General features: G+C 36.6%; 1 protein-coding gene and 1 long non-coding RNA gene across 5 annotated transcripts; both read right to left on the reverse strand.

Moving 5' to 3' along the window:
• Positions 1-33,904: 33,904 nt before the first annotated feature.
• Positions 33,905-35,420, reverse strand: LOC145801746 (uncharacterized). Its single transcript, XR_014343399.1, has 2 exons — positions 35,339-35,420; positions 33,905-35,062 (listed from the first exon to the last, which is right to left on the reverse strand). It is a non-coding gene; the product is annotated as an uncharacterized LOC145801746 (long non-coding RNA).
• Positions 35,421-49,090: 13,670 nt separating this feature from the next.
• Positions 49,091-55,675, reverse strand: LOC114293158 (lipid phosphate phosphatase 2). 4 transcript variants are annotated; one of them, XM_028237187.2, is made up of 9 exons: positions 55,336-55,675; positions 55,012-55,114; positions 52,617-52,841; positions 51,877-51,964; positions 51,656-51,765; positions 51,476-51,569; positions 50,234-50,422; positions 50,075-50,134; positions 49,091-49,518 (listed from the first exon to the last, which is right to left on the reverse strand). In XM_028237187.2, exons 2-9 carry the CDS (start codon positions 55,069-55,071, stop codon positions 49,340-49,342), a joined length of 1,005 nt encoding a protein of 334 aa, XP_028092988.2. In that variant the 5' UTR covers positions 55,072-55,114; positions 55,336-55,675; the 3' UTR covers positions 49,091-49,339. The 4 variants fall into 4 exon arrangements, with proteins under 4 accessions (XP_028092988.2, XP_028092991.2, XP_028092993.2 ...); XM_028237190.2 differs by having other exon boundaries at positions 52,617-52,838; positions 55,336-55,668; XM_028237192.2 differs by lacking the exon at positions 55,012-55,114 and having other exon boundaries at positions 52,617-52,838.
• Positions 55,676-72,089: the final 16,414 nt, after the last annotated feature.

Consider the following 72,089-nt stretch of genomic DNA (forward strand, 5'->3'; position numbering starts at 1 on the left):
TACCTCTTCATATGCCCTGGCTGACCACACTGATAACACGATAGTGGCTGGCCTCTACCCTGACTCTGGCTCTGAGATCGAGCCGAAGATGATGCTGCTCTCTGCACTCCTCCCCTCTGAGGACAAACTGGAGACTTGTGGCCCAGCTGGCCACATTTGAAGCAGGTAATGTCTCCTTGACTGCCTTTCCCCGAACTAGCACTCGGCACAGGAAAAGTTGATCTAGAAAAGCTACTCTGAGACTGTTGGGGATTAAAACCCTTCTGTCTCCTACCATCACTCTGACCATCCTGACTCCTCTTGGAGCCCTTCTGTCCTTCCTCCTCCTCCTGCATCATGATTTCCATGTGGGCTGCAGCATCAACCAAACGCCCATAATCCCGAATCATAGTTCCCCCAACTCTCAGCTTGAGGCCACGCCTCAACTTCCTCTCAAACTCAATACAACGGCGTTCCTCAGACGCCACCAATTCAGGTGCAAACCTGGATAAACTAGTAAATGCAGCCTCAAACTCAGCCACTGAAGAACTCGACTGCTTAAGCTGGCAGAACTGGTCTCTCAGCTTCTCCCTAACTGCTGGAGATAAGAACTTCTCCTGGAAAGCATTCACAAAAGCCTCCCATGTACCTTCTATACGCCCCTTAGTGAACTTCCACCACTGACCCGCATCCCCCTTCAACTGGAATGATGCCAAGGTCACCTTCAACCCCTCGTCTTCGATGCCAAGCATCTCAAACGTCTTCGTTGTCTGTTCGAGCCATTCGTCTGCCTTAAGCGGCTCTTTAGGATCACCCACAAATCCATCCGGATTAGACCGGAAGAACTCCCTCTTCAGAAAGGAAGGTCCTGCATCCGCAACAACAACGTGGGTTTGATTCTCAGCCCTAAGAATGCCTACTGACTCCCTGAATGCCCCTGCTATCTCTCGGGCTAAAGCGCCCATAGCCTGCTGGCCTACTGGCTCAGTCACATTGGCCTGGCCAATTCCCTCATGAACTGCCGGAATCTCCTCTGGCACCGGTACCTCCTGCCTACCCGGCCTACCACGCCTACCGCGTCCTCGTCCTCGCCCTGACATCCTAATAAAGGAAACAAACAAAGACGTTAGCACATTAATAAATGTGCCGAAACTAAACACTCGCGTCCTAATGCATTGGACAAAAATAATTCATTCCACGTAAGCACATAATCACATAAGCACCTACGAATTTCATTCCTGGATAATAATAGTCCCGAAGCGTTACTATAGTTCCGGTTGGAAACAGCATTGATCAAGTGCCTTTCCAACAAGACTACTAGAAACTCAAGGGTCCAATTAACATCCTAGAAACTACGTTCCATACCCACATAATCACATAAACATGCTATCATATAAGCACATAACAATACATCCAAGTCTCTATCAAGCGAGACGAACCCGTTGTGATACTAATCACTTCCCACGTACCCAAAGTATTCGAACCCGGTACGCTCTGATACCAAGTTGTAACGCCCTCAAAATAAACCCATAATAACCATACCATTAACATGCATTCATAAAAGAAAATGAATCATTTGAGTTATTCATCAGAGTATTCTTATTGAAAGACATCACATGTAACATCCGGCAACATCAAAATAAATGCCCTAAGGGCTTACATCTTTCCAAGCTAACACTTGGACACAAAAAGGATGAGTACTAACTCATTTACAAGTTAAGCCCTAGGCTTGAATGTTTACATGAAATCTCAAAAATAACAAAATAAAACATATAACTAAAGACAAGTCTTCAAAATCCCAAACATCAAATACTTCCAAGCTAAGTCCGTGGAGGTAGCTTATCACCTGAACCTGAAAATGATGTTCCCATAAAGGGTGAGCCACAGCCCAGTAGAAAAATACTAAACCAAATATAAGCATTGAATAAAGCTATAGCATTCAATAGATGGTTAACCAAGATAATCAATTTTATCATTAAACAGTCTCATGACCCTAATGTCTAATACATATTTCCCTTTCTAATATTATCAACATGGCTCAGAACCTGGCCAAACTTACAACAGTGAATTATATATCACATTCACATTACTTCCAATATCAACAAAACAAATGAGACTCATGCTCATATCAAAACACTTCATACTTCCCATTTGATACACATTTTAGTGCTGTATCAATAATCATGTAAAAACACTTCAATATAATAAGCACACATAAAAATGGTGCCAATGGAGTCCATCCCCTATCTCCTCCCAAACAAAAATCCGGTTTAGAGGTCCATCCCCTATCTTCCCCTAAACCGTGGAGTACATCCCCTATCTCCTCCCACACAAAACAATGTATGCAAATGCAATGCTCAATCAATACACGTATTTTCTGTATTAATGCAATAGTCAAATTAACGACTTACCCAATGTGATTAGTTTCAGTTATTCCTAATCCACATGCAATGTCTACAACAATCACGACTATCCTCCACCGATAGCCCAAAACAGTTATTTCTAGACTGGAAATAAATATAACAACAATTCAATAGGCGAGTGATTTATATTAACCAACTACACCATTTAATCAATAAATTCCCCAATTTCATGGATTTAACCAAATTCCCCAATTCCTTAAATTAATTACTCAAATCAATTTAGCAATTCAACTAGGTTTTTGTTCCCAAAATTTTCAAAGTGTCCCCAACCTATCAAAATGCCAAACTTAGAACAAAACATATAAATTGGAGTAGGAAAATCCCTACCTCGAAGAAAATAATCCGTATAGAGAAGATGGAGATGAAGACCAAAGACCAACGTGCTCCAAATCCCAAGTTTCTCAGATTAAAACGAAGCCCTCAACTTACTCTAACTTTTTAATAAAGGATCTAAGGTAGAAACTCACTCTAAGTAGATCAATCGAAAGAGAGAAGGTGTGTAGAGGGAGAGAGAGAGATAAAAACACTCCAGGGGCGGTTTTTAAAAAGTTATGAAGGAAAAGTAGGTCAAAAAGTGATCCAAAAAGTGAAATCACGGACTGATATAATCGACTCTACGCTCGAGCGTAGAAAGCCCCGCTCGAGCGTAAGACACAGAATCATGCTCGAGCGTGAAGAAAGCCGCTCGAGCGTCGATTGCACCCTTCCAGAAGTTTTGCAGGCGCTGGCACCCGCTCGAGCGTCAAACTCACCGCTCGAGCGGAGGAGCAAAAACAAGGGATCACGCTCGAGCGTAAAAACTACCGCTCGAGCGGAAGAACTGCAGAGCAAAATACTGGGAGATGGAAAATCACGCTCGAGCGTCAAAATTACCGCTCGAGCGGAGAAGCAACAACGAAGGGACCGCTCGAGCGTTAAAACTTCCGCTCGAGCGTAAAGGCAAAAATCTGGGCATCACCTATTGGCATCTAAAATCAACCAACCTGTAACAGACCCGCCCAACCCAACCTATACTTCAAATACAAAGAGATTAAAGGACAACAACAACCAATAAGTAATGACAGGATCCACGGAACCTAAGTCCGGATACAATAATTTAAAGAGAAAAGACCGGGGTCACTATATAGTTGTTACTTGTCTTGTACGTCTTGTCAAGGAAATGCAAGGGCCAGACAACACTCGACGAAAAATGATGAGTGCCGAAATCTGTATTCTCTATAATACACTATGATGGAAACACATCGCTGGGTTGCTATCCACACGTTGTATTGAATGGTCGTAGTGGGCTTCTGATTGTTTCGCGTTTGTAGGATTGTAGCATGTAATAATGTCACCTTCCTATTGTTTTTGTAAATTTCAATTCGTTGTAAAAGTCCAGCTACGTTTTGTCGCTGACTTTTTGCTGCAACTGTTATTTGTATTTGCAATCTTATTTAATTACCAACAATGCACGCGGATTGCGTTTGGCATAAAGTTGTAGTTACAGTAATTTTGGACTCATAGTTGTTACTTGTCTTGTACGTCTGTCATTTTCTTGGTTAAAGACTAGAAAGGAGATTGGGGAAAGGTGGAAGGCACTCCCCTCTGATGAGAAAAAGAGGTTTGAGGAAATGGCTAAGGCGAGTGCTGAGGAACACGCAAAAGTAGTACCCTGTGCACCGAAGTCTGAAAAGGTCATTACGTACTTCATGTTTTCGTAAATGCATTTGGCTAGGTCCTGCTTTGCTGACATTGTTGGTTGTATTTTTGTATTAATTTAAGGGTAAAAAATGTGCAGGGTAAAAGGCAACTCCGCATATCATTGAAGTCAATTGTTGAGCTAGTTAACCGGTTCAACGAGGCACAAAAGAAGGCAGTCATTGACATTGGGTTTGCTGGCCTCTTGGGGATGAAGTGTACACGTATAGATCACGACTTGTGCGCATGGTTGGTACAGAACTTCGATCCTGACAGTAGTTCATTGAATGTTCATGGTTGTCAAGTCAGGCTCACGTGTAAGGCAGTTAATGTTTTATTGGGAATACGGTGTGAAGGCGATGACGTGCAGTTGGCTGGGTCATTAGAAGCATATCCCAATATCTACGATAAGGTTGGAGTTGTTAACGGAGTCATTCCTTTGAACAAGTTGAGACTTTATCTGACCGAGACTGCTGGTGTGGAGGACGAGTTTCGGCAGAAATTTGCGCTATACGTGTTGGGGGCCATGTTGTGTCCTACCACAATGACCGGGTTGAAGCCATCATTCATTCATGCCGTGAAGGACGTGAACCGTATGCGAGCTTGTAATTGGGCAAAGTTGACACTGCAATTCCTTCACAACGGTGTTCGCAAGTATAAAGGTCATCGCGGTGCAACTAGATGTGTTTTCCTGCTAATGGTATGCCAATAACTTGATTTTTTTTTCCATTCCCCCCTTCATGTGTTTCATGCATTGTTCTGTCATGGTTTAACAAATTGGCCTTGATTGGGACATACAATGGTACCTGCTTTGTGAGTACGACAAACAACACTCTTCCTGACCAAGTATGGTACTTGCAGAAATATATTTTGTGTGACTACCGTCATGAATTTAAGAACAAAGAGTACAGGGCAAAAAGTATGCCGAACCTCAATGGAGGAACCAATTAAAACTACGTTGCGAAGAGGGGAACATGTACATAAATTTTTTTTCTTGGTTTCATCAATAAAGTCCTTGGTATGCTGTACATTTTTTTCCCCAAAAAACATTGCATGATATGTGCCTATAAAGTTGACAGCATCCTCAACAAAATCGGTATGCTATGTACGTTCCACTGCAAAATTGAGAATAATGAATGTCATTGTTACTGAATAAAGTTCATTTTCGTGGGAAGAACAACTTAATTATGGTGTGCCCCTTAATGTCCACAGCTGTTGTACCTTGATTGTGTTTGTCTGAGCTCGACTATGACGCGGTCCACACCTCGGCTTCATGATTGGGGTGATACCCAAATACGGGAGACGCTGCGACGTATCAGAAGGAAGCAAAATTTCCCAACAATTGCGGTAAGCACTCCTACCACTGTGCACATTTCACACCATCGACCCACTTGTCTTCAACATACAATGTTAGACTTCATTTATGCGTTTCTATGATTAGGTGGAGTTTGATTACAGTAACGCCGATGATGCTGACATGGATGCATGCCATGTCGAGAACCAACAAACAGGACAGTACAATGAAGTCCGTATGAGCAATTTGGAGTCCGACATTCGTGAACTGAAGGAAATGATGAAGCAAGTTCTCCACAACCAAACAGATTTAATGGAGATGTTGCGACATTTCGAAGGCAAGCAAGTTATTGGCAATGACAAGGTAATCCATCCAAGCATTACGCAATTTTCACACAGTTGACCCACATCATTTGAAGATGGTTTGTAAGACTAAGTTCACGAATGTGTATGTATGATTAGGTGGAAGGCAATGATGTGTGTATGATTAACCTCTCCTTCAATGTTGCTCAACTGAAGGAAATACTGAAGCAACTGCTTCAACGTTTCAGTTTGGGCTGCAACGAACCGTTCACTGAACAAACCAATTTACGTGAACTGAAGCAAATGCTACACCACCTCATCGAAGGTATATTCTCTACACCGCAACCGGCAGGCGCGGCCAAACAGGGTGTGGACCCTGTTGTTCGAGTCGAGGCGCATGAGGATGGCGTAGTCAAACCATCTGACGAAGTTAACCCAATGGAGTGTAATATTTCAGATGTACAAGGGGTGGATCACTAACAACAGATTTTGAAGGGAACCTTGGCAAGGGACAAAAGTCAGTTGCATGATGGGCACAAGCTGAACATCAAAGAAGGTGGGGACAACAACAAGAAGGGAGGCCTTCAGTCAGGGGAAACATATGAAACTGAAGATAAATACAGTCCTGACCTTCAGTCAGTGGGCGTGAAGAACGTGGCGTGCGATGTGCATACTTCTCTTACTAAGCTTGGCAAACCATTGGGAGCAACTGGAATAGTTAGAGGAAGTACAAAGGGAAGACGAAAAGGAAAAGGAAAAATACGCGGAAGTGGAGTTCAAGCCACTGAGGTCGGGGATATGCAATTGTGCATCGATAGCAAAACAAATAGTGGAGTTGACGACAGCAGTTCACCTGTGGATGTTGATGGTGTGGACAACGTGAACAAGGTACAAATACTGCCTTTAATGCCCCACAAGTTCTGAATACCCAATTCATGCCCACATCAATAATGTAAATCAGTAATTTTACAATCATCTGTGTTGTATTGTATTAGTTGTCAAAGAATTGCATGTGTTGTAGTTATGACTGCTGCCATATGTTAGTACACATTTCTAACAAACTCCGCACCAAACATCACAAGTTGGGAAAACTCTGAGGCTCACAGTTTTTACATCATTTCACGTTCTTTTTTATGACTACCGACCTTGTAATGTAAGCTTCAATATTTTTATGAAATGTGTACTGTTAGTTGGCTGTTTATTTTTGTAGGACTCGTTGACGATGTTGGACAGCGAAGGGTTGTTATCGGCGGAGGAACAAAAACTTCTTCACTATGTATTTGACGATAGCAAAAATGAAATGTATTGTTTCATTTACTACTTGCAAATTTTCAATGACAGTCCACTGTGAAATAACTATTGTTCTAAGGATCATTTATTGCTTGTAGGGACATTGTTGTTTCCATGAATCTTCATGGACGGGCATGCGAAGTTAGCACCCGGTGTGACATGCGCACGCTCAAACCAGGGTCGTGGCTATCCGACACTGTAAGTGTTGGCTGCACAAATATGAATCTGCATTTTTCAGTACCCCTAACTCAGAAACCTTTCTAATCAACTTGCCTTGTGTCTTGCATACAATGTTCCAGCCAATCAACTTGGTGGTGGTGCAATTGACTAATCGACAGAGGGATTTACACAATGACGGGAGGCACACTGATTGGTTCTTTCCCGTATATCTGTCGGTAAGTAAGTGTTTAAAGCTACGTTGTGTATTGTGTATGACATATTTTGACAAATATTTTCGTCAATGACCTTTACGCATTACACATGCAGACTTTGATTCTAAATAAAGATATGCAACCTCTGCACCATGAACATATCGTCACATCATTTTTCGGACATGACAGATACACTGGTGCGATTGATGCATGCCAGAGGGTAATATCAATGTTCATCCCGTTATATTAAAACGAAAATATGAAAGCCATTACATGTTTGCATGGCCTCTAAACAAGGTCTGCCGTTGTGTTTTCGTGTAGATTTACATGCCTTTCAATTACAGAGGAGTGCATTGGTTGTGCGTTAAAATTGATATGGTGGACCGTGTAGCCTACCTATTCGACTCAGTCCCATCTAACCGACCGAACAAAAGGAAGCTAAATGCAGCTAAAATTTTGGTATGTCCTTCTGGTGCATTTCTGAACACTACAAAAAACTTGAACATCCTTTACGTAAACCAACTTCAACCTTGTGGAACAGGTTGAAACTATGCACGACTTGCTGCAACTACACTTTGGAAATGATTATGTTACAGACATGCGTAGCTTCCACCGCTGCATGTTAGATGAGAGGCCAGTACAACAACTGGACGAGTAATCCACAATCCCTCCCTCACATTAATATCTAAGCTGCATGACTGACTTAACGAACCTATTAAGTATTGACGACAACTTTAATGTGAAATTATTTTTGTAGCACGTTTGACTGTGGGATGTTCGTCATCAAATTCATGCAGCAACCTGATTTAAGCCCCGGTCCACACAAGGTACATTCTACCGCTTAATTTCCATTTGTCAATCAAATCCTTCCTCATATGTCCTGCAATTTTAACTGATTTGTCTTATGATTTTTGTGTACAAAGTTCGCTCCCTCTGTGTGTCATAAGTTGTTGGTTGACATTGTTATGGATGTCAATAATGCAAAGATCGCAGAGTACCGAGAGTGCCTTCATATGAGCAATGCCACAAGCTAGGCCAGTGATGGGAATGGGTTGCCAGTACGCCAGTAATTTGGGTGGCAATAGGACTTTAACTAATTTTTTATTCTTTGATTTCAATATGGATGTTAATTATGGCTCCCCAGTATTGTTTTTGCTGGACGATGTAAATATGGACCAACTGCAAAGTGCAAATCAAATGTAAACATGGATCAAACATGTCGATGTGGCTGCTGACTTAGTACTATTTTCTTTACACATGTTTCTTGTTCGGATGAATGCGACTGTAACTGTATATAATTTACGGCTGCTTTTGTTACCGAAGTTAATTTATAATTTAATTACAAAAAAGGGAAAATTAATTTTCAAAAATGAAAGAAACCACATTATGAATGAAAACTCAATACTCTTCGTAGGTAAGTTATATATCAGCCCATTAGCACATCTGACTCCAGCCAAAACAAAACTTTCATGGCTTACAGGGAAGGTTAAAAAAAAAATAAATCAAATCTACATATCTGCTGCATCATCAGCAGCGTCTTCTGAAGAGTTGTCCATATTGTCTAATTGACTGTCCTCATCCATTGTCTTATCAGACTTCGCTTCGTCCGCAGCCAATTTGTCATCGGTCAGCCAATCAACGTTCTGCTTGATAGCGCCGACTTGCCGCTCCAAACTTGACAACCGTGTGTCCACTTCATTCAGCCTTTCATAGATAGCTTGCAACTGCTGGAATACAGGAGCAACATGAGCTTCAATAATAGCTTCAATCTTGTTCGAATCGGACATTTTGTAGGAATATGTGTATGGTTTATTTTACTGACTACTTTTTTAAAGGAATGTACAGATTCATAATATTACACAACACTATGCTGTAAGTATTTGTAATATATGGTACATGGCTTATATGTTTGCAGAAGACCTCATGCATTGTGACATACATCGTATTAATTTCTCAAACTGGCCGAATTCATCTTGCAAAAATTCGTTCCTTCTTGCATGCACCAAGTCATCCGTTCAGTACCCCTGATCGTCCATTATTTGGCATTTCCAACACACATGCATTGTACCTTCCATCAGTACTATCCCACTGTCATTGATTTCCACACCCACAGTTCATCATACATTCATATTCGTCATTTGTATTTGTGCCCCAACCCAATTACATGTCTACTCATCCATAAAGGTTAGCAAAATTGCTCTTATCAGATACATACGCCGTTCCAATTGCACCGAACCTTTAAATGAAATACCCACAGTCATTAAGTTGCTTTTACACAGTTTAGGTAGTTGTTGCCACCAAACAACAATAAGTGTGTTCACATCTTTAAACCTACCACCAACGTATTAATGACTACGGGTTTAAGGTAATTTAACATTTACAACCAACCACAAAAAAGTTTGCAACCAGTGTTGTTTCCTTTGCATTTGGGTTTGGTTTTGCGTCCATATATTCTTCGTGAACCTGCGAAACAAAGTTAGACTCAATCAAGAACCTTCACACCTATGGATGCACACCACGGCAAACGTGGTCGTGGACAATCACTTACAACGGCTGCCAGCTCCCGACCGATGTCACCAGAATTGGATTATGCAGGTGGGTATATTGATTCCTTCGGTGATCGATGTTTCTTTGAAATAGGGTTCCTACTGTGGAGTTTTGAACCTCTACGGGATTACAACTGCACCCCAATACAAGATGCTTGCCTGGGGAAGTATTTTGGAATTCCAGTTTCACTGTTTGCCAAACGAGTTCAGTGTGAACACCACTGTCGATGTGCTTTTCTGAAGGTCACAAAAGCCCGATCGGTTGAAATGCAGCGACAATTCCCTCATGTCAGCGACTCCCAACTTAGGTATCGTTTGCAAAGTGAGGTTGATCAAATAACTCGTCGACTCATTAGGAACTCACGGATAGAGGACGCAAAGGCAGAGTCGAAGATACATGGATCGAACCCGGCATCTGCGATCAAGGCTATAATGGAGGATCCTGCACTGGTGTCGGACCTTGACCTTTCAGATTACTTAGACTCCGAGGTTGTTAATTTGAGCGAGGATTAGCAAACCTGGACATGTGTATGACATAGTAAGCGTAGTCTTGTAAGATGGCATCGTCGCGCGAAAATAAACGAGTTAGAAACTAACAGACCGTCATACTCTGCTAACCATTACAACGGTGCATGCGTTAACGTCTTCATCATGTCCACTTTGTTGAAGGTATTTTTTTGGATCACCGTCCTCGACTAAAAGCTGTCTTATGATTTTTGTTGGTACGATGACAAGGTAATTTTTTTGTAATGTCAATGACCGATATCAGAAACTATCATTAACCTATGTTTTGTTGATTACTTCATGTTTGTGAATCGTTCAATATGGACAATAAGGTTTAAGTGTCGGAATCATTGACTGGAATCACAAGCTGTAATTGCAAACAAAAATTGTGCACAACCAGCCAACGATCTCATACACTCTTAACATCAATATGGGCACAAAATGTTTTGTTTTTTTAAACACAACGGTTGTGTGGAAGCATACCCCATGGGGCCAACCTGTGCATTAGCAATTTTTCTCCCATTGTGCATTGTTATGAACTAATCAGCTCCCCTTCAAACAAAAAAATATACAATAGACCATGCAGAAACAGAGTATTGATATTCATTAATGAAGAAGTCAGCATGATGGTGAAGAAATGTACCACGCATTCTATATCTGCTTTCAACTTGCTAACAGATAATAGTTGAGGCCACAGATAAGTGACAAACAGATACTAGTTGACAGATAACAGATTTGCCAAATCTGTTAATTACAAACAAACCTGCAACACATAACAGAAGTTGTTCATTACAACCAAAATTCATGCACCCAGATAAGAGAACCTGCAACAGATAACAGGCCACAGATAAGTGACAATGCACCGACAAAATTCAGTCATACACAAAGCATCCACAAAAATGAATCCACATAGCATCCACAAAAATGAATCCACATACCATCCACAAAATTCGTCTACAAATCTGCCAAATAGCATCCACAAAGCTCTTACAATGACACCAATGTTTCCCAAAATTCATTACAGACTAACATTGTAAGTTACATCATAATAACTTATAAAATTCATTCCGTACATTCATTCCACAAAGCTATTAAGTAAGTTACATAAGTTACATCATAATAAAATTCATTCCATAAGCATTACTTACATCATGAAGTACAATACAACAAAAACTGGTACAAACTTCCATTCAATTTTCCAAAATACAAAGAAGTACGAAAGTTACATGATCAAGTACAAAATGATAGAAGGGGTGTGCTACATCCCCCGAATTTGGGGGCCCCTAATCCCCCGAAAAATCAGAACAAGGCAAAAAAAAAAAATGCCCAAAACGACGTCACTTTGGGCATTATGGGGATTAGGGGGGGCATTTTTAGGGGGACAAATCATTTGTCAATGATAGAAAATAGGAAAATGATTTGTCCCCCTAAAAATGTCCCCTCTAATCCCCCTAATGCCCAAAACGACGTCGTTTTGGGCAAATTTTTTTTTTTTTTTTCCTTGGTTTGAAATTTAGGGGAATTAGGGGACCAAAAATTAGGGGGATGTAGCAAGGCCCTAGAAAATATAATGAAATACACCATCGCTTTGATAATATTTTCTATCCTTTCAAGCCTTCGACCATGGTCATTTCCCAAGTCATGAAGCCTCGTCCTTACATCGTTGAAGTGTTCTACTGTTAAAGCATCACCAGCTCTAGTGTTGGAAGGGATTATGGACATAACACCTTCATCATCTTCAGCCACGAACTTGAAGTAATTGCAATGGGGAGTGGGAGTAGTACTCTACAATGCATGACAATCAGTTAGTTGAATACGACAAATATTACTGTGACTAATAAAGGATTACAATTTCCAATACATATTTACATATTTTGATGGGCAAACAAAGCACAAACGCCCTTCATTTCCATTCTTATTGTTCTAACAATACGTATGGCAGCGGTTCTTCCACAATTGCACAGCCTCGTTTGTAATCTTATGTTGCTAATGTTAGAAGAAAAAGCCATTTTTTAAATCTGCATACATGAGAAATTTGTAGTGCTCTGCTATGCTTCTGTTTGATGGGGTTAATAGCAGGTTTAGTTTAATTTGAGGGACAGAGTGTGTCTTTACTGAAAACATCTATTTTTTCAAACTGCTATGTTTAATAGCATTTGCACAGAGGTTACACAGACTAAACTGTTAATAGCATTTGAACAAACATCGCAGCTCAATGTACACACATAGCATTTTGAAACTGAACAAATACAGCAGTTTCAAACATAGCATTTGTGATTAATTACACACATGTTACACACATAGCATTTTCAATCTGAACAAACATGGCAGTTTTACAAACATATCAGTTCAATGTCAAGTAAATTATCAATCACACATGTTAAACAACTATTATCAACAAATCATGCTGAAGTGAAATGATTAGGGGCAGATTGTTGGAGACTGTGATTCAGTAGTTATCAAACTGAAATAGTTATCAACAAATGACACATGTGATTTTCAACAAAGCACACTGAAATACTTATCAACAAATCAGTAATAGTTATGAACATTTAAGTTCAGTTTGATAATAGTTATCAATGTTGATAATAGTTAATTCAAGTCACGCAGCTAACACATTAGTTGATAGCAGTTCATTACAACAATTCATGCGTGATTGACAACAAATTCAACAAAATCACATTATCAATCACACATTGAAAATTACACAACTATATGCATTCGTTCAACTAATTATCAATCTGCATAATCATACTATGTTCTGCAAAGATGTGATCCTTTCATTTTATGTTGGATCAGTTTCTGCGTATTCATACTACGTTCTGCAAAATTTATACTTTAACTCTAAAAGGTAAATGCATAAATGCTCGTCACAATATGTGCCATATTTTTCAAGCATACCATTTATCTATCTGCATAACAGTAATTTTCAAATCTATTTTGTGAATCACAACCCTAACTTTTTGATTTCAGCGTTTAGAGGACGAACTTGGTTCATCTATGGCCTGAAAGCCCACGTTATCGTCAACAAATTCCTTCTCTACAGCCGATGGTGGTCGCGGTTGAGCTATGGTTCGCGAAGCAGAGAAAATGAGGGCTACAGCGGTGGGTTGGGTTTACGAGTGGGTGGCCGTCGGGAGTGGTCGCCGGTGAGGCTGGGTTCAGTGGAGGAGGAGTGAGTGTAACAATGAGGGGGAATGAGAATGAGATTGAGGTGTATACTCTGTATAACCTGTATAGCAGAGCGGGAAAACGAAAATTTATGTTTGGTTTGCATTTGGGAGACGAGTTTTAAAGAAAAAAATTTCTAAAAAATTGTTTGGTTTGAGTTTTTCTAAAAAAAAATTCAAAATCACTTTCTCTCTCTTACACATCAATCAATCACTTTTTCTCTCTCCTCTCTCCTTCCCAATCACTTTTTCTCTCACACACATCTACTCAAATTCTCCCAAAATATCAAATCATCCCAAACTCCCAAAAAAACAACTCTTCCAAAATATACAACCAGACAAACCAAAAAAATTTTTAAACTCTCTCCCCAAAATTTTTTTCAAAAATAACTCTCCCAAAAACAAACCAAACAATCTTTATTTTAATTTTTAGTCCATAAGCCAAAAAATCACTAACAAAAGACAGTATGAATTAAGATTGGGACCCCCTTTCCCCGTACGAGGATCCTCTCCTTGCAAGCCCCTCCTTGTGCCCGTCCTTGCAGAGCCTTCGGGCCTACTTTTAGGCCCAATTTTGATAATCCGAACCGTTCATATTTTATGATTTATTCAGTATATCATACCTGTAAAAAACCAAGTTGATTTATTCACTCTCTCTGCTTCCAACTCCCTATGGAGCCTCCCTTTCTCCTCCCCTGCCTTGGCGCGCTCGCCCTCCAGTTCCCTCTGCAGATCGCCCACTCTGCTATCCACCTCGTCCTTCAGTCTGACCAGCTCCTCATTATTGCTCATAGCCTCTTCATGTCGCTCGACCGCGACGGCGCAGGCTCTTTAGGCCTCGTCCAGCTTCTTCTGCTCGCCAGCAAGTTGGAACTCGAGCGACACAACCTGGCGGCGTGTGTCCTTCAGCTCCGCCTTAATCGTTTGCAGCTCAGTGTGGGCACTCTCCCACTCTTCTCCTTTAACTTTGCAAGCTGGGCCTTGGCCTCATCTGTCTTGAGTTTGGCAGCCCTCGCCTTCCTCAACAGGGCCCCTGCTAAGGTGGTTACCTCCATTTGAGCGAAGTATAACCCCCTTAGTAGCTCAGCCTCGTTGAATCTGGAGGCCGAGCGCAGGGTTGCCTCTTCTACAATCCCTACAAGGCGATCTGCCCCTGCTCTGGCTGGGACTTCTTCTCCCTCCAGCCGCCCCGCCACCGCACGAGCATGGTACATCGCCGTGGTCCCACCGACTCCTCCTTCTTGAGGTACAAGACCCCCCTGAGGCTGTTCCTCCCTCCTTGGCCCAGGGCCAACAGCCTCATCCTCCACTTGCCTTTCGGGGACGACCTTTGCGACCCCTGCAGCGATCGCCGCCACCACTGGCACCACCTCCATGACCTTTGAGGCAACATCCACCACTTCTGGGCCACCTACCCTTCCTGGGGCCACCTCCACTTCTCCCCCTTCAAAACTTTTCAAAATCATCCGCCAAAACCGTCTCTTCAACACCCACAATGACCTAACGTTTCATTTCTGATCCAACGCCTAATCTTCCCCCCTTTTGCAGGATGTGGCCACATGTACGGCCACGATGCACTGTCCATCCCCCTTACCCTGTCTTTTCTACTTCCAATCATCACTTTCCACGCCGCCCCTTGAGCCCCGCGCCAATCCGCCCATCCTTGACACGATCAGCCCTCCCCACGTCGGCCTGTCCTCAACAGTCGGCCTTCTAGCGCGGTCAGCCTGTCCTCACGGTCGGCCCCTTGGGTCGGCCTGCCCTCACGGTCGGCCCATTGGGTCGGTTTGCCCTCACGGTCAACCTTCTCACGCGATCGACCTGTCCTCACAGTCGGCCCCCTTGGGTCGGCCTGTTCTCAACGATCAGCCTGTCCTCACGGTCGGCCTCTTGGGTCGACCTGCCCTCAACGGTTGGCCTTCTCGCACGATTTCCCCTCTTCACGATCGGCCCTTTAGCTCGGCCGGCAGGCCCTCCGCTCGGCCTTCGCGCGATCAACCCTCCCCACGGTCGGACAATCCTACACTCGCCTCACCAACTCGGCCGCCCATCCCGGTCGGACCAATCTTCCTCATACATATTCCCTTCGCTGGTCTGAAGCTGCACTCGAGAATGGGGGACTACTGACATAGACAGGCCCACAAAGGCCATGAACCACTATAAATAACCAGAGCCCATCATTCGGGACCCAATGCATAACCCTGCCGATGGAGTCCGGAATAGCTGGAATCCAATATGGCACCAAGAACCAGCAGCATTCAGATACCCGGCGGGTGGAGGACGAGCCACATCAGCAGACAAAGATCTGCAAAGTTATTGCCACTACGCATCACCATTAATGCAGTCCATCAAAAGCATTTATTACGACAACACCTCTCCGTTGAAACAGGACCCCCTTACCCTGAACAAGGTAAGCTACAGCATAGGCTTTCGGCAAGGAGAGCAGGTCGGAAGGGACAATGAAATGATGACAAAAGGATATAAGCAAATGTTGTAGACAAAAAAAAGGTTAAGTTCTCTATCTCGAATCCTCTCCCATATACTCTGCTTCTCTTCCTAACTTGTTCGTCGGAGAGTTCGCTGGAGGACTACTCCGTTCCCCGTTGAACTTGCCTACAAGTTATCTGGTGGGCTTAATCATTTGGACACGGGCTAGAGGAGCTTAGACCTGTCTGATCCATTCACTGGGACGAACAGCATTAACACATATAATCAGTGCAAATTTCCTGTCACAAATATCATATCCAAGTACAACAAAATCTATTACTTTGAAAACACAAAAAATTAAATTTAAAAAATATGAAAATACTAAAATAACATAAAAATAGCAACTTCCTAACTACCTTTTAGGGCTGGTTTGGCATGTTTACAAAAAGCCAAAAGTCAAAAAGTCACTATTTTGACTTGGATCACATTATTTTAAGTCACATCACCTCTCACACACATCATTTCAATCCCCAACCCAAACGAAACTCATATTTCACAAAAAGTGAAAAAGTATATTTATTTATATTTAAAAAGTGAGGAAAAAAATTGGACTAAAAAAGTGCAATTTTTGTCTTTCTAGATGAAAAAAATGAGGAAAAAAATATGGATGTTTGGGTTAACTTTTTGACTTTTATGAAAAACATGTGTATTACAAAATTGTATAAATTAATGTGTAAGGAAAAATTAGAATTCGGAGTTGTGTAGGCGTAATTTTTGACTTCTTGTGAATAGTAATAACTTTTTGAATTTTTGATTTTTTTTCCCAACTTGCCAAACTTGGCCTTAATATGTAGTGTCACGTACGTTTCCGTTTCCCTCCCAAATTTGGAACAAAAACCAAAGTCGCCAGACAGCCCTTTGAAATCCCACAGATGTAGTACTTTTCATGATGTCCCACATGCCGTAGCCTTTCTAATCTCACCAACTCATTTCCATTTCCCATACAAATTTCGGCAACTTTGCTGTCCCTCCTTCTCTCTCCATTTCGGTTTTGCTGTCCACCTCCAGTAACACACTCTCTCTCTGTCTCTCCATTTCGACTGCGCCAGGTCACCGACGGTAACAGTCACCATTTTCTCGGGCATGTGTGAGTCTGTCTATTTTTTATTTTGGAGCACATTATTATTATGACCTACTGTGTTCCACTTGCACGACATTACCATTTCTCAACTATTAAACTGTTCCTCCTTAGGTCATTGAAACCATACGTACGATTAGGTATACAAACTACACGGGTGACAAACTGATATTGCCATTGACGAGTTCTAAAGTGATAAACGGTCTTCGTTGAGCAGTGTAGTCGGGTTTTTATTTCTCTGCATGAAGGTAAGTTGCGTATGGGTGCTGTTGGGTTGAATGTCCGATGTGCCCTGTTTCAAGTGTGCGCATTGGTTGTTGATTCGGGCTTGAAGTCGTAAATACTATAAAACGAGTACAACATATGGCCAATTAATTTTCGTAAAACAGTGGCATGCCATATCTGCATAAATTAACGACAACATATCGTAGTTGAAAATAAACGAAAAGTACCACTCGTACAATGCACGTACGACTCAATGGTCCGTTGATTGTAAGTTGTTAACAGTCAATTTCGTTTTGTTACAATTTGGGAGTAACGTTCTTTCTACATCCTTATGAATATTGCATGAAATTCTTTGCAGGAATTATCGTAATTGGATATGGGCGACATGTCAGACAATGCGAAGCAACTGTGAGTTTATGTCGTTCAGTATTTGATACAGTTAGGTTTGCAAGGTTATGTTTCCTGTACCTACTAAATACCACGGTCTGTTCGTGTATGGCATATTGTGCCGTTATGTACTGCCATCAGGAGGTTGTGCGATTTGAGTTTGACACATTTGCGATAGCCTCAAATTGCACCATGAATTTCGTGTAATGGATTAAAACTGTGTCGATTTCTTACCAGAATATGTGCACATACGGCACATGTCGCGTATTCTGCGGAGAGAATTTGTGAAATCCATAATTCACTGAGTTATACTAAACTACTTCAGTTCATAATTTTCAGTGACAACGGAAAACGACATTACCAATTTCACGAAAATGGCACAACTTTTGAAATGGGAAGGCAAGATTGACTAACTTTAAAGTTAACCGACGAAGATGATAGAATGCACAAAACGTACATACCACCGATGTAATTTGGCCTTGAACAAAATTTCATTTACGCTGATATTTGTTACAGGCAAAGGAAAACATTGAAGGCAAGTGGCAAAGGTTCACGAATGGAAAGGGTTGACATTACCGAGCCCCTTCGTCGAAAGCGGCCACTTGGGCCATTTATTTTTTACAAGTTCGATCCGTGTCCTTCAAAGCGGCTCACAGTACGAATCCCTCTCGTCAGAAACGTGTGACAGTATTTTTGCACAATTCTGCATTACATATTTTGAACTCATAGTTTGCGCCTGTGCAGATTTCAATTTGTACTCACAAGAAATTAAGATTTTAGAGACCAAAAGTAAGGGCCAAAATAATTTGGACCATTTATAATTGTTGTTACAGAAATGATGTGGTTATTATATTTTTAGCAACCAAAAGTGGACATTACGGATGCATTATTATGTAGTTAGGACCAAATTTGTTTGTGTCACAAATTGTGTACATATATGTATATATATCCATCCATATCTAACATATACTTGCGCTGAAATTGACAATGGTTTCAGCCAGGAACAATTCAAGGAAAGATGAGAAGCAGACAATCCCGGACCGAATATGGTTAGTGTGCAGACATGTAGTAAGTAGAGTACCATGATGGAAACACGCGACTGCTGTGATAGCAAAGTATGGACTTCTATTCCATGCGCACACTAGTCATGTGCTTCTATTGTGTGGCATTCAGCGATTTCCAGTAGTCATAGACGCCATATTGCATGTTCTTATAAACTCCGATTATTTGTAAAATTCCATGTCCATTTTTATTTCAACTGTGTGCGAAATAGTAATTTTTATGTGCAAACATATGTAAATACCAGCAAATGTGCACACATTGCGAGTGATACAACTTTTGGTGACAATTATTTTGGACTTACAGCTCCTATTTGTCCTGTATGTGCGTCACGTTGGTGTAACACTTACAGAGCCGAAAGGATATTGGGGAAAGGTGGAAGGAACTCCCCTGTGATGAGAAGAAGAGGTTTCAAAACATGGCTAAGGCAAGTGCCAAGGAACTGGGCGAAGAAGTTGCAAAGAAATCTGCAAAGGTACTTACGTGCTTAGTGTTTTCGTAACTGCATTTGGGGAGGACCTGCTATCGACACAATGTTGGTTAATTTTTTGTATTAATGTTCACGTTAATAACATTGCAGAGTAAAATGCAAGTCCGCATATCATTGAAGGCAATTGTTCATATCGTGAACCGGTGTAACGAAGCACAAAAGTAGGCAGTCATTGATATTGGGTTGGGTGGCCTCCTCGGGTTAAAGTGTACCCGTATAGATCACAACATGTGCCAATGGTTGGTACAGAACTTCGATCCCGACACGTGTTCGTTGACTGTTCATGGCCGTCACCTGAGGCTCACCTGTGAGGAATTGCATGTCTTATTGGGTATACAGTCAGAAGGCAATGACGTGCAGTTCACTGGTTCAATAGACGCATATCCCAATATCTACGAAGAGGTTGGAGCTGTTAAGGGAATCATTCCTTTGAACCAATTGAGAATTTATCTGACTGAGAGTGATGGTGCGGATGACGAGTTTCGGCGGAAGTTTGCGTTGTACGTGTTAGGGGCCATGTTGTGTCCTACCACAATGACCGCGTTGAGCCTGTCGTTCGTTCATGCCGTGAAGGACTTGACCGGTATGGGGGCATGTAATTGGGCAAAGGTGACACTGCAATTCCTTGTCAAAGGTGTTCGGAAGTATAAGATGAAAGTTCAGCGCGAGGCAACTGGATGTGTTTTCCTTCTAATGGTAACGTAATCGACCGTTGTTTGTTTGTACCATGCCGATTACATATTTCATCCATTGCTGTACATATGGTTCAATAAAATGGCAGTCGTTGCAAAATACAAACTTACCTGTTATTGAACAGCATGACAAATATACCTGTACGGGGCACATTTTTTGTAACCACGAAAAGCTTATCTTTTTAACCGGAAAGCTGCATGGGGATTCTGCCATCGAGGAACATAAACACATACATATGATTGTGTTGTAAGTTGTATGCATTGTTAGCGAATATGGATTAGTTTGCTCGGAAGTGTATAGTAAATATCTTTTCCCCCTTATAATGCAGCTATTTTACTTGGATCGTTTTGCCCCTCCCTGTAAGAGTACGTGGGCTACTACACGCTCTATCCCTCGGCTAAATGATTGGGGTGATGCCGAAATACGGGAGACGAGGCGACTTATGGGAAGGAAGCAAATGTTGCAGCAACATGAGGTAATCAACCCATTCGTTCTGCACATTTGACAGCATTGCCCCACCTGTGTTATGGATAACGGTGACAGACAGAATTTGTGTTCCTATGACTAGGTGACAAGCAGTGACAAACAGTGACCCATTCCTTAGCGTACGTCATATTTTCAGTTTGTCCCTCCCTATTTACTCTGAAATACTCGAACTTTTGGGGGGAAAACATGAAGTTTCCATGTGGACGATGTTGTAGCCTTACAAATTCAATTTTATGTACTACTTCCATTACGAAATGAGTTTTGGTTAAGCCCTGAAGTCAGATTTTTGGAAAAGCTTAAAGATTTTGATTTTTTAACCTTGTAAAAAGGTCAAAACATTGTCGTTCAGTTATTGTTAGTTAGTTTGTAATTGAAAGTTTCTCTTTGTTTATGTAATTGGGAAAAGGTAAAGTGGTAAACATGGGATCGACTGTGAAGTTTTTATCCACACCAGATGAGCATCATTTACAACAAATTTTTTTTTCATTTCAGACAAATGGAGTAATTAATTTTTATTAGATATATTTAATATGTAACGTGTGTACACATATGTTGTGTGCAACTTAAGAAAGCAGACCGAAACTTTACAATTCACAGTTGAGATCGATTAACGATTCAGTGCATTACCATTTTCATTTATGATTTGAATCCCGATTTGACAACTATGTTAGGTGGAGTTTCATCCAACAAAAGCGGAAAGCAACGACATTGATGACGCAATTGACACAAACCATGTCAATAACAAACAGAAACCACGGATTGATGATGTTCGTTTGAGCAAGGTTGAGACCGACATTGGTGAACTGAAGGAAACCATGAAGCAAGTGCTTCACAGCAATGCAGAAATAAGGGACATGTTGCTCAATTTCCAAGGGAAGGAAGCTGTTGACAATGCAAAGGTAAGCAAAAGCAATCAGTACACATGCTTCACACAGTTCACAGAGGTTACTTGAAGATGAAATATCGTAGCAGGTTAATGTATGTGTTTGTGTGATTAGGTGGAGTCGACTGAAAGAAATTGTAACATTAACATATCTTCCAGCATTGGTGAACTGAAAGGAATGCTGAACGAACTGGTTGCAGCTATATTGTCTGGGAAACAACCGTTTACTGAACAGACACATATTGCTGAAATGAAGCAAATGATGCAGCAAGTACTGGCAGGTTTATCGGAAACAGCACAATTGGCTCGCTCAGAGGAAAAAGGGTGTTGACCCTACCATGGGAGTCGAGTTGCATGATGGCGGCGTGGTCTTCCCAAATTATTATGGTAGCCCAAATGAGGGTAATGTTCAAGATTTACAGGGGGTGGATTGGGAGGACAATTATATGAATGGAATGTTGTCCAATGAGATAATTGATATGCACGTTAGACAGTTGCGTACCGTCTAAGAAGTTGGGGACATGCACAACAACCGTGGCCTTGCGTTGGAGGAAACATACGCAAGCGAAGAAAGCAAATCTCTTTCAGTTCAGTTTCTGGCCATGAAGAACGTTGCAAAACAGAGTTTATCTTCCTTTGATGATTTGCAAACCTTGCCACCAATGCGAGGAGAAGCAGACAATGTGCATCCTTCTGCTGGTAAGGTTGCCCAAACATTGGGAGCGGGACAAATTGTAACAGGCACACGAAAGGGAAGAGGAAGAGGAAGAGGAAGAGGTGTTGAAGCGACAGACGTAGGGGATATGCATTCGTGCAACGATAGCAAAATAAGTACTCGACTTACTGCTAAAAAATTCCCAAGTCGCCACATCACTTCACCTTTCGTATGTTTCATTACCAATTGATGCCGACAGCATTACTGATCATAATAGAACCATTATTTGTGTTGTATTTTAATATTTGTCATTCTAGTGCAAGTTTGCAGTAACAAATGTTGTACAATTGTCTTACAGATTTCGGACAAAGTCCTGTCCAATCTGCACAGGTTGGATAAGCGGTTCCGTTCAGAGGTTAGACATCGCTTCACCAATTTTAGATACATAAGGATGTGTTATGTACTTTGCAAATTAAATTTCTGAATAGTGGTGAGTTAGTTAATTGTTTATATTAATAGGAGGAGTTAATGTTACTTGATTGTTTATATTAATAGAAGGACTTGATAACACTGGAGAGTATAAAGGCTTTATCAGCGGCCGAAGATGAAGTTGTTGACTATGTACTTGACGACAGAAACAATGAAAGGTACGGATGAGTTTAGTACTCGCAATTAACCTGTTCCGTAGTATTTGTGAAATAAGTTTGAATTCCACAATTTTCATGTGTCGTGCTATGTTTATTTGATTCTTGTAGGTATCAGTTCTTTAATTTTTCATTCTCTATGATTTTGATGGTTTTATGATGGGTTTATCCATGTCGTATGTAGGATTTTCTTTGAATTTAATGCAGTGGGCTACGGAAAGATCAGTGGCTAAATTTCCTGTCTGAAGTTTTCTTCTTTTGGTCTTATCCTGCACACATATACCTATTGGGAAAATTGCAAACCACTGATATTTTCACAAAAATATTTACAAATTCATGGAAACCTTTATAATTTTAATTATGAAACTTAATAAAGTTTACCAATGATTTGCAAATTTTTTTGAAAACTTATAATGAAGTGCAATTTTCCCTAGTTATTTTCTTCTACTCTGCTTACATTTTCCATTTTGATCATTTTGGGATATTGTTGGCTCCAGTTTGTAAAAAACGTGTTTCTTTTTTTTTAACTTGCTGACCTGTAAATGAGCATTTCAATTTTCACATATTATTTTAGCAAATACTATTGGACATGTCATGAGTTGTAATATCTAAAACTTTGTCTTTTCATTTTGTTTTTTAAAAACTTAAAACTAATCTTCATTGGATTGGAGCCTAGTAGAATCAGGAATATCTGCCATAGTTGTACAACAGAAAAAACTAATCTTATGTTGTAGAGTTAAGCCAGATACGTTTAAGTGTTACTAGGCTGTAGGTTGCTTCTTACTGGTTGATGTATACGTTTTATGTAGGGACATTGTCGTGTCTATGAATCTGCATGAAATGCCTTGCGAATGTGCTACGCGACGTGACATGCGCACGCTGAAACCAGGGGCATGGCTATCCGACACTGTAAGTCGTGGCATCTGACAATGTTATTTCCACTATATTTGCATAATGGACATATCCATGTAGGGACATTGTTATTTCGTATTACATTTAAACAAATGCCAAACCTTATTTCGCAAGTTGCCTGGTCTGTTATAATGTTCCAGCCAATCAACTTGGTCGCGGTTCAATTGACTAACGGACAGCGGCAAGTACACAAAGACGGGAGGCATACTGCGTGGTTCTTTCCAGTATATGTGTCGGTAAGTAAGTGTTTTAGGTCGGTTGTGTATTGCAGAAGACATATTTTCAGAAAACTTTGGCTGACTGAACTTTACACACTAAACATGCAGACTTTGATACTAAATCAAAAAACTCAACCTCTGAACCATGAAAATATCGTCAAATCATATTTTGGACATGACAGATATACTGGGGTGCTTGATGCATGTCAGAAGGTAATATGAACGTCCATCCCATTGAAGCGAGTAGATTTAATATGAACGTCGGTACTATGAATGTCGATCCCATTCACTTGAATGTCAATGTAAATATGAAAGTGCGTACATGTTCGCATGCCCTCTAAACAATGTCTTCACTTGTGTTTATGTGTAGATTTACATGCCTTTCAATTATAGAGGAGTACATTGGGTATGCCTAAAAATAGATATGGTAGACCGTGTGGCGTACCTATTTGACTCATTGGCATCCGCCACACTGGACACCAACAAGCTGAACGCGGCAAAAATGTTGGTATGTCGTGCTGAATTTCACAAATCTACTTCCACATTGTTACATCCTTCACATAAACTAACCGTCTCATTCTGCAACAGGTTCAAACAATGCATGCCTTACTGCATAGACATGCGTACCTTTGAGGTCCGCATGTTAGAACAAAGGCCATTACAACAGCTGGACGAGTAATCCACAAACCCTGCGTCACATTGACTTCACTCCTTAATCACTCATTTAACGAACCTGCTTATATTTTACGAGAAACTGAATGTTACATTTCATTTGTAGCATTTTCGACTGTGGGATGTTTGTGATCAAGTACATGCAGCGGCCTGATATACCTAGCGGTCCACACAAGGTACATTGTACCGCTTAATTTCCAATTGCGAAATAAATCCGTTTATTTCCTACCGCTGTAACTGTACCTGATTTGTGTTATTCGCTTTCTGTACATAGTTTCATCCTTCTGTGCGCCGGAAGTTGGTGCTTGACTTCGTTATGGATGTGAACAATACAAAGATGGGCGAGTATCGTTCGTTCATGTGATTGATTGCAATTACAACAAATAGGGTAGCGATTTTATCATGGCCTGCTAGTACGAGTGTAATTTCGATGCCCAACCACAACTGGATTACTGCATCAGCTTGTCGTGACAACTTTTTAGGTCACAGCTGTGATAATACTAATTTCCCACGCGTATTGATTGTACACATAATTCCAATGTTTGGGACTGGAACAAACGAGGGAAAGTAGTAATGTTTGTTTGCTTTTATCGTGGCCTGTACGTAATGTGATATACATAATTCCAATGTTATGGGTACAGAACAAACAATGCAATGTCATATTTGCCCAAATGACTATAGTAATGTTTGTCCAGTGCAATGTGATATTTGTCCAACAAACAATACAAGTTGAAAGTAGTAATGTTTGTTCGCTTTTACCACATGAATTATGTTTGTTCGATTTTTTTGAATGCCATGATTTTGTCCAAAACAAAGCAAAAAAAAGTCCACAGAACAAACAAATAGCGGTGACTATAATGCACTTTGAAGGGGAATTGATTACTTCATAACAATGCACAAACGGTGAAAAATTGCACAAAAAATAAAAACAACCATACAACAGACCATTAAAAACACAGAGTATTGATATTCAATTTTTATTTTTGTTCAGCAAAACAAAAAACTGTATTGATGAAAAAGCACATACAAGGTGTCAATGATACATCAACAAAGAGGAGGTTGGAGCTAAAAAAGCTCCAACCTCCTAGTTGGTGAGAGACCAACGAAGAGAAACAAAAACAGAAGGAAAACAATAAGAATGTAACTCCAAGCCCATCCTCACAAAACCACATAACAAGGCAACCAGATGAAACTCCAAGGCAGCATGAACAAACTTCAGACCATACAGCCATCATTGAGACTTGAGCCTGAACCTTCAACCTCCATTGAGACTTGAGCCTGATCCTTCAACCTCCAAAAAAAAAAAATAACTACAGCAGCAGACCAACAATTACAACAAGGCCCGCAGCAGACCTCCAATAAGTTTCCCCAATCCAGCAGCAGACTTCTAATACAGCACACCAAAACATCATTCAAACAATTGTAAAAAGGCCAACATGCAGCAGCAGACTTAAGCCTATTCGTTGATCCCATATAGCAGCAGCAGAGTACATATATAGCAGAGCAGAGTTGAAGCACAACAGAGCAGCAACCAGAAATGAGCATGCTTGACCCCATAAACTAAGCCAGAGCAACAAGCCAAAAATAAGGCAAAGCATAGCAACATTGAAGCACAGCAGAGCAAAAGTAGCCACCAAGAAGATATGGTAATACCACAGATTGACCAAAATCCTGCATACCACAGATTGACCAAACTCCTGCACCCTTGCAGCAAAAAACACCAAACACCACCCCCTCAATCAGACTTTGATACTATCCAGAATACAATATATGTCGTCCACTGAATACTGTAGGCCTCTATAACTTTGCTTACAGCAAAGTGCAACCCTCACTTTCACCATCTCAGCCAATTTAGGCCCATCAACAATCTTATCATTAAAAAGGCAATCATTCCTACCTTTCCAAATCATTCCTAGGTGTGCAATACAAAAGAATACATATATAAACTAGCCTAGGATTTGGGGAACAGAACAGCTAGAACACCCCACTCTGATTGAGCATCTGCCAGCATGGCTTGGGCTTGGTCCAACTCAGCTTTAGTTGTCTGAATGGATGCAGAACGATGTCTAATTTGGGAGAGCATCATCCTTGGTCATGTTGCTGCTGTAGATGAGCCTTTCTTTGCCGGACAGAGGCAAGTTCGGCCATGAGTTTGGCTTCCTCAAGTTCAAGTGCTGAGTGTTGCTGAAGAATGGCTGCAGAGGTTTGCTGGCTGAGTTTGAGTGAAGTAGATATGGTGTGGGCTTCGTTTAGGAAATCCTTATTGGTTTGAATATCCTTCGAGCAAGTCTGAACCATCTCTGAAAGGGTTGGCCATTCCGTGATGATCTTGGCCAATTGCTTTAGTTGAATGGGGTTGAAAGGATTAGGGGAGAGGTTTACAACAGTAGAAAGACAGGCCAAGGTTTCATCAGGTTTGTGGAGAATGATTTCTTCAACTGGGGTGTTAATGAGGTTGATGAAGGTGGTTAAGGTTTGTTGAGTTTCAGCATCAAACAGATGTAGCCTTTGAGGCAATGGGGATATTTCGTCTAGATCTTGTTGAAGAATAGAAAGTTTGGCCCAAATATCCTGGCATGGACCAACGGCCTGTGAACATTAATAGTTTGGTGAGAATATATGCTTGCAAGTAATAAAGAGTAAATAGGATGAGGTTGGAAATGGTAATACATGTCCTGATAACGTGCACGTAGACGGTTGGCCTTGTTCAGCTGTGGTTATGGCATCAGGACGAGTTGTTTCTGGTACTGATGAAATGGCAGCATCAGTGCCTTGAGGCTCTTTCTCTGGTTCTGCTAACAGGGGAAAGCCATAAGGACCTTCAAGTTCTGTCTCGCCGTTGGTCGTGGAGATGAGTCCTGTATTATGTCCATCTCTGTAAATTGGAGAACAATACCAGTTACTTAAAGAGAAGTTTTTTTTTTCCAAACGAATAGTAACATTTGTATTTCTATTTACCTTGGTTGTGGTGAACTTCTGGTTGAGGGGATTTTGTGTTGTCATCTGTTGGAGAGAATTGGCTGTTGATTGAAATGTCAAATTCAATCCTCTGTGATTCTTTGTTTGACGTTTGGGAATTGGAGGGGTTGGATGGTGATGGTTGAGGGCTAGAGACAGAAGGGACAATGTGTTGAAGAGAAGTGGAAGGATGTTGTGATGCAGACTGTGTAGATTGTTGTGGCGAAGACTGTGAAGCAGGTTGTAAGGAAGTTTGTTGCGATGCTTCAGGTGGTGGTGGAGTTGGTTGTACAGTGGGTTCTGTGGGCATATTGCTGATTGGACTGGGAATTTGATGAATGTGTTGAGGAGAAGTGGAAGCATCGTTATCATTAGCAGCAGCAAGGAGTAATCTCCTTCTTTTTCTCTGCACAAAAGTGAGTGATCAGTCGGGCGTGAATGGAAATTGAGATGCTGTAAATATGTAAAGTGAAGGCTTACTTGGTAGAGCTGCCCTGAAGGATTTGATGTTGTTTGGCCAACCATTTGGCTGAGAGGGATATCCCACTCACTTAGGTCTGTGCTTAGAGCAGGAGCAGTGGAAGGCTCTTCTCTCTTCTTCGCCGTGACCTCTGTCTCGGCAGGGATACGGGTGGTAGTTCCTCTCTGTGCTTGTGTCTGCGCGGCTGCGAAAGAGTCTGCCATTAATTTCGGAACTGAGGGGGTGTTTGTCTGAGTAGTTACATCCATTGGATCCTTGCCTTTACGTTGGTCCCTAACCAATGGTTCAGCAGCAGGCCCAATTTTGGCTGTCAAAGGTTAAACAAGTTAGTGTTGTAGAGAAAAAAACAAAACAAATTGCATGACACAGTCAGGGATATGAAGTATATGAAGGAAGGATACCTGTAGCCTTAAGCTTGGAAGGCGAGGATATGCAGCCCTGAATATGAATACAAGTATCGTTAAGGCAGCTTTCAAGTGACTTGCAGAAAATAATGGCAGACATAAGTCCCCACCAATGATCAAAAGCAGCCGAGCAGTCCGAAGCAGGTTTGAAGAAGAAGGGGCCAAAATCTTGGAAAAGTTTGGTGTTCTCTGTCAGAATGGATTCAGCTTGTGTAGGATCTTTGAAGTGGATTCTGGACCCAATCTCCTCATGGATGGTTGGGTGGAAATAAGGATAAGGGATAGCCTGGGAAAGACCAAATTGCCTGGACCATTGACTGGGACAGTATGTCTCAAAACTGCAGCTAGATAGCTTGGCGGAGGATATGGAACAGCCAACCAAGACATGTCTAGAGGTGAGAATGTGTCTCCAACTCTCATTTTGTTCTTGGACTTGCTCATTGTGTAAATCAGAAGGGTCTGTGAAGAGGAAGCGAAGTCTACTGGAGGAGAATTCAAAGTTTTGAAATGGTATGTACAGGTTGGAAGGTCTCTGCGAAGGAAGGTTGTAAAACATGGTAAGATGATTTCTGAAAGTGAGGATGGGTTGGCTGGTATAAGTGAGCAGTTGCTCAGCATAGGAGTAGCAAACAGGTTTCAAGGTGTTAGGTGGTGGGGGTCGTGCCTCAGGGAAATAGGCATACAACCAGGCCTAGAAGAGCCAGAAGGGGCCACCACAGTTACCAGAAATCTTCTTGTCGACAAAGGAAAATAGGGCCTTGTAAAGGGTGGCAAAAAGATAAGGGGCTAAAGCCATAAGTTGGCCATCTTGCATACACAAGGCAAGGGGGAGGTATTCTTTCGTGATCTTGTACCCAGGGACACAAAAAAGAAACTCACAAAGCCAAAGTAAGTAAAAAGTAGTTCTTTCTTTGTCATCGACAGGGGAACCAGGCTTGCCTTGGTATTTTTTGGCAAAATCTGTATAGCACATGTCAGTGTTTAAAGTAAATGTCACTTTTGGAGGCTCAAGGAGTTTGGCCTAGAGTATAGCATCTGTATAGCATACGCGAAGGTAGGGCCTAGAGTAGCCTTAGCGACAGAGCTTGTGCTGGGCAATAGAGTTGCAGCAAATTTTAGAGGAGCGATACGTGCTCTGATAAGGTCTGGGAAGCGGAGTAGGTCTTCATTGTTCTCCTCAGATGGAGATGGTTGAGATTTTTTCGGCGCCATGGCTTAGGGTTTTGTGGTGCTCTGGTTTTAAACGGCAATGGTTGAGAAGAAGGAGTACAGTCTGGGGAGTTCGAATCAGAGGGAAATGAAGTGGTTTGAAGTTGAAAGGGTGGGTCTTTTATAGCTTATGATGGGGCCAGTATATTTAAAAGCTCTTATATTGGGCTGTACTTTATGTTTGTTTTGGGCCCGTATTAAGAAATTTGCTATTGGGCCCAAACAATGGCCCCCTCGTTGAAGTTAAATATCATATGACTTGGACTCCCACAAGAGGGGAACCCCATGACCCCCTCTCTCTCTGATTGGCAACTTTTTTTATATTTTTTTTCCTTCTCTAATTAGCAGCCCCCACATGTGTGTGGGGGGGGGGGGGGGGGAGGGGCAGGTGGTGATTGGAGGGGGTCTCAATCACTTCCGCAATATTTAACTTGAATATGGGGGCCATTGTTTGCACCAAGTTTTGCCAGTCTTTATCGACAGATGGTCCACTTAATCGCGGGCATGTGGCCAAGTCTGAAGGAATGTCCACGACCTGAAAGTGGGCTCTCTGCATGTGGGTCACCTAGAAGTGATAGGGGAAGTTTTTACCACCAGTCATGGAGTTAGTGGGCACACTTTCAGGAGGAAGCATGAGACAAAGCAGGAGCCTTGCTCTGTCGACAGAAGTTTAAAACAGTTGGTGGCCATGAAATAAACACAAGAAAAGGGAGCTCGACAGATAGAAGTGGAGGTTTAGTATTGATATCCGTATACTGTTTTTGTCGCCCATCATTGCATGATCCCACACGTCTACACCATAACTGCCACTGTAACTGCCCCTGACTTCGAATCTTCAAGTCCCCTGAAAACCAATATTGACTTTTCCCCGTCGACCTTCCTTTTCACCATTGTGGGGCATGTCCCTCATCATTATGAGTTACTGGGCATACTTTCAGGAGGAAGCATGAGACAAAGCAGGAGCCTTGCTCTGTCGACAGAAGTTTCAAACAGTTGGTGGCCATGAAATAAACACAAGAAAAGGGAGATCGACAGATAGAAGTGGAGGTTTAGTATACTTGGAATGCGTAGAACGGAGATCGTTGGTTTCGATATCCGTATACTGTTTTTGTGGCCCATCATTGCATGATCCCACACGTCTACACCATAACTGCGACTGTAACTGCCCCCTAACTTCGAATCTTCAAGTCCACTCTGCCAAATATTGACTCTTCCCTGTCGACCTTCCTTTTCACCATTGTGGGGCATGTCCCTCATCATTATGAGACAAAAATCGACAGAATATTGTCCACTAAACACAACCACAATCCTTTCAAACTGGGCCAATGAACCGCAACACTTGGCCACTCACTGTTACTGCCCCTGACTATGAATCATCAAACTCTGCCAAATATTGAATTTTCCCTGTAATTCAATCAAAATATATTCAATGTCGGTAAACTTGAAAATATGTTTGAAATAACCTTTTTTTGTATTGTAATGACTTAAACACAATTGTTGTCCTACATTTTACGTAACAAAAATACACAACTTATTTATATCAAAAACAAAATATACATCTCGGGTTTATAATCAAAAAAATGGGAACTACTTTTTTTTTAAAAAAAGTTCACTCATATTTTCAGTTACATTCTGATTGGATATTAGATTAAAAATTCCTCTTTGCACCTATTTTTCTCACATCCTCCCAACAGCTGCTCCATTCAACTAACACTGAATCTTGCATGCCACCTAACTTACACGCTGGAGCAGTTACTGGCAGTGCTCATGGATTTAGTGGCCACCCTCCAAGAGGAAACATGAACGAATTGGGAGTCTGTATCTGTCGAGGAAAGGCTAAAAGGACCTGGGCACAGGTGGCAACTTCAATTATATGCACTTCGACAGGTACAAGTGAAGCTTTTATGTGGTTTCAATACATGGAAATGACCGTGCAGTTACAAAAGTTGCACAGGAGCAGTTGCAGAATTGGCAGATCATGGGGTCGTGGGAATTTTATAGCTATAAAGGGCAGAATGTTTGCAGAGAGAGAGGACATGAACAATAACACAACTTACTTTCTACATTGTAACTTCTGTGTAGTTTTTTCCCTTCTACTTTCTACTTTGTTACAAACAACACAACAACACAACAACTTACTTTCTACTTTGTACTTTGTACTTTGTTACTTTTTACTTTGTTACCATCAGTTCATCGAAAGAAGGCTTCATCCATTTCAGGCATTTGAACCAATACCACAATTGCTTGATTTTCTTCTTGAACTTGTCAACTTTAAATTACTGCTTCGTTGCTGTCGATATAGGCCCATCATAATTTTACTAACAATAAACCCATACTTCCATAGTAAACATTAAATAATTTCACAACTCCTGTTCGTAACTCGTAATTCATATACCCATCGGCATGGAGATAAAGTAACGAGTTCGTTGGGTTACTTTCTCCAAGTAACACCGAAAATTAACTGCCACTTGGATTATATACAAAATGCATGTGCTGGTATGTAATTTTGCAAACCCACTTGGACAAAATTCGTATTTTACTCGAAATATAATACTAATTTACCGACACAAGTCATAACAAATCAATACGAAGCGAAACACATCGTTAGTTGATAAACCACACCGCAAAAAACCCTTCAGTTAGATCCAACCAAATATGGAACAGAAACAAGCAACCCGCAATAGGAATCTTGGAATACAGACATAAGCCAATTTCCCACCCAAAACAATACACAGACAACCCATATGTATCTCACCTCACCTTCAATTAGTTTTGAAAATGACAAGTCACTGGAAACACAAATGACAACATCACTCTAAACAATATGGGAAATTTACAACTCGTGGCCTTGTACATAAGTAACGTTGTGCCATTTCCTGACATTGTACATAACCAATTATTTACACGTTACGTACAGCAATCCGTGCAAAATGAAAACTACATACATTATTTCCATGTGTTTTCAATAGCTAGTACTGTCTACCTAATAAATTAAGGGAATAAGTAAATCATACAAATTATACAATTACCTGATTCACCTCATCAATTGTGTTCGAATCATTTTTCCACACTGCTGCTTCAACACTACCGTATTGGCCCACAGGCTGCTTGGAATCAGGAAAAACATCGAAAAATAGTCGTCGTTGCTTAATGTGCGGTGTACTTGGATCCACCAACCCAATTTTGCAGCGAACGGGCAATGACTCCGCATTGTACTCACGGTCAATTATGTGGGGTGTATCTGCATCTGAGTTAGTACCCACTGTTCGGCTAAACCGAACCTTAGGACACGTTCGCTTTGTGTGCCCAATGCATTTACAATTCCCACATTTTCTTGGTCTTCGACAGTTGGACGAGGCCCGTCCTGGGTTCCCTTTTGTCTTCACAACATCAGGATGTTCTACTCCAAATTGTCGACGGAATGAATGTTTCCCTTTGTCTCCATTCCCACCGTTCAAATTCCTCTCATATAACTCCTTCATCCGGCTCGTCATCGGAAGACATGCATCCCTAGCATCTTTGAAACCTTCCGTTGATTGCGAGGCATAGAAACACATTTCGTTGTAGGAAGAACACAATATCCCATATCGGGTCGTCTGTGTTGTAGTGCTATCAATTGAGGGTTGAGGCCATTGCTAGCCATCCTTGCTTGCAGCCCTTGTCCATCTATGTAGCACACAAGTTTGGGGAATTTGCGTTAAATTTTCAGCTTTCATAACACATATCATGTGGCAGCAAGGTAGCCCCAACGACTCAAACTTCATGCAAGAACATCTCATTGCAGCATCCATTGGACTGTGTGTTACTATCCATGATCTGTCCTTCACTTTGTACTTATGAATATAGTAGCATTTCTGACCATCCGGCAAAGGGAACACGTCCTTGACATTCAACTTCCCCTCTTCTAAGATTTCATCACGGAACATTCTAAATATATTTTGGGTGAATAGCTCAGCTCCATGTCTCTCTATATCTCGCAATGGAGTAATCAATACCGGAAAAGTGTTATTTGTTTCAGCATCATCTCCAGCCTCGTTATACCTTATCCTTGCAAGAGCCCGATCATAGTGCCTAATAAATGCATAGAGCTTCAATTTGTGTTGGAGGAAGGGATTGAAATAAGCATTCATACACTCCGAGCGCTGAGTGCTCTTCATCCCAGCAAAGAAATGTCCACGCATATATGCCTCAGCCCACATATGACGCTTCTCATATGTCTCCAACACCCAACTGTTGGTTTGAAGTCCAAATTTTTCGACCATTGTCGTCCAGCCATGCTCAAACTTTTTCTCATCCGTTTCCATGTCCACGCACTGCTTGAAAGCATGTGCAAAGCCACTTATGTGAACATTTGAAGCAGCATTTTTCCCAAGATGCCAATTACATAATCGATGTCTTGTATCTGAAAATACTCTTCTGATTGCCTCTCGCATCGCCTTATCCCCATCTGTCAGTACGGACACAGGTGCTTTATTGCCCATCGCCTCCATAAATGTTTCCAAAACCCATGTGTATGTCTCAATTGTCTCATTAGCTAGCAAAACACATGCAAATATCGTGGTCCTAAAGTGGCTAGTCACACCAGCCAACATGACAAAAGGTTTCTTGTATGCATTGGTTCTGTAAGTTGAGTCAAATATCAACACATCACCAAACTTTGCGTAGTCGGCCCGCGATTTCGAATCTGCCCAGAACAGATTTTGTAACTTGTTATCGTTACACACATCATACTTGTAAAAAAAACGTGCATCAACATCAAGTTTTGCGCATAGGTAAACCAACGCACCCTGCGCATCACCATCCTCAACTTCTGCTCTACGTTCGGCTTGAATATGGTTGTGCAGATCCGTACGGATGAAACCAACATTCTCATAAGACCAGGACTGATTTACCATATAGTCCATGATTTGGCTAGTCTTCACACCGACATTGCGCATAGCCATTGCTTGAGCTTTGTCAGCGTTGTTTAAACTGCGATGTGACCTCAGATACATCACACAGTGTTGTTCCGCCAATTCATGGTTGTGGTCTGCGACGAAGTGAGTCACAACATACTTTCCCCCTTCACCAGCATCCGCATCGTACCATATGCGAAATTGGGCTTTGCAACCTACTCTTGTTAGTGCCTTGGGAGCTCTACTCTTCTCAACAACACGGTCCAAGTATTTTGGTAATCTCTGACCTTCCCTTGAACACAACCACAGCCTACTAACGACCTTTCCCTCTTTATTTGTGTTAAATCTGGATTTTCGTATACTAAATCCCTTGGCTTTAGCATACGCATTGAAGAAATCTTCTCCATCTTCGACCGAATCAAATTTCTATTCCAGAATAGCACGTTCAACATCACCAACCATGTCATTGCGATGAGCATCGTCAACCATTTCTTTTTTCACATCGGCTCCGCCATCTTCAACGTTCATGTTGGTTGCTTCTTCATTGCTCGGACCAGCTTCGCAACCATGATCAGGTTCTGCCCGACTTTCATTCATCAAACGAATGTCATCTGCTTCATTTGGAATGTCATAATCATCACCTTCCCTTTTAACTTCCGCTGGGGCCATACTGCACATGACATTACTACAAACAATTACTTGATGACCGAAAATTGTTAACACAAACACAAACATGACATTTTCACACGGTTTACCTATTTGTGCAAACACAAACACTAGCTTGAGAAAGAGAAAGAGAAAGGTTAGCTGCCAATGGAGGGGTTTCCGTTGGAGCGAAGCGTAGAGCGGTTGAAGTTAGGATGGGGGTTTAGTTGAGGGAAAATAGCTGAAGTGAACGGGCCAGAGAGACAGAGAGGGAGACAGAGAGAGGGAGACAGCTCCATACCTCATATCTAGTTCGAGAGAAGGGCTTCACTTCAGCAATGGAACCAACACAGCCTTGTAGTTACGTTGTTGTTGGAAATTGCTCGTTATACTGTTCCCTACAGAGCTTCGTCAATGGAACGAACCCAACAGGGGCTTCCCCTTGTTAATGGAAATCAACAGTTACATAGACTCAACCTTACACAGAGAGGAGAACAGAGAGAGATAGAGACGAAATACAGAGAGTGAGTGGAATGCAATCATGCAAATACAAGCATTAACCGGTTGCCCCGGTTTCAACTTTTTCACGATTAAAGAATTCAATGGTCTTGATCAATTATTGTAATCTAACGGCTAACAATTGGGTTGCATATGGTGTGCAACCTTAAGGGGGTTGCACACTTAAGCATGACCCCTCTAGAATTTAACAGGTTTATGGGACTATCATGAATTCTAATTTAATGATCTGTAAATTTTATTTTTTAAGATTTTTAAGATATGTTTAATTAGTAGAATTATAGCACAAAATTGAAATGGTTAGCTCATGAATTCATAATTTTATATTTGATTGTAAATTTTATTACATGGATTGCATGTATAACGAACATTCAATTTGATGAATTTGACAAATTTTTAATATTAAAAAGGATTGAGGATCATAATTTCAAGTAGGAAAGAAAAAATAAAATAAATACATAATAAATGATTATCTCACTAATTTAATTGGATAACTAATTTTACACTATTTCATACACCATTAAACTTGCTAATCAAACAAGGCGTTAATATATATCATCCAGAAAAAAATTAGATCGATCTGATAACTATTTATTTATCATGTTTGTGTCTAAAAAGATGAATGGCCTATTTTAATAATATATTTATCGTCTATTTTTTTGGAAAAAAATGTAATAAAATAAAAATGTTACAATTATTGGATCGAACTATTTTTTTCATAAATGATATGCATTGAGCACTTTACAAAATGAACGGTTTAGATTATTAAAATGAGATCCATGGGAGTGCACTAGCCCTTCAAATTCTCTCATGTTGAGATGTAAATATGAAAAAGACCCAACCCATTGAAAAAATTAGTAAATTACAATTACCTCCATTGAGGATTTTTTTAAAAAAGATAAGTTAAGTTGGCCTTGTTTAGATTTGAAAAAATATAGTTTTATAATTTTAACGTAATTATAGTGATTTCTTTTTTAATAAAATTAAAGAGATCAAAACTAATATAAATGATATAAAAATATCAAGATATACAAAATAAAATATACATTTTAATGTAAACTCAGAGCATCTCTTTCTAAGCCTCCCTCTCTAAGCCTTTCACTAGGGGTGTGGCCGAGGGTAAGGAAAGGTTTCGACCGCCGGTCTCCTCTCTCCTCCTTCAACCCCGTTTTTTTTTTTTTTTCTTTGTCTTTTTGCTTAACAATGTTGGAAGCTTGTCCATCCAACGTTCTTCGACGCCGTCACCACCTCATCGCTACCAGATTTGCCACATTCCCGCATCCATAGATTCATTCTCACCAGATCTGCCTCATCTCTTTCAGATCTATCTCTAGCCACCGATGTTGGCATTGCCTTTCTCTCTTTTTGATCTTCTAAATCTCATGTTTAGCTTACGTCCAAACTTTCACCCTCACGCTCAAAACTTTAAGATATAATTTCATATATTCTCAATCCAAAGGTTAACATTGTTTAACGAGTTCATTTTACACTAAGCGACCACCTCAACCTCAATGTTCCATATTAACCAACGAATGTGGGGTCTTTAGATTCAAGTTGAATGTTGTAGTGTAATAGAACTTTGGATGTGTTTGGCAAGTTTCGGTTTGCTTTTTTATTTTTTATTTTTATTATTTGTTGTAATAATCATTTCTATGTGGAGGTTATATTCTTCCTTTATGAGGGTTTTTTCTCCCCTTCTATGAAGGTTAGGATTCTTCCTTTCAATGGCGGAGCCAAGAAATTAAAGTAGAAAGGGGTACTTTATAATTTTAATTTTTTTTGGTGGTCAACAATAAAATAATAATAATTTTATGAGCTAAATTTAAGTATAAAAATTTAATTATTTATTATTAATAACAACTAATCAAAATTCTATAATAATGTGGAATAACTCGGACACAATATTAATAGAAGAATGCAATTTTAGCACAAAAAATTACAAATTAAAATTCTTAATTTTAGAAAATAGAAGCAAATCATTTATAGCCCAAATCATTATAAAATTTCTTTAATTTTTATTTTATAGAAAAATATTAGAGAGATAGTATTGATTATAAAAATGTGTTTTAAATAGAAATTATTAAATAATCCCAGAATATTAACATGGCGCTTCAAGAGTACTAAATAAACTACATATTGTGTGTGAACAATACAAAAAAAGAAAAAAAAAAAATCCAAAACTAAGGGGGCACACGGCCCCCTAGTCCTGCTGTGGCTCCGCCATTGCTTCCTCCTCCGGAAGTTTGTCATCTCTTTATAAGGTCTTTTGCTATTGCCGTACGATATTGATCCAATTTTTTTTATCAATTTTACAATGAAAATTTTTTTCCCATTCTAAAAAAATGTAAAAGATATAACATCACTTTTTCTAAGAAAAATATCAAATTAGTAGAATTTTGAAAAAATAATTATAAATATTAATAATTAAAATTATAAACTTTTTCATAAATATATTCTTTTTTGAAATTCCACTGGGATGTAATTACTCTTTTTTTATTATTATTATTTATCTGACTAACAAATTTATTATATTAAGAAAGTCAAGTGCTATATAAATTAAAATTTTAAAGAAATTTAGTATAATTATATTAAATTTATAAGACTTATTATATTTTTTCAAACCTCGAGAAAGGTTAATGTAATTTACCCTTATAAAAAACAACTAGTCTCACTAGTTTAAAAAATTACACTCACCTCCGTCTACCAAGAGCATCTCTAATCATTCATCTTTTTCTATCAAATTTCTTTACTGATTTATATCAAATTTTAGTAGTAAGAATCAAAATTTTCAATTTTTTTTTTTTAAAATACGTAATATATTCCAAAAATATTTTTTAACCTATTTAGGTGGAAAAAAAACTCATCTCCAATCCTTCATCTTTTAATAATTTCATTAAACTTCACTGAAAAATGATTGCTTGGAATTCATAGTGAGAGTCCATCCTATATGAGTGTGGGTGGTAAATATTTCAAAAGTTTGATCCAGGTCTGTAGCAAAATTCGTTAGGAAGTGATACGGATTGATTTATATATATATATATATATATATATAGAGAGAGAGAGAGAGAGAGAGAGAGAGAGAGAGAGAGAGAGAGAGAGAGAGAGAGAGAGTAAATAGATTTGTATTTAATGATGATTTTGGTGCTTGAGGTTTTTTATTTATTTATTTATTTTTGCAAAAGTGCTTGAGGATTGAGGAGTTAGGACCCTTTTCATTTTTATTTCCTTTTATTTTGGGAACAAGGAGTTAGGACTCAAGGATATTCAATTTTTTTTCAGTGGTTTTTACACGATGGAATTTGTGGGTCATTTGTAGAGTACGCCCATACATCGTGCATTAAAGTGAGCAGGAGGCTTTTTGTGCATTCGAGTAAATTCAATTTTTTGAGTTGTGTTTTTTATTTTTTTACCAAATGACATATAAATAAATAAGAAGAATAATTAGTTTTTTTATAGTAATTTTTTTGACTATTTTAAATAATTAGCAAATTAGCATATCACTTGTGCATATGCACAAGATTGAATTAAAAAAAAAAAAAAACTTTTTATGATTTTGTCAAACATTTTTAAATTATTAGCATAAAATATACGTATTTTTAAAAGAAAATGTTGATATTGCATAATTAAAATAATAAAAATAAGAATTTATTACATTTGTTCGAAATTCACTGAATAAATAAAACAAAGTATAACTAAAATATAAATTGTTGTGGGTCTTCCATCAACATATGAACTCGTGCGATGCACAAATATCTGTATTGGTAACCATCAATTACTTGACTAAATAAGTTTTTAAAAAACACAGAGATTGTCATAATCCACACAATTTTTTTTTTCTCATCATGTGATCGAAACGGAGTGTCTAAAAACTCAATTACAAATTAAGTCAATTAATAGTTAAAAATACAATCATTTTTTTGTTCAAAACACAATTAATTAAATACCCAATTACAATTTTTTGCAAGACAACATGTAATCTAATCATCAAAAAACATAGAGATTATCACAACCCAAACAAAGCAATGAAATCAATTGGTAATTAAAATATGCAATTATTATTATTATTTGGAAAAAAAACGTAGTGAGTTAAAAACTCAATCACAAATTAAGTTAATTGATAGTTAAAAAGTACAATCATTTTTTTCCAAAAAATAGAGTAAGTTAAAAAACTCAATTACAAAATACAATCTAATCATCATCATCATCAATAGGAGGTACTTTATGTGAACCTAATGAATACAATCTAATTTTTTTTTCTTCAAAAAATATAGATTCAAAATACAATCACCGTATTAAAAATTAAATCCAATCACAATTACAAAATATAATCTAATCATCATTAATAGTGGATACTTTATGTGAATCTAATGAATACAATCTAATAACATTCCATTTCAAAAAAAAAAAGATTAAAAATACAATCACAGCGTGATTGTATTCAAAAAAACATAAATACAATATTTTTTTTTCAAAAAACACAGATTAAATGGAACGTAAAAAAACATAATCATTTAAAAAAATAAAATCACCGTGTGATCAAAACAGAGTGTAAAAAAACACAATCACATTGTTGCTCATAAAAAAAATTAAAAAAAAATAAAAAACAATGGAGTCAATTGGTAATTAAAAAATATAATTATTTTTTTTTAAAAAAAAACAAAATGAGTTAAAAACCCAATCATAAATTAAGTTAATTAATAGTTTCATACACAATCAATTTTTTTAAAAAATACAGTAATGAGTTAAAAAATCCAATTACAAAATACAATCTATACATCATTAATAATGATGTGAACTTAATGAATATAATCCAATTTTTTTTTTCAAAAAAAGATAGATTCAAAATACAATCACCATATTAAAAATTAAATTAAGTCCAATAGCAAACACAAAATACAATCTAATCATCATTAATAATAAATACTTTATGTGAACCTAATGAATACAATTTTTTTTTTCTTCAAAAAACATAGATTAAAAATACAATCACCATGTGATTGTATTAAAAAACATTAATACAATTTTTTTTTTCAAAAAATACAGATTAAATGGAATGTAAAAAATCACAATTATTTTAAAAAATAAAATCACCGTGTGATCAAAATGGAGTGCAAAAAAACACAATAACATTTTTGTTCATAAAAAAAAATAATGAAGTCAATTGATAATTAAAAAATACAATTAATTTTTTTCAAAAAACATAATGAGTTAAAAGCCAAATCACGAATTAAGTTAATTAATAGTTAAAAAGCACAAGCAATTTTTTTTTTTTTTTAAATACAGTGAATTAAAAAATCCAGTTACAAAATATAATCAAATCATAATCATCAATAGTGCATACTTTATGTGAACCTAATGAATGCAATCTATTTTGTTTTTTCAAAAAACATAGATTAAAAATACAATCACAATATTGAAAAATAAATTAAGTCCAATCACAATCACAAAATACAATCCAATCATCATCAATCAAACGGAATGTAAAAAAACACAATCACATTTTTGTTCTTAGAAGCAAAAAAAAAAAAAAATGAAGTCAATTGGTAATTAAAAAATATAATTATTTTTTTTTCAAATAACATACAAATTAAGTTAATTGATAGTTAAAAAGCATAGTTTTTATTTTATTTTTTCAAAAAATACGGTGAGTTAAAAACCCCAATTACAAAATACCATCTAATCATTATTAGTAATGGGTATTTTATGTGAACCTAATAAATACAATCTATTTTTTTTGGGTCAAAAAACATAGATTAGAAATACAATCACCATGTGATTGGTGATTGTATTCAAAAAAACATTATTACGATCTTTTTTTCCTTCAAAAAACACAGATTAAATGGAGTGTAAAAAAACACAATCATTTAAAAAAATAAAATCACCATGTAATCAAAACAGAGTGTAAAAAAACATAATCACATTTTTGCTCATAAAAAAAAAAAAAGCAGTGAAATCAACTGGTAATTAAAAAATATAATTATTTTCTATTCAAAAAATATAGTGAGCTAAAAACTCAATCATAAAATATAAAAAAAAATACAATGAGAAATGGATACAATCTATTCATCATCATCAGTAATACGTACTTTATGTAAACCTAATAAATACAATCTATTTTTATTTTTTTCAAAAAACATAGATTAAAAATAAAATATTGAAAAATAATCACAATCACAAAATACAATCCAATCATCATCTATAGTTAGTACTTTATGTGAACCTAATGAATACAATAATTCTTAATCAACTTAAAAATATGATCTCCATATTAAAAAAATAAATGATTTACTTACAGACTTTGAAATATTTTTCTTTCAAGATTCTGTCTTACTCTCTCTCCCAAACTGCTGCGTAAGGCTGCTATGTATTCTCTCTCTCCCAAACTTTAGGCTGCTGTGATAGGGTTTAGGTTAATAATCTTTAGGCTACTATGATAGGGTTTAGGTTAATAGGTAGCAATGGGCAAGGGCGGGAAAGTTTTTTTTTTTTTTTAATCAAAAAATTAAGAAATTAAGATTAAAATATTGGAACTTCCACAAGGCTTATAGGCAAGGTTTTAAAAAGCGGCCGTAACCGTTACGTAACGCCGTTACGTAACGGTTGTGGTGGTTACCGCCACCCGTTACGGCCGCTATAGCGGTGTGATGGAAATTCACATGTGTAACGCCGTTTCGGTGTTACGTAACGGCCGTAGCGGTACCGTAACTGTCTGTTACATACCGTTACACCCTTTATAATATTCTGAATAACTTTCTTTTCCAAAAAAATAAATAAAAGCTTGCAAAAAAAGAACAAATACTCAAGTGATCCAAATCTAAAGAAAAAAATCTTATGTGAATTTATTTCAAGGTTTCAAAATGCGTCGTTACGTAACGATTGCAGTGTGATTGAGATTCACAAGTGTGGCGGCCATAACAACCCATTATGCACTGTTATGTAATGGTTCCAAATAGCTTCTTTCGAGAGAAAAAAATACTGAAAAGGTGAGAAGAGGGATAGAGAGAGAAGAGGGAAGATGAAGAGAGAAAATGGAGAAGTAAAAGATAGAGAGAGAGAGAGAGAGAAGAGGGAAGATGAAGAATCTGTTATTGACTTGTTGAAGATGATGTTGCCGATACATCTTGCAGGGAGAACTTCACTCAACCATGTAATCTTTGTTTGAAAAAAAATAAATAATAATAATAATAATAATAAGTGTAATCATTATGTATTTGGCTTGATTAAAAAATATATATATATGTATATATATATATTTAGACTCTTATTTATTCTCTTTTTAGTTAGTAATTGATTTTTTGTAAAATATCTAGAAAACATAACACCTATAATTATATATTAATACATATTTTATATATGCCAAGTTTTGAAGAAAATTTTGCCACAACTTGTAATATGGATTTCTGACATATAGTCATTAATTATTAAAATAAAATGTAAAAAACTCAGCTGGTAGTGATTTAAAAATATGAAATATATTGGATCATACTTAAAAATTAACAAAAATTGATCAAAATTTATTTTAAAACCCAATAAATATGATTTTGGAAAAAACATATGTGTATCGGTAAGTTTTTTTCAAATTGTGTGAAAAATAAAAAAATTCACGGTTCCGATTACCGCAACTGTTACGTTACAGCCTTTACACCCGCAACCGCAACCATGCCACCGCTACCGTTACGGTGACCGCAACCGCTTTTCAAAACCTTGCTTATAGGTTAAAAAGACCCTTTTGTTAATAATCTTTAGGCTGTTGTGATAAGGTTTAGGTTAATGGGTAGCAGTGAGCAAAGGAGGGAAAGTTTTTTTTTTTAATCAGAAAATTAAGAAATTAATATTAGGATATTGGAACTTCCACAAAATTTATGGGTTAAAAAGATCATTTTTCTTATATAATATATAGATAGATGCAACTTAATTTGGGCTACAAACCTATGAGTGAATCAGAAAAAGGGTCAAGCTTGTCTCCAAACTGGACAGTGATGTTGGGCTTGGGGGGCCTACCACGGGTCCTGTTTCAATAATTCAAATTGTTCAATGTATAGTTAGATATCGATAGTTACTTAATTAAATCAGATTCTTGTCAACAATTTATTTTGAAAATTATATTTACAGTTGATAGAAATCTGATTCGATCAAGTACCTATCGATATCTGATCAACGTAATTTTTAATAAAGATAAAGTACTTAACGAGTTCTATATGTTGACGGTTCGGATTATCAAAACATGACCCGTGGTGGGTTTCCATGGGCCCAATGGCATGCTTTGTCCAATCTCGGACTAGAGAGAAGCCTGGCCTTTGAAAAAAACTTCTATCTTCCATAAAAATGTGTTCCTATCACTTTAGGGTAGTTCTATTTACACAATATAAATATTTTCTCAACACACATTATTTTTATTTTTTTTATTACAATTTTGTCCCTCGAGTAAACTACCATTAAAGACTGGCCCCCAGCATTGCTTTCTCTTGCAATCCCCTTCTTACCACCCGCCACCATTCCTCTCTCCCTAGAACTACCGTAACTCTCCCACCACCAGTCTTATTCTTCTTTTATCTAAAACCCTAGATCTAATGTGGTTTTCTTTCTTCTAAAAATCCTAGACCTAAGGTAGTTAGATCGTAGTAATAGTAGTGACAGGTCATGGTGTTAAGGTTTAGAAAAGGGGCTGATGGGAAATAGAGGGAATTGGGAAAATGGTGCGATGAGGCAATGAGGGGAAATTCTATTTTCACACACCAAGTTTTCTTACTCCACACACTTAATGAATTTTTTTAGAATCACAATTTTATCCTTTAACAAAATTACCATCTCACCCACCACCAGCTCACCCACACATCTCACAATTTCTCTATATACATCTCACCCACCACCATCTCACCAGCCACTTCATCGCCGGCCACCGCCGGACAGCGCCTCCCATGGCCAAACATCAACCATACACAGCATTTTCCACCAAACTGCTGTTGTGCCTAGGGCTCCACAATAGATGAGTCAGTGAAACTCCCCCACATACTTTGTAAAATCGAACCGACAAGTGGTCTCTCAAGCTCCCGAGTTTGTGTAAACACATGACAACCATTACAACTATAATCGCTCACAGTTTGAGTATTCTTTGTCTTGACTGCAACAACCATATCTTTAAATGCAACAGATTGATGATACCGATCAAGCAACAGTATTGTGTTGAAGTCAAAATCGAAAACATAAACAGGAAGAACCCTCCCAAAATCCTCTTCCGAAAACCCTGCCAACCTCCTGAACTCATTGGTCGATTCTGATAATATCTGATGCAAACGCTTTGAATCCAATTACTCATTAACAATCAAAGTATAGTTATCAAACAAGTACCTAGAAGTATATGAAGTAGTTGCCCTCGAAATGGCGAATGAACAAATCGAACACTCTGAATAACGCACATCATAAGTCTTGAAACTCAATGATTGATCACCCAACAACAACCCACCATGATTAACCTCGTCTATGAAGGGGCGGTGGTTGATGTCGTCGCTGCCGCCGTTGCCGGTAGCTGGTGTAGTTAGGGTTAAGATTTTTGGAGTGAGAAAGGATGGAAGGAGAGGATGCGCACAAAGAAAGAGAGGGTATATTTGGAATGTGAAGTGTGTGGATTGAGATAAAGAAGTGAAAATTAAATTATTAAATTTGTGGATTGAGAAAAGATGTACACATAGATAATTTGGTGTGTGGAAATAGAATTTTCCCGGCAATGAGGTTAAGAAGACAACACTAATGGCAAAAGAGGGCGACAACGGGTGATAGCTTTAAGGTTAGTGTTAGAGGAAGAATAATAAATCTGAAGTGATCGCTTGACATATAAAAGCACATTTAGCACCGTCGGATATGGTCATGAATTAGATCTGAGTCTAGATCTAAAAGCTTACACAGTAATAAGTCGATGATGGAGACGGGAGGAGCTGTAGTGACTAGCATGGTATTGAATAAGAAAGTAAAAAAGAAAAAATCATAGGATAAGAAACGGAGGGAGAGGAAGGCTCTCTCTTAAAGAGCCAAAAAAAAAAAGAATACTGAGTAATGGTGTTTGATGAGAGAAATAATAGTATGCAAATAGAAGCTCCAATCACCTTTGTTCTCTAAATTTTGAATGTGTTGATTTCGCCTGTAACATTTTTAATTTGAGTTGAACTGCTAACATTTCAAATAAATCATATAAATCATTAACTGGAATAATAGTCACATATACTTATGATCTATAAAGTATAAATTTGTATAAATTATAAATACACCTCCTGAGATTTGCTTAAAATACAGATTATCTCATGTGGTTTGAAAAATTACAAATACCACTTTATTAGAATTTTTTATTTAACAGAATTAACTAAAAATAAATAAATTTCATAATTGCTATCCTTTACAATAATAAAATTACCTAAATTATTACTTGAAACATATTTTTAATATCATTAAAAACTGTTAATTGATTTGATGATTTATTAATAAAAGGGGCAATTTGTTACGAAATTAGAAACCTCAGGGGGTGGAATGTAATTTTCAAAACGACATGGGACGATTCATATTTTAATCAAATCTCAAGAGGTGTATTTGTAATTTACCCTATAAATTTTATATCACTTTAATCGCTAATTTTTATTTTTAATTTTGTCAATTTTATTCTTAAACATAATTTTATAGTGTTAATTGATGAGACAAAATTAAAATTTGAGGATTAAACATGCTTTAGGGATCATATATTTATTTCATAACTACTCCATTAACTATTTAAATGATCATTTGTAATTGGATTAATTTGATTCAAATTAAAGCATTTTGAGAATAAAATTGACAAAATTAAATTAGAAAGATGAAAGTGACTAAAAAAAGCGCATTATAAAGCCATAAATATATTTTCTTCTAAAATTTATTGTCAAAAAGAGACATGATAATGAAGTTTCAAAAGCATGTCCTCTGCAGTGCAAGCTTCCCTTTGATGCTTAGCATCTTCATGGTCATTAAATTTGTATTGTCATTTCAAGCGTAGACCTTTTTGAATATTATGCGACATATATTACGTGAAATTTTAAAATATGTAGTGAGACTTTTTATAAATCAGACATGTTAACTCGTATTTATTAAATAATTCAAAGGATAAGAAGAATAATTCACTCAGTACTCGTGTACGTTGTCAAAAATTAGACAACGTCACTTGCCAATCTAAAAGGATCTAATAATTTTTCAGTCAATTCAGTGCTGATTAATTTCCCCAACATTATTAAACGCCACTTGTTTTTGCCCATGGAAATTGACTTCGCAATGGGAATAGACTCCCATCTTGGACCTACAGTTTATCAAAAAAATATTTTTCTCAACTTTTAAATTAATTTTTTCTTTTTTTGGGTTTAGAACTCTAAATCGTGCATTTAAATAATTTATGGGTTTTTTTTTTTTAAGGTCCCTGGTATTAAGATTTTATACTATAAAATACATCAAATATTTTCATAATGTCTAAGGTCCCTCAATTTGATCCAGAGAAATTTGATCCAGAGAATTACTCTGGACTTTTCAGAGAAATTTCATCCAGAGAAATTTCTTCCCAGAATTTCTCTAGACCTCTGAAAGAATTTCTCTCCAGAGAACTAGAATTTCTCTGGGAGGTTTCTCTATTTCTCTTGACCTCTCAGAGAATTTCTCAGAGAAAATTCACAGAGAAAATGCCAAATTTCTCTGGACAATATTGAGGACTAGTTCAAGCCAAACCAGAGAATTTCTCTGGATCAACCCAAAAAAATTTCAGTTCAAACTATAAAATTTCTCTGGACCAATTCATAGAAAATTCAATTTAACCCAGAGAATTTCTCTAGACCAACCTAGAGAAATTTCAATTCAAACCAGAAAATTTCTCTTGATCAATCCAGATAAATTTCAGTTCAAAACAGAGAGAGAAGATCATTTCATTGAGTGAATAAGTAATAATAGCAACCTATATATATATATTAAAATGGTACGGGTTGTGTTCTATCTACCATGTTTGAGGCTTTCTCTAAAAGGTCTTTTCATAAAAACATTGCAGTTTTGGAGGAAATATTGTCAGCTTTGACATTGATGCTTCCACTTGATGAAAATGCCAAGTTTCATCTTGGCTCATGTGTATCTTTGAATTGCATTGTTTGGATTTTAAAGCATGGAAGAGACTTATCGGGACGACGTAACGCAGTTTTGGTGCTGAAAGAGTCTCTATCATCGTCAACAGCAGATCAACAACACAAGGTAGATGCTTTGGAAGAGATTGAAGGAGCCATGGATGCTTTAGTTAAGTTGATCAAAGAGCCAATTTGCCCTACAACTACAAAAGCTTCATTGACAACCATTTACTATATGCTTTCATCGTCATCCTCATCATCGTCATCATCACCTACTCTTGTGATGATTGACGAATCTTCCTCTCGGAGTGTCGGCAAATTCAGGGGGGTTCGGAAGGAGCCGGGAGAAGCGACTGAGACTCCTTGAGCGGCGGTAAGGTTTGGTGGAGGAACCGGATTTAGCGGCGGCATTTGATGGAGAGCTGATTGGCATTCTCTTCGTGGTTGATTTGAAGGCCGATGTCGCCATCACTAATCAGGAAGGGAGAGATTAGGGTTTGAAATTGGCCATTAGAGAGAGAGAGAGAGAGAGAGAGAGAGAGAGGATAGAGGGAGATAGTGGTGGGATTGGAATAACAAAGGCAAATAAGCTTAAGAAAAGAAACAACAATCAACGGGGCTGAATTTCTCTGTGACAGATGGGAGAAACCTTAGACATCAAAAAATAATATTGTGAATGTCTTCCATTACTAAAAATGGGAGAGGGACTTTAGACTCATTTTCCCTAATTTATATTGTCTAACCTATCATCAATTTTAAACACAACAATGATTTTTTTTTGATAATTAAGTCATAAAATAAAATAATGAAACATACAGGTATACAAGAGGCATATCCTAAGCTAATTTTTGACAATAGGAGCCCAATAAGCACCCGTTCCTCATAGCTGTGACTACCTTAGTCACTGAATCAGAACTATAACGAAGGGAAAGATATGGCCCACGAAGTCCCCCATATCACCAAACCACCTAACATGGCTTAACCCAAAAAACAAAAACCACCTAACATGGAGCAAAAGATGTTCACCTAAACAATGTTAAATCAATAAGCAATAAATGGTGGGTGGGCATGTGGGATGGTCCACTGTTCATAAAAAAGAAAAAAGAAAATATAGAGTGAAAAATATTTATAAAAAAATGTTAAGAATTTGATTTTATTTTGTAGATTTAAACTGGTGTGATATGAGTTAAACCTATTATGTTTTGATTCTATTATGTCTATTTGGTGTAACTTCTAGTAAGCCGAAATTAACAATTGAAAAACAGAAGCTAAAAACATTTCTCCTTCTACTTCTCAATAATCAATTTTTTCAATTTATTTAAGTTATTTATACCTTATGAACTGTAAGTAGAAACAACAACAAACACAAAAAATTTATAAAAAAAAAAAAAAAAAAAAAAAAAACTATAAATAGCTTCATAAACTACACCAAACAACTCATCACAATCTAGATTAAAATATACTTTGATTTCTTGGACGAACAATGAAATTCACCCAATTGAAATCAATGTTCTCTACAATCATTCTTATTCAGCAGCTACCATGAACATGCCTACCTCTACACTGCTAAATGCACTGTTGATACAGACTTTCCAAACAAAATATTCACAAGGGCCTCCCAATTTAGCTAGAACAAACAAACCACACCTAAAATTATTCCCAAGACATACAAATTACTTTTTCCCAGATTCTATATCAATTGATGAGCTGCTTACAGGGATAAATGCATCGCTATGTCGACCCATTTGTTGCTGATTCAGATTCAAAACTTGAGGGCCATTCACAGGATGGCCGAGTTGCGGGTTCTCATTCACCTCCTCTAATGCTCGGAAATATGCATATGGTCCCCATCCTGAAATTTAAAATAAAATAAAATGTAACCATTAAATTTCAGTTGTGTTATAATCAATTAATCAATAAAAAGAAAAATTCCCACATCAGAAAACTTTTTATTTGATCAAGGGTTCACACGAAATGATCACACAAGTAGCAACAACATTGATAGACAATCTAATAGTTCTCATCTCCTTTCAATATCTGATTGGAAATGCAAAAAGAAATGCCGCTCTAGAATGTTTAAATTCAAGTTTTATATTAGAAAATTTATAAATTCCATGAGTTCCCCACAAGAATTCCTAAGATAAATTTCCTACCCCGCTATTAAAAAAAAGAAAAGGAAATTAGAAAGAAGGAAAGAAAGTCTAGATTCATGGTAACACATTTATTTATATTTTTTCCAAAGCTTTTACAGGCATTGCAGGACATAAAAATTATAAGGTTCATTGAAAAGGAAAAGAAAAGAAAAATTAAATTACTAACAAAGAGATTATAAGGTTCATTGAAAAGTGAAAAGAAAAGAAAAATTAAATTACTAACAAAGAGATAACCAAAAAGAAAAGTGAAGTTACCATTAGTATCATTTGGAAGTGGGAAGAACTGTAGATAACAAAATGTTGCGACAACAAGGCCTGCAATAATAAATTATACAGATTTTAACATAAGACACTGAATCGCAGATATGATTCAATTTGCTCTGCTATTGAATGATTACCAGCCAAAGAACAAACCTATGAGAGCTGCAGCAAACACATCGGGCCAATGGTGCCAATAGTCATCCACCCGAGAAACGCCAACCAGAGATGCAAGGAGGAGAGGGAAAAAAACAATGCATAGTTTTGATATATGCCCTCTGCGATCAAATGCTTGGATTTTCCCAGCTAAGTACCATGATAAAAATCCCAGACCTGCAAAGGACCCTGCAAAAGGGTTGTGAATATCGTCAGATAAATGGATGTACACATGTTACAGGTTTTTCAACATACATAATTAAGCACATTTTCGGCCCCCAACTCAACAGTAAGAAAATTCAAGGAAACACATCTATAAGTCTCTTTTTTTTTTTTTTTGGGGGGGGGGGGGGGGAGGATGGCACACATATAAGTTCAACCAAAAAGAAATGTTTATAAACTACTATTAAATGAATGAGAACATTTGAAATCTAATTAGGTATTTTTGTCTAGCATAGTAGAGATATAAACACTACTTTCAAGAGTCAAAAAAATTACTTTGATTTTGCTATCCAAAAGATAAATGTTGAGAAACTGCTGGCTGAAAGAGTAGCATAACTCATTTTCAAAAAATTCTAATTCATAAATCCAAATTAATTTCATAACTCCAACTCTGAAAAATCCTGGATTTCATGAGGAACAGGCATTGAGCAATAATAATCTGTTGATTTGTTTTCTATATTATTAGAGAGATTGAAGAAATGAAAGGAAGGAAAGAAAGAAATTAGGAGTAAAAAGAATGTAGAGAGAAGATATTGAGGAAGAAAAAGAAGAAAAAGGAGAGGAACCAAAAAAGAAAGAAAAATAGGAGACAATAATGTGTGTGTGCGCGCACGACAGAGAGAAGGATATAACAAAGTTGAGAAAGCTAGAGATGAGGAAGAGGAAGTAGGATACAGAAACTCTTTCATCTCTCTTTCAAATATTCCCAAATTTTATTCATTCTTTGAATCTAATTTCATTTTACACCAATATGGCCTATACATAGACGCCTCATAAACCCTAAACACACAGCTATTGTCTAAAATTAATCATACCTAACATTGATAATATCCTAATGCCACTAAAATTATACCATTTAAGCCTCTAAAGTTCGTAATAAAATGAAATATTCATTAAGATTATATATTTACAAGATGCATAATAAAAATTAAATATAGCAAGCAACATGTCTTCTTCTCACTTGTTACACATTTGGATTAAGATAAAAATTCAAGCATATAAGTAGGAAGTGTTGCTTACATGAAGTATGGCCACTCGGAAAGCTCTTGTATCCTTCTTTAATATCGCTAGGGTTACCATGACATATGACATTACCCCACTTATCATCATATTTCTGGAGGGGAGACAAAACAAAAATACGTAAGGAAGGTATGCAAGACTAGATTGACGGACACAAAATAAATCTAACACTCTACATACAGGAATTCCATCTGGAAAGCAACGCCAAAAGAAATCAGGTCGAGGCCGGCCAACTGCATCTTTTATTGCATCAGTGAGGACCCCAGTAATCAAGACAGCAAACAAGAGGCCTGCACTTAATAAGTATGTACAAGTCATGCATCAAACTAGACACTTCCTAATCAGCCAATAGCAAGAAAAGGGTTCCCAAATTGAAATTAAAATGCATCAAATATAATTACCTAATATGCTGTGGTGGAGATCATAGACATCGTTCCGGCGAATATAGAAGAAAAGGAAAATGACGATAGGCAACAATATTGAATACATCTGAGCATCAAGAAAAGAAGTTTTCATCAGTTGTACTTTCTTTCAAAAAATCAACATGTGCCAAATAAAAATTGAAATTGTCCTCTTCTCATTCTCTACATGAATTTGCCTTTTTGGATTTCATTTAATTTTTATTAAAAGTGTAATATATTTGTTTCAATTGCTACTCAATATCTAGTAAATCGATTGTTAATCTCATTTAGAATTCCAAGAGACATGTATATGTATATCATATATGTGTACACAAAGAGAGAGAGTATTGCATGTGCAATATATCTAATAAAGAATATGCTTATTAGCATATTTAGAAAAAGTTTCACTTTTAAGATCAAATCAAAAAACCTTTAAATGGTCCGTTGCTTCTTTTTTCTTTCTTTTTTTTTTTTTCAACTTAATGTTCTTCTATTAAAATTTCAAATTGTTCATCTAAAAAATCAAATTGATCTTGTTGGATCTTAAATATTATAATTCTTCTTCGTTGAATGATATCAGCATCATTTCACTAAATAAGATCAAGGTAAACACGTTGATAAATATGAAGCCAAATTGTAAAGGATAGTAGTAAACCAAATACGAAAGATCCCAATTATATAATTGAAATTAGAAAGACACACGATTTCAAATTTAATAAATCAAAAAAAGAGACACTCACAGGAACAGCCCACACAGGCACAGTATTCGGCTTCAATGGTAATTTGAGGTCAACCATCATTTCCTCCCCAACAAAGCGGTAAAATGGGTTTATCATATATAGTATGATCTCTGTGACCACAAGAAGCAGCAATATAAGCCAATCATGCCTGTGATTCCTTGCAACTGAGGCTCCATGAGACTTAACGGTGTGTGCACCAAGCTCTGCCTCGCTCATTCTACCCTGCTGACATAAAAAAAAAATGAAAAAAAGGTTGTAGCAGTGAACAAAGCTCCCGCTTACAGTAGGGTCTGGAAGAGTTTGGTAACACGAACAACAGTCATTATGATATAAACAATAGTATTGTTTCCCAGGACATTATTTCTTCCCAAAAATACCAAAAACATAAGTATTGAATTTTCATTACATTAAACAAGTTCATTGAAAAGACCAACAGCTTAATGGGAATTTTTTTTTGTGAAGTTGTCTCATCTTCTGTGCTAATTAACCTCTTGAATATCAATCACACAAATTACTTTCACCACTTTTTCAAGCATGACGAGATCACTGCTATGTATTTGATACGTGAAGCTACCAATGTATTAAGCAATTCACAATTTTCCAGGAAAGGAATTCTGTTGTGATAAATTGTAATAACTATATATAGATTTTCACGGGCATGCAATTCTCTTTTTCCAAAATTTTTGTCCCGTCTCAATACACTCTTATTTGAACGAACATGTGTCACGTGCAACTGGTAGTGCATTGAGACAGGGAGACATAATATAGGTTTTGTGAACAAAAGATTGCAGTCAATTTCATGCAAGTCACAACCGTAGAAATAGCAGCCTGAAATTTCAATTTGGAATAGTTCAAGCAAGCAGTAGGTGACACTACTTTTCTCCTATATCTAAGAAAGTTATGAATCTAAAAATTTTATACTTTAAAATCTGACCAAACCTTTCTTCCCATATCAACAATAATAATAATAATAATTTCAGACTAGTCCTCAAATATCTAATCCCATAGAAATATAGTAGGCTCCACTTTTATCAACACGAAAACAAAACACTAAAATAAACCAATATTTCCACCATATAAATGGCATGTTTTGTCTTTTACTATTGGTACAAGAAATTATCTGATCACAGTTGCACACTGATCATCAGGGTTTTACCCACTAGATCAATTCACATGACAACCGTTCAGACTTAGTCCTGGGTTTGTTTGAATGGCTTAACTAGTCAGAATCATATTAGGCATTCAAAGTCACTTAATTTAACAAGATGGTTGTAGGGAAACTCAAAATTCCCCCTAAACCAAGTCAAACTGTAGCCCTTGTGTTAAGGAGTATCACAGATCAACACGCAAAAAGATCAAACTCTGATGATTGGAGTTCAGGTCATGATTTATGGTAGACCACCCGAAATCCCTCTGTTCTTTTGCCTCAATGCCTATGAGAATCTCTAGACACAAAAACCTCGAGACATGAAGTGTATTGAGACAGAGGGGCAGAGAAATACGGGAACAAAGAATTTTCTGTCACTTCAAGTTTTGGGTACTTTGTGCTGATTAAAATTACACTCCGGAAAAAAAGCATTTCCATATCTTCTATTAATCAACCAACTACACAAGCTAAATCAAATTGACTTAAATTAAACCCTTTCTTTTAATTTTTATCCAATGGTATGTCCAATCCTTCCATGAAAAGCTAAATTACTACTTAAAACTTTGCTTGGTTACAGTTTTTAAAAAACACTTTTCAAAAAATTCTACCTTCTTGTCTTCCATATTTTTTTTGTTTTTATTGAATTTTTTTAATATCTTAAGCAATTTTTTTAATTTCTAGACATACCTAATATAAATATACTTAAAAAGTAAAAACTTTGTGAAAAAAGCCTTTAAAAATTCACTAAATACCAAAAATATAAAAAAAAATACGAGAATTCAGTACATTTTTTGTATTTTTATGTATTTATTAATTTTTTAAAATATTTTTTCACAAATTTTTTACTTTTTGGATACATCTAAGTAAGGTGCATTTAAAAAAGTAAAAAAAATGTTTAAATTTTAAAAATGTTCGATAAAATCAAAAAAATACAAAAACCAAAAAACTCAATTTTCAAAAAATTTAATCCAAAAAACTCAAACCAAACCCACTATATTTTGAGAGAATGATTAGATCATACTAACTCACTTTAAAAGTGAATAATAAACAATTTTTAATTCATGCAGATAGTATTTTCAAAAGAGAATGAAAGATAAACTATAGTATTTTCAAAAGTGAATGAAAGATAAGCAAATTTTTTTTTTTTTTCCCTTTATTGTTCATTTTCTCTCCACAAATTCCTCATTCAAGATCCAAACACAACTTTAGTTTATTTAATAATAAATAATAAAAAGAAAAGCAACTAACCTGGAAGATACCCCTGAAATTGGGAAAAGAACAACAAGAGATCATATTTCGCCAAGCCATAGTCGGCACAAAGTAGCGCAATTAGGCGACTGATTACTAGATTCTAAAGAACAAAAATGTATGTAATCAGAAAGAGAGAGAGAGAGAGAGAGAGAGTAAAATATGCTTTGTGGCTAATAATACAAATGATGACTAGAAATTGAAAACCTTATCTTAAATAGTAGGGTTTAAAAGTTAAAAAATACAAAAGTAGTAGTGATTTCATTTCAGTGCAATGAGGGAGGAAAAAAGAGGAAATGATGGAAAAAGAGACCAGCTATGTACCTGAAAAGGATCAACAATGACTATGGTGTGGACGAAAATGGATTTTCCGGGAAAATGAACCGGAAAACTCTTCACGGGGACCACCCAACCACCAAAGTGTTCCTCAATGCTCTCACCCTAATAAATAATAATGCAACCTTGATGAGGAGACAGAGAGAAAGAAAGGGAAAGAGAGAAGAAAGAGAAAGAATTTGAAATGAAATGGAGATGGTGAATGGTGGTGGGGGGACGGTTAAGAGTGATTTTTTTTTAATTTTTTTTAGAAGGGAAGAGTGAAGATCGTATGTATGTATGTGTTTGTATTTATATGTGTTGTCTTCGGTTACCGGATTCTAGGAACGAGTCAGTTTTTCACTTTTTTTTTATTATATATAATACTAGTAAATAAAAGGGCAAATTACATATACCTCTCTTGAGGTTTGGCTAAATTATAGATACTCTCTGAGGTTTCGGAAATTACATTCCGCCTCCTGAGGTTTATATTTTCATAACAATTTGCCCCCTGAGGTTTAAATTTCATAACAAATTGCCCCCTAATTTGTTATGCAAAAATAGCATTCAGGGGGGAATTTATAATTTCTCAAATCTCAAGAGGTATTTGTAATTTAGCCAAACCTCGAGGGGTATATGCAATTTGCCCTAAATAAAAAATGGGAGCAGCTTCCTCCGGTCTTGAATTGGATTAGAGGATATTGTTAGGTCTGTAAAAATTTATTATGAATTTTATTTTGATAATTTAAATTGTTCGATGTGTAAAATTTATCGAGTGCTATATATCTGTAAAAAATTACGTTGATCAGATATCGATACATATCTCATCGAATCAGTTTTCTGTCAACCGTTAATTTGTTCATCGTTCATTTTTTTTATACAAAACTAATTTGATTACATAGCTATCGCTATTTGATCAACGTGATTTTTTATAAATATATAATAATCGATAAGTTCTACACATTGACGGTTCAGATTATCGAAACGGGACCCGTGTAGATCCCCACAGGCCCAACAGCAACCCAAAAAAAATCAACAACTCTAACGATTCAGGAGGGAAAAAAAAAAAATTTGTGTCTTGTTTAAAGTCTGCTTATTTAATATATTTTTTTATTTTTTGTAAAAAAATATGTAAAAAAATAAAGAGATAATATGACGAAAATAAGTATATGTATCAAATAAATACACTCATTTATATCATCCTCAAACAATTCCTATTTGGGGTGTAAATATACTTGTGGGTTCGACATAGCTAATGAAAATTTTAGTTTGAGAATGAAAACTCAATTTAAACAATAAATATAGGGGTTTTTTTTTTTAAGGTCTCTGGTATTATAATTTTATAGTATAAAAGACACTCAATATTTTTATAATGTCTAAGGTCTCTCAACATCAATCCAGAAAAAATTCAACCAGAGAAAATTCAATCCAGTGAAATTCTTTAGTCCAAACCCAGAGAAAATTCAATTTATTCCAGAGAAATTCTCTGGTCCAAACCAGAGAAAATTTAATTCAGTGTTATTCTTTGGTAAAATTGGACTGATTAAGATGGAGTCCACTGATTCACTGAATTCAATTCAGTGAAATTCTTGAATTTTCAATTGAATCAGTGAAATTCAATTTAGTGAATCAGAATGAGAATGTTCTGAATCAGAATGAGAATGCTCTGATTCTACATAATATTGTGGATGTCTAATCCAATTTTACTCAATTAAAGGTAGAGAAAATTAAACAAACTGAGTTTAAACTAGAGAAATCCAGAGAATTTCTCTTGACCAAGAAAGAATTTCTCTAGACTCACTTTAACCTAGAGAAATTTTCTCAAAACCAGAGAAATTTCCCTTAACAACCCAGAGAATTTTATTCAAACAGTAAGCTGAAGTGAAAAGGAAATTTTGGGTTGTTAAAGGGATGGAGTTTATATAGTACCTCAATGGATGCAATACAATTATTATATGCTGAATCAATTAATTTAGCGTCTATATATCTCTAACTCCATAAAAAATTTAGTTTATGCAGAACTGCAATGGATGCAAGTTCAGTAATATATGCAAAATCAATTAATTTAGTGTTTATATATCTCAAACACCATTGAAATATTCATTCAACCATTCAAATTATTCAACTAAATTGGGCTTTTAAATACTGTAACTTCAGGACCTGTTTAACATTCAAAAAAGCGAAAATAAAATTCTTTGCATGTGTGGTGGTGACTTACTTGAGCTTTAAAATTCCATCTGTAGATCTCTGATTGTCTTCTTCCAAAGGTTGCCATTGTTGGAAGGCCAAATGTTGGTAAAGCTTCAGTGACACCGAGAATGGGGTCTTCGGGAGCGGGCTTAACAGTTCGCCACAATGAAGAGGACATAGATCGACCTGCGAACACTGCGATCGACGAATTCGACGTGTCTTGGCTGAAAATAATGGCGTCCACAATGCGACGGGCCGTTAGCCGACCGTTCGTCGTCATTCTCTTCTGGAGATGAGAAGTGTGTCACCGATGGCGCCGGAACTGAGTTACGGCGAGAACGGCGGCAATCGTTGACGGTATAGGGATCGTTTAAGAGTTCGAGGAGGCAAGCTCCGCGAAGGCCGCCGAGTTTGGACGCGGATGAGTTCTTGAATTTGTTACACGGGTCAGATCCGGTGAAGGTGGAGCTCAATCGGCTGGAGAATGAAGTTAGGGGTGAGGAACAAGAGTTGATCTGGACAGGTCTGAGAATCGAGAAGTTTAGAGAGAGAGAGAGATAGATGAGTTTTGATTTGGTAAGGTCGAATTTCTCTGTGATATGTTTAGGGACCTTAGACATCAAAAAATAATTTTGTGGATCTCTTCCATTACGGAAAGTGAGAGAGGGACTGTAGACGTCCCCTAACGTCCCGGGAGGGAAATCCCGTTTTGTTCATTTGGGGCTCGCTACAGCTCAGGACTCAAAGTCACGGTCCTGTATCTAATCTCGCAGAGTACAATGCAAGACCGATGAATCATCAAAGAGTCCAAATCCGACAAATCGTTTTTGAAAACAGATTTTTTTGAAAGAAGTGCCAAACATGGACTGCTTTGTCAGATACAGAGTCGCCACCTAAATATTTTATTTTTGGGAAATTTAGGAAACCCTGACTCGTTTGTCTAAGGCCACGTGTCCGTCATCACCAAAGTTGCCTCGGCTCGGGAACTTTGGTATGATTGGGGAAGGTCACTTCGTGAGCACCCCCGCTCGCCTGATCAAAGATCGGCCTCTACTAACCATGATATCTAGTTTTGAAAACAGTATGTGTTCTTATTCCGGTTATTAGCCTAGGTTTACTATGTGATGCGCACAGCATACAAGTATAGACTGGATCGTCTGAATTGGAACAAAACATTTCATGTTTGTTTTTTAAAACGGTTTTGCTATTCGCAAGTAGGCTAAAAATGTAGATTTTGCCACCTTCGGGTGGGCTTAGAAAAGATGGTTTTGCCACTAGCTAGTGGGCTTAAAACTCACAGTCAATGCATTATTCCAATTCAGATAATCCAACCTTCACCCACAGGCATTCAGGCAGATATATCACATAATCAAATAGCCTCATGGTAAGCATGCTATCATGGCAGTCACTCACACGCATGCAAGGATGCTAAAGCATAGAACTTACCGAGTACTCCAAGCCAAAACAGAAGCTGATTAGAAATCATGCATGAATCCTAACTATGTTGAAATGCCTAATGCAACACACGCAAAAATGCAACTACAATAGGCTCGGCTGTTCTAAGATGGCATGTGATGATGATACAGCTAACATGTATTTAACTCGGAATTGAAATACAATGCAGTTAGTATGATGCGCCGAGTCCGGTGCATGCAAGACAGATGAATGAATGCAAACATGCGAACACAAGTATGCTAATTGAAACATGCCCTAATCTAACTATCATAAGCTGATAAATAAAAGGGAGAAAGACGTGGGGTTGGAAGACATACATTACACACACGCACGCTTATTACAATTGTGCCCTCGTTCGGAGGGTCCGAATAAATAATACAGTCCGAATGAATAATTAATTATTACAAAACCCTAATTAATTAACAAATTAACTAGGAAAGCAATAAACTAGTACGTAAATTCATGGACCGCCTCAGCTCTGTTCCGAATGATGAAAGATGTATGCATGCTCGAGTCGCCTCGTCGGAAAATTTCATCGCGATGCCTCGTCTCGCCTTTGTTTGCAACTGATTTTAGAAACTTGCACAAAGCTCTAGAAGGCTGAAACTCCACCTTGGGAAGGCTGCCGACCAGGTATTGGCTTGGGAAACACCTGCTAGAAAACCTGGTCGGCCGACCACTTTCTGCCCCTGGATCCTGGTTTTCTGCAACACAAAGCAAGAGAGAGACATGGCAAGGCATTTTCAACAAATGTGTGCACGACCACACTCCCCGTCCTTGCACAAGATCAAGGGGGTGTAGACCTCGATCCTCGTGCCATCAATCACGCATCTCGATGCATGATGGCTGAGGAGTCGAATTGCACGACTCGATGTGAAATGAATGCACGTATAAACACAACAAGGCCTAGACTCCATCATGGTTAATCCGGAGTGTCGACAACCGGAAATTGAGACACGTTTCGTCACTTAGAGTACGGAACGTCCCTCGTTTCCTGTGCTTGGGCTAACTCCTATCCCAAACACAATGCAAATGAGATGGCATACACAATGCGACTAACATGTAACCTAGCATATGCAATGCTATGGACTAAGATGGCATACACAATGCACGTGATGTAACGTGGCATACACAATGCTCTAACATGCGACCTAGCATACGTAAAGGCTATGGACTAAAATGGCATACACAATGCATGATGGACTTGCACCAACATGAGTGGACCTCGGCCACACTCACATCAGTGGCCATTAGATGAAAATGAGACAACCGAAATGCGTGCACACATGCACGAATACCAAGGACCGAACCTAAGGCATCAAATGCCACTCTACCAAAGCATGGCAAGGGATAAAAGATGGCATACAAATATGCAATTTTCAGCACGGAAATATGATGCGCAATGGTCCCGAATCATGGAAATATGGCACTCAATGTATGAAAGAAGCCCCAAAACTCAAAACTAGGCAAATGCATTGAACTATAATCATGCAAAGCAAGCATTATTTGATCATGAAGTGAAAAACAGAGCCAAGGCAGTCCCAAAATATGCACAACATTAGTTCAAAGCATGGCCAAAGAGTGCTAACATGGAGGGCTAAAATAACATGCAACTTAGGCTAGTAAGCATGGTTTACACTACATATATATGAAGCACAAGAGAGGTCACCAAACCAGCTAAAAACAATAACATGGCATGTCAAATAAACCCCAAAAAATCTACTGAAATCAGCTCCATGCATGCAAGAATGGTGTGTTCCTTTGAAAGGCCACAAAAGGGGTTACTCTACACATGCATCAAGGACACTTAGCATAGCAAAACCAACTCTGAAAATGAGTTATGGGGGTCTTAAAACCCACTGAAAAATGCTGAAAATGAAGCTTGGAAGCTTGCAAATAGGGGGTCCTTTGGAAGGCCAAAAAGGCCAACAAACAAGACAAGGAGAGAGGGGGTCACCCCCCCTCTGATTTTAGCTCTCAAAAACACATCTAAGCCACTGAAAATCCACTGGATTTTAGTGGCTAAGAGGCCAAACCAAGGCCAATGCAAATGCTCTAATGCATAGCCCTAATCATGAGGAAATGAAGCATGCAAAGGGGAAGATGACCCCAAACAGAAAAATGCCCTTAATCAAACTTCAAGGGGAGCTCAAAACAAGACTTTTTTTAGTTCATGGAAAATCTCGAAAATGCTTGCAAGTAAGGCTAGGATATCATGCAAAATAAGCCCTAAAAGAGAGATGAAGCATACAAGGAGGTAGATGATCTCAAACAGAAAAGTGTCCTTAATCAAACTTTAAGAGGAGCTCAAAATAAGACACTTCACAGTTTATGACGAAGTCCAAAAATGCAAGAAAATGGGGCTAAAGTACATAGAAAAATAATGCAAGAAAAGGGGAAATGGAGACTTACCCTTGTAGCACAGCAATGCAGCAATTTCTGGACCAAGTTGGTGAACCTTCAACCTCTGCAAATCAGTCCCAAAGTGCTGGAATGGATGGTGGAGGTGGTAGGCTATGAGGTGTAGTGTAAATGACCAAGAACAAGGGTGTTTGGAGGCTTGAAGTAGAGAGATGGAGGGGAAATGGGTGTATGCCTTAGCCAAGATTGTTCAACCCTTGCAAAATGAGAGGGAGGCCTCTCTTATAGAAGAGGAAAGTTATAGCTTCTTGGAAAAGCCTCAAGAGGGGGTCAAGCTTCTTGAGAAAGTTAGACCAAAAGGGTCAAGCTTCCTCAAGAAGCTTGACAAAAGGGGCAAACTTCTCCTAGAAGCTAAGCCAAGGGGTCAAAACCACCTTAAGAAGACCAAACAAAGGGTTAAAATCTCGGACAGTGGGTCAAGTGCTACACAGCTGGCACAGCTGTATTGCACTCAAGAAAGCCAAAAAGCAGAAGGCTGGCCGACCAGACAAGGTGGTCGGCCGGCCACTTTCCCTGGTCAGCCGACCAGGGGTCAAAAGGGTCAAGGAAGAATGCTGGTCAGCCATACCAGAAAAGGTGGCCTCCCAGATGAGTAGAATACAGCTGTATGGTGGGAGACTAGAGAATGTGACCCAGGAGAGAGAAAAACCAGCTTTCTAGCAAGGTTCAAAAGGGTCAGGAAGAAAAGCTGGTCGGCCTACCCATATTGGTGGCCTCCCAGATGAGTGCAACACAATGGTGGTATGAGAGACCAGAAATTAAGGTCCAAAAGTGAGAAAAATCAGCTTTCTGTCAAGAAAACCGGCTGGAGGAGAGAAAAAATAATTTTCAAAAGAATTGCTGGTCTCCCACCATCTTACCACCTTCCTAACAATGAAAATAGGGTCCATACCAAAAATGAACCCTAACCGATGCAAAACGAGGGCTCGGGGGCCAAAACGCGCAGCCTGGGGCCCCGAAAACAGGCTGTTAGGCACCGGAGGTGGCGTGCGACCACGAAGGTGGTCTCTCGAGCCACAGTGTCCCTCAAAAGAGAGGAAACAAGGTGTGTGCCAAAACCGGAGCAAACGGAGGTAGTTAAGCGGTCTCGAATCGAGGCACCCGGTTGACGGCTCTGAAAATAGGAAACTGGTCTCCAAACGGGAAAAATGGCCTATGACCACAAAACGTAGCCTACGGCCACTGAGAGATGATCTACGAGTCCCCTCCCTCCCTTTGGGAAGAGAAAACAGGACCTGGTTCACAAACCGAAGCAAAGCACAAAAGAGTCCCGAAGTCCAGAGGCAAGGCTCGAAGCCGAGACTCTGAAACCTCAGAACGAGCACAATATGCATCATCACCGAATGCTCAATTGGTGACGTCTGAGTCTTAAGGTCGGTCAAAAATGGGGTGTCTACAGGGACCCTAGACTAATTTTCTCATAAATATATTATGATATTAAAAATTTTAATTTTATTTTTACTTGAATTGCTCACACATTGATGATTTTTCAAATACTAATTAATTTGTTTGGTTACAGTTTTTATAAAATAGTTTTCAAAAAATTTTACTTTTTTTAATTTTTCATATTTTTAGGTTTTCAATGAACTTTTTTAATATTTTAAGCAATTTTTAAAATTTTAGACACCTAACATAAATACACTTAAAAAGTATAATATTTGTGAAAAAAATCTTTAAAAAATACACTAAATACCAAAAAATATAAAAAAATACGAAAATTCAGTAAATTTTTCATATTTTTGTGTATTTATTAATTTTTTAAAATATTTTTTTATAAATATTTTACTATTTAGATATATCTAATTAAGGTGCATCTAAAAAAGTAAAAAAATTACTTAAAATTTAGGGCAAAGGCTTAGTTGAATTACAGATTCCCCTTGAGGTTTTAAAAATTACATCCCACCCTGCAAGGTTTATATTCGCATAACAATTTAATCCCTATGATTAACTAAACGTTAAGAATGATTAGCTGACATCACCAAAATATAAATTGATGGACGATATTGCCCCTGCTGAAATTCCTTTGATAAATCGATAAAATTTATAAAAGAATTACGTTAGAGTCACTCAAATTTGAACCCACACTGGTAATCCGAACTGTCAATCTCGTAAGTTTCATAATAAAGTCATTTATGCAAAAAAATGAGCTTTATCAAAAAATTATAAATTTAATAAAAAATCGCATGTTGTTTTATAAAATAAACAACAAATATAATTGTAAACTTAAATTGATCTAAACGATTATTTTTAAAATCATTCTTGCTATATATATATTTTTTTAAAAAAAAATTTAAATATATATATATATATATATATCTATGATTACAATTATTAATCAATTTTTTCATAAGAACAATGAACCTATAGGAATATGACAAAATAAGGGTCGTGACCAGTTGTACGGGTCCTCCAACTGGACAGCCCAATTTAGAAGATGTTTGGGTGAAATACAAAAGTGTATTCTTTTTTTATCTTTTTATTTTTTTAAATTAAATTATCTCTATTTTTTTTATAAAAATATAAAAAAATATATATTTATTTAAATCATCATAAATACTCTCCTACATATGTGGGTGGGAGGAAAGTTGCGCTGTAATTTTTTTGATTTGTTTCATTGAAAAAGCATTTTCATTTATAAAATAAAATAAGAATTTTATAATTTTTTAAATATGAATTTTACATTACTATTTTGAGTTGCGATTAATGGGATTAGGATAGGACCATTTCCTAAGTAGTCGATAATGTTAATGATGTTAGTCGATAATGTTAATGATGTTTGTTTGTTTTGTTTTTTTTGATTGGATGTTGATGATATTTGTTGTTGATGATGTTGAGGATGTTGAATGTTGCTGTTTTTTTTTTTTTTTGGTCTGGGAAATTTTCGAGGTCGGGGAAACCCGATCCCTGTTAGGGGGCGGGGACAAGGACGATGATAGATTCCCCGTCGGGGATCGGGGCTGGAGCCGGAGACGGGGAAATGTTTACCATCGGGGATCGGGGACGGGGAGTGCAATCCCCAACCCTGCCCCGCCCCGTTGCCATTCCTAAACTGTGTATTTGGTTGGAGATTTGATGAGAAATTTTGAAAGGAAAATAAAAAAAGTATCAATTGATTTGATCTTTTGGCCTTTTTTTTAATTTTTTATTTTTACCTTGCCATGTCATTAGAGCTCTGTATCATTACCGACATATTTATAGTGAAGCTCATAAAATTAATACAAATTAAATATTTTAGAAAATTAATTTAAATTTAAATTTTGATTTCTAACCCCAATGGGTTATCGTCACGGGTATTATTGAGTAAGTACTATCATAGACAAACTCTCCTCAATGTTACTTTGAGTTCTACTGCTTCTTAGGGATGGTGGAGTATTTTATGGGGTAGGGACCTATTGAAGTCAGGTCTTCATTGAGTAGTGGGGAATGGGCAACAAATTCGGTCTTTCGAAGATCAATGGATCCCTTCTATGCTCAATCCCTTACGAGGAAGGGATATTACAAAATTCTTCTGGATATGCGGGTAGAACATTTTATTGATTGGGATCACGGCTGTTGGAGGGAGAATTTGCTAAGATTGTTCTTTCCAGTAGACTGTACTCGAGCTATTATATCAGTTCACATACCCAATTATCCTTGTGAAGACAGACTAGTTTGGAGCCCAGTTAAAAATGGAGTTTATTCTGTAAAATCTGAATATAAACAGGCCTTGATTCGTACTTATCCTATGTTTTATAGGACTTGCTCTACTTAAGGGGTATGAAAGAAGTTATGGAATATAGGCTTACCTCCAAAATGGACTGTCTTCATAGAATTCTTTTCGTCCAATGGGAATTAAAAAAACGTGGTGTCAAAGTTAACACTAGATGCGCCAGATGTAACAATGAAGAGGGGACAATTGAACATGTATTTTTTGAATGTGAGTGGGGACAAAGAGTATGGAGGGGACCGCCTTTGGGTCTGGATTTTAGAATTGGTGTACCGATATCTTTTTCCCAAATATTGAGAACACATTAGAGGAAGCTAGAAAACTCTTTGATATGTTCTCATGTCTTAATAAAATAGGCAATGGAACTTGCTCTACTTTTGAAAATAATCTAGACACTAACACATTTACACTTTGCATTTTGCAGAATGTTATGGACACCAGCAGTGCAATAGATTTTTCATATTTCATCATAGATGGCTCATGGAAATCACCAACCGCCTACGCTGGAATTGCATGGATTTGCTTGGACAACAAGAAGCAGCTGATCAAAAGGCAGGCTATGGTGAAGACATCCTTACCACATTGCCTTACTAGCTGAAGCGCATTTATGCTTGGATGCAATCAGATGGGCTGTACAGCAAGATTTGAAACATATAAATGTGTACACAGACTATTAGGTACTGGTCCAGATGCTTTAACAGAAACGATGTTAGGAGGATTGGCACATTATTACTTTTGGTCATGATATTCTAGTCTATGCAAAGTGTTTGAATTATATATGTACTCATAAAGTTGCCAGAAGTGTCATTCAGCCAGCACATAATCTGGCCAAAAATGTAACTACTAATACTAAATGGTATAATATATGGATGGTTGTTTCGTTCAAAAAAAAAAAAAAAAAAAAACGTTGCTAAACTTTTTTACACAAAATTTCATGTATAGGTCATACTTTTGGGGTTTATTATCCATTAAATTATATTACTAAATTTATCATTATAAATTTATTCATAAAAATAAGACAAATTAATAAATTTATCACATAATAAATTTATCAATATGACTTAATGGCTAATAAATATCAAAAGTAGGACTTATTTATAATTTACCCTAATATTTTAGGTAAATTATAAAAGAAATTGAGGATTTACTGTTATATCAAAACAAATTTTGTGTTTTAATTTGTCAATTTAAATCACAAGTTTTTGATTTGTTTTTAATTTGAATAATTTGTCTATTTTTGTTTAGTTTACCCATATGGGGTCTGACCCGTGAATGAGCTTTGTGTTGCGTCTTATAGGTATAACACTTTGTTGTGAGTCCGTGAAGTCATATTCTAAATTTAATTTAATGATTCGGAGTGTGTATAGTGTAGGGTTCAAAGAGTAGATTATCTATAAAAAAATTCAAGTTAATTAGACAGATGTAACCCATAATGAGACCGCGTTTATGTTTAGAAAAATAAACGGTTAGCATGATTTTAATAATTTTTTAGAGTTATTATCTGTCTTGATCATGGGATTATACTTGTCTGATTAATTTCATTTTTTATATGAATAATATACTCAACGAACCCTATAATATAACGATTCGGATTATTAAAATATGATTGGAATAAACCTCATAAGGTATGATAGCATGGGTGCTATCACAATACCCACCCCTAATCCATTTATCCTAGTTTTAATTGAGCCCTCCATAAGTCGACCATCTATAGATTGGTCTATTGGATTAGTTAATCCAATTGGCCGAATACCAAATTATCAAAAAAATAAAATGAAAATAAAATTGATAAAAAAATAATATTTTAATCATTACACTAAAAAAAAAATATATTTTAAACAATGTATACATATTTTATAAAATCTTATAAAATAAATAATTACAATTATTAAAATGAAACTCATAAACCTTATAGATTGAGACAGTACCCTCCAATTCAAATATGGGAGGGAGACAATCAGATCAAAAAAATAATAACTTGTTCGGTTTTGGTTTTCAAAAAACACTTTTCAGAAAATTATATTTTTTTATCTTCCGTATTTTTTTGTGTTCAATAAATTTTTTTAATGTTTTAAGCCATTTTTTAAAATTTTTTTTAGACACCTAACATAAATACACTTAAAAATATAATATTTGTGAAAAACATCTTTAAAAAATTTACTAAATATGAAAATATAAAAAAATACGAAAATTCAGTACATTTTTCATATTTTTGTGTATTTATAATTTTTTTAAAATAATTTTTCATAAATATTTTATTATTTAAATACATTTAAATAAGGTGCATCTAAAAAAGTAAAAAAAAATTTAAAATTTTTAAAATATTTACTAAAAATAAAAAAATACGAAAAATAAACGAAATTTAACCAACTTGAAACCAAACACACGGAATTATTGTGAAATTGAAAGAATCCTTCATTCTATAATAGAAGCCGCCCGATATGTTGGACTGTTCAACGGTCACCAGATGGGAGTTGGCTCTACAGGTATCAGCAGATAAAAACCGGTAGGCCGTGTGGGGCCTACTCGGAGGACTTTTGCTTTTCCACGTAATACGACGTCGTGGGAATAAAAAAATTGTTTGTTTAGAAAAATGGGTCTTCAAACGCGTTGACAGGGCTTCCTTGCTACTATCCTGGTAAGAGGCCCAGGTCCGCGTAGGTAATTGGGCTCTTGATTTTTGGTTTGGTTAAAAAACTATTTTTAATTTTTAAATTTTTTTTGGGGGTCAAATTTAAAGGGTTGTTTGGGATGACCTAAATAAGTGTATTTTTTATCTTTTTACGAAAAGATATACAGAAAAGTAGAGAGATGATGTAATAGAAAAAAGATAAAAAGATAAAAAAATAGATTATATTGGAGTTGCCAAACTTAACCTAAGTCTACTATATTTGAAAATACTCGAGTTTTTTCAGATGGAAAAAAAACTATTTCATTGTTTTTATTTTTTAAATAGGACCCTCAGGCAAGAGGTCTATTTTTAAAATTCTTGAGTCAATAAACTTAAGTTTAAATCTTGTTAGGCCAAAAAAATATTATTTGTCTAAAACGACGTATATTTATTCAAAATTTATTTATCTGTTTATTTGTTTAATTATTTCATTATCTGTATACATGTTACCTATTAGTGCAACTATGTATTTAAATGTCTAACTATTTGTTCACTTATCACTTATTTGTTTAACCTATTACCACCACTTTTCTGACATCAATCACTTTTCGTGCAAAATTTCAACATGCTTCATTCTTACCAAATAAGATTAATTATTGAACATAATACCTAAAGCACCCGTCAACTTGGATTTACCGACAATTTTTTCTTTTGAATAATGCACAAGCATTATATAATTTTCATATATATTTTTCTTGTCTATCAGTTACAAAAATATTACAAATTAAATAACTCACAAGAATTATATAATTTTCATATCTGTTTTTATTTTCTATTATTTACCAAAAAAAAAAAACAATTGTAAATGCATTCTATCATCTGTTTTATTTTATATGAAAATACCTGAGTTGGTGTTGATATTTGTTGTCCCATAATTTTTATAATTTAAATAATTCACAAGAATTACATAATTTTTATGTCTATTTTTTCTTTTTTATGTCAATTTATAAATATACTAGACTACATAGTGGCTCATTATTGTCTCATTATTGTACCAATTACTGCACTACACAGATTGTTTCTCATTTCTCTCTCTCTCTCGACGATTTCACTTTTTCTCTTTTCAACAATACTTTTTTCTTCTCCAACTATTGGTTATATATTTTAAAAATAATTTTGAGATGATTTATATAGATTTTTTACAGTTATATTGAATATATGAGTGTGAGAACAAATTAATTGATTAATATGTAGAATGTGAAAGAATGAGAGAAGAGTGAAAAGAAAAAAAAAAAGAGATTGATTGAAGTATAAAAGAAAAAAGAAATGAGAGACAAGAAAGAAGGCAATTTTAAAAATAATTCTCTCTCATTATAAACCAAACATGTTTTTGAATTTTTCAATCCAAAAATTGATTTAAAAATTAAACCAACAATTGTTGAATTAAACCAAACACAATCAAATATTGTGAAGTATGTTTTCTTTATACTATTTCGTAATAGTAGAACAGTGACACTCTTTTAATGTTGAGAAAATCTTATGATCCAAACCTATATGCACCCTATCCTAATTTGTATAATTTTATTATAAAATTTATAATATCAATTATAAAATATGTAATTTCGTCACAAATTAGTGTAATAAAATGTCTAAAATTTGTGATTAATATATCAAAATTTTATGATTTAGTTATGATATTTTTTGTTATGTCAATTTGTGATGAAATTACACATTTTATAATTGATGTTACAAATTTTTATGATAAAATTATACTAGTTTATAATAGGAACTATAGGATTTCCATTATTGTCGTGATGGATTCATTACTTTCTTTTCTCTCATTGTCTCAAAAAATTATTAGTGGGCCTTGGTGTACCACGTGTTGGTACTGCTTGCCATTCATAACCTATTATACCTCTTATATTTCTTAATTACTCAATATAAAATCATAAATCTTATAATCTCTACCAATCACAATACATATAGAGTATCACGTGACGCTACCTCTGAACTAACCAATAACTTCTCCAGTGTCTCATGCACTATTTGCTAATGTTATGATATATCGACTCAACAAATGACATTTATCTAATCGCCTATTTCACCAATTGGATTAAAAGTCAAAAAATTGACTTTTTAATTTTTTTAAATCACAATTTTTATTTTTTACACAATTTTTTTTAAAAAAATAAAAAAATTGTTTTTAGCCTACTTTCCAAATAAGCCAATAAAGGAAGAGAATGAGTGGATTACGCTAGAGTGTTTTATTTTCCCTCTGCAGATCCTTATTTTATTTTATTTTTTTTAAATTTTTTTTTAAAGCTAACGTGATTACTGTTTCTTTTCACCCATTTCTCTCTTAATTTGATTTATTTAATTTGATTTCTTTATTATGGTATATCAATTATATGCCATCACATATCTTCCATAACCGCACCATATTTTATTTGGTATCCTTTTAGTTTCTTCGTTTTTAATTTTTCTTTTATTTTATTTTATTTATTTATTTCTTTTCCTTTCTAGTTACATATTAATTTTTAATTTTATGTATACAAATTAATTTTCTTAATGTAATTTCCCTGTCTCCGGTAATTGTTCAAATCAAAACCTCATTTAACTAATCAAATTCGTATTTAGATCAAAATTTGTTATCTATAACAGCATACTCATTGGGTGTACAAACACCTTTAGTGTGTGCTTATATATACTATTTTAATCCTCCAAACTTTTAATGTAATTCCAAAAAAAAAATAAAATAAAATTTGTTGTATTGGTATTATTATTATTATTATTTGCTTTTGTTGTTCATTTTATTTTTTGAAAATTAGAAACAAAAGTTTATTTGATTCGTCTATTGGTTTTTGTTTTTTTTAAAAAAATAAAATTGATTTTAAAATTTTTTAAACAAAAAAAAGTGTTTTAACTTGTCTTCCTTGCAAGTTTGGAGTCTATCTTTTTTCTCTATTGCCATCCATCGCCATTCAACCTACTTTCAACAACTTTCTTGTGAACTCTGATCACCTTACAGTGACTTTTTGATAATTCTTCATAGATTGAACCGTTACCGACAATGATTTTTGATAGCCTTCCATCCACCTTATAATTTTTAATAATTCTACGTCACTAACTACGGTGGCCACCTCTGACCACCCCTCCACCAATCACTAAATCTGTCCATTCTCTACTATTGGCCATCACATTTGACAACTTATCAAATATGTTTTTTTTATTTTTATGTTCAAAGCTTTTGTATACACAAAAAGTGTTTGTTTTAGTTATTTCATAAAAAATAAAACAAAAAATTATTCCCTGATTTTTTTAAACAAAAAAACTTGCAATCTTATCAAAAGATACATGAGCTTCTCATTTGAGCATTGAAATTTCATAATGAAACTTATGAGCAAAGGTAAGAAAATTCATTACATCATCTATCAATTAATATATGCTACAACTTAAATTGAAGGTGAATTTCGCCTGAATCTGTATGTTTTTTCTTCTTCATCTTTATGTTTCTTTCTTCTGTGTTAAGTTATTTTTTCTTAGTTTAAATTTTAAATTATAATAAAATAAAAAATACGTGATCTAATGTGATAATTTTTTCATTTTTATTGATGATTAGACTGTATTGACTAATTAGAGAAATCAAAAGGTTCTAATAAAAAACTAGAAATCAGAAAATGACAATACAAAAATTAGATAAAGTTAGAAGAACCAAACAATAATCTAATTTTTTTTTTGGCTTTATTATTATTTTTTCGAATTCCCATTTGAGGAATTTAGAGAGAACTTTCATAGGTTCACCAACAATTTATTTATTTATTTTTTAAATGGGGTTAACACGCTACGCTAATGCAATATGGATTGCTACATTTGAGATTACTTACGAAGGTGCTATAAATTTTATTCATTAAATTACAAATATACCCTCATATATTTATTTAAAATATTGCTGTACTTCTAATAATTACATTTTGCCCCGGTATGGCATTTATGTTGGGGCCTAAATAATCACAAAAAGATAAAATTGACTACAAAAGTAAAAAAAGCTCCAAAATAAAAACCAAACAAGACTAAAAATGCCAGGCTATCAACACAAAAAAGTTGGTTATATTAGTCAATGCCAAACGAGCTCTTTATCTCTTTAAATTTTTAATCGCATAACAAATGACACATTTCGTTAATCAATTATCAAGTCAAATAGTTTTAATAATGTCACAAATATATTTCAATTAATAGTTGTAGTAATTTTATTGTTGTATAAGAGAGTAATTAGAAATTTTATTTTTTCTATTAACTCTGTTAAATGACAAATTTTGACAAGAGAGTAATTTCTAAAATCATAGGCGGCAATTTATATTTTAATAAATTCAGGATGTGTAT

The sequence above is a fragment of the Camellia sinensis genome, chromosome 10 (assembly GCF_055761805.1).
Source record: "Camellia sinensis isolate YWXY chromosome 10, ASM5576180v1, whole genome shotgun sequence".
Lineage (NCBI taxonomy): Eukaryota > Viridiplantae > Streptophyta > Magnoliopsida > Ericales > Theaceae > Camellia > Camellia sinensis.

Coding starts and splice junctions, on each gene's coding strand:
- LOC114293158 (XM_028237187.2), bottom strand. CDS start 55,071: ATGGCTTGGCGAAATATGATCTCTTGTTGTTCTTTTCCCAATTTCAGG. Junction 51,570..51,655: donor GCTTTCCAGATGGAATTCCT/GTATGTAGAGTG, acceptor TCTCCCCTCCAG/AAATATGATGATAAGTGGGG. Junction 50,135..50,233: donor GTTTGCTGCAGCTCTCATAG/GTTTGTTCTTTG, acceptor TTATTATTGCAG/GCCTTGTTGTCGCAACATTT.